Source organism: Bactrocera oleae, chromosome 4 (genome assembly GCF_042242935.1).
Source record: "Bactrocera oleae isolate idBacOlea1 chromosome 4, idBacOlea1, whole genome shotgun sequence".
NCBI classification, from domain to species: Eukaryota; Metazoa; Arthropoda; class Insecta; order Diptera; family Tephritidae; genus Bactrocera; species Bactrocera oleae.
Window position 1 is genome coordinate 39,932,450 of NC_091538.1, and position 60,948 is coordinate 39,993,397.

At 36.2% G+C, this 60,948-nt stretch overlaps 1 protein-coding gene across 5 annotated transcripts; it reads left to right on the plus strand.

Annotated features, from left to right (window-relative positions):
* Positions 1–24,688: 24,688 nt before the first annotated feature.
* Positions 24,689–55,248, plus strand: hig (hikaru genki). Of its 5 annotated transcripts, none has more exons than XM_036356755.2 (10): positions 24,689–24,896; positions 27,577–27,831; positions 44,169–45,368; positions 45,802–46,026; positions 46,788–46,885; positions 47,535–47,609; positions 49,070–49,406; positions 49,550–50,032; positions 51,374–51,556; positions 52,194–55,248. In XM_036356755.2, the coding sequence occupies exons 2-10, from the start codon at positions 27,684–27,686 to the stop codon at positions 52,403–52,405; spliced, it is 2,961 nt and encodes a 986-aa protein (XP_036212648.1). In that variant the 5' UTR covers positions 24,689–24,896; positions 27,577–27,683; the 3' UTR covers positions 52,406–55,248. The 5 variants fall into 5 exon arrangements, with proteins under 5 accessions (XP_036212648.1, XP_036212664.1, XP_036212670.1 ...); XM_036356771.2 differs by having other exon boundaries at positions 27,657–27,831; XM_036356777.2 differs by having other exon boundaries at positions 27,675–27,831.
* The last annotated feature ends 5,700 nt before the right edge of the window (positions 55,249–60,948 follow it).

The following is a 60,948-nucleotide window of genomic DNA, read 5'->3' on the forward strand; positions in this document are numbered from 1 at the left end:
CTTTGCTGGTAAAGAAATCTAGTGTAACTGAAACTACAAACACAGTGTACTGATATTTATTATACTCTTGCAACATATTGTTACAGAGTATAATAGTTTTGTGATGGTATATTTTTGTACACACATCTTACGTACTTATGCATTCCTATATATTACTTAGACATTCACTAACATGAAATACGTAATATTTAGTTATATTTATATTTTAGAAATTAGTAGTTTATTTCATTGTATTGAAATTAAGTACTAGGAAACCCCCTCCGTAAATTGCTTTTGTCTAACACTTTTAAAACAGTATCTATTTTGAAGAGTCTGCCCATGAAGGCTAAATTAACAATAACTTACATTTAATTAAGTATGGTATACACATACATATGTAGAGCAGGTATAAAGATTTTCTTCTTTCTGTCTTAATATCTAAACCTTTCATAAGCTGCCAACGTCGCTGGGTAAAAATATAATTTTCTTGAGTTTACAGTTCACCTCATGACCTTCATATTAAAATGTGTCGCAAAACTGAAATAATATACAGTAGCATTTAAACCGATGGGGTCGCAGTTTATCTATAACCACATTAAAAGGGTCTTTAGCACTTTTGATTCTACACTACTAATATTTATTAATATAATAAGTTATTTTTGCTCTATACAAAGTCCAGCACTCTTAGAAACTTTTTAACATTTTTGTCTGGTATATTTTGTAATAAGTTCAACATGATGGCTGAGAAAACATACCTATCCACTGATTATCACCAAATATTAGAAGAAATATATGTATATAGAAATCCATATCTATCTCGATCAGTGTTCACATCTTGAAGTGAGGCGATTATCGTACCAGTAGCGTAGAATTATCGTACATGAAACGAAATTATCGTACTTTTAAAAAGAATGACTATAATTATTTTAAATATTGCTAATTTTTGCAATTTTTCTTGGAGGTGTAATGTCCAAATCAACATCAGTTGGTTTAGTATTATTTATTTCTTCGGAATCTTTACGTAAAGAACTCATTTTTCACTTTACAGCTACAGAATGAAAATGATAGTTTATATATAGTTTATAGCCAATGAATTAAAGTTTTCGATTAACATACTTACTCATTAATATAAAAACACAATCATTTAATATAGAAGCATAATCGCGTTGAGCTTCCAGTTACAGTTTTTTTTGAATTACTATTTTAAATCTAGAACTCGAGAACGTTGGCTCAATACAATAACAAGAATAACAGCGAACATTCGAACACTAAATATGCAAAGTCTGTGAAGTCTGAACATAATCGAAATCAAACCACAATATCGATATTATTTGTTCGTTGAACGAACCAGTAGATGGCGTTGTGAGCAAAAAGACGGAAGAAATATTTGCTAGCAGTAAGAGCCAAGAGCTCGCGCCTTCTCCTCTTTTTTCCTATAAAAAACAAAATCGCCCAATTGTCTGCGAGGGTAGAAATAAGATACATTTTTAATGCGTCATAATGAAAATTATCGTACAATCTGCGTACGACAATAATATCATATCGTACATCGTACGTAGGCATGAAATTATCGCATATGTACGATAATTATCGTACGGTTGCGATCACTGATCTCGATTAGTTTTAGGTGATGCAAACAATCGTTTGGTGAACAAAAGAAGAAAGAATTCAACATTCATTATTCGATTCATATTTGGTATCTTATTAACCTATGTTATTGATCATAGATTTATTTAGTGTCAATATTATTTTTTTCTCCGAAATGTTAACTTTAATAAAAAAGAAGCTATTTAACTCAAACTATATGTATGTGATATAAACTGAACCAAAGGGGTTAGATTTAATATGTGGGGTATATGTGGTTGCTATTGTACCAAAGGAGCGGAAATCAGTATATTAGGGTTATAAGGTTTAAACAAAGGTCTAGACCAATTTCATTCATATGCAGCGATATACCACGTTATTTTTAAGAAAAACTGTCCGTTTAAATTCATTAAATTATCAAATTAACGAAAAAAATTATACCATAAGTAGTATATATGAGCTGGAAAATTCGTGGACCGATTTCGCCAAACGGAAGTTTAAATTTTTGACATAAAATATGCTGGAGATAGATTCAAAGGCCAGGAAATTCCTTCAAATTTTATATTAAAAAAATGTTGAGAAAGTATTAAACATGCATTATTAAATTTAATTATGATTTAATTACAATCAAATTTGGTATCTTCTTGACTTATATAAAAGGCCATAAACTTAGTCTCAGTTTTATTGCTTGAAGTGAGATATACATCTTGCCGCCTTGTTCTATGTTGACCGATATTTTCGGTAAAAAGTCAATTATAGGCACTGGGGTCCACATATTCAGTACCTAGGGGCTTGGACAGTTTTGGTTCAATTTAGAGAATTTTTGGTCACAAGGTGGCATACTTTAAACGCATTATTCACGCAAAGTTTTACCCCGATACAATCATTGTTGCTTGATTTGCATACTGGAAAGTGAAAGAATCCAATGGAATTTAAAAGGGTATTAAATGGGAAGGGTTGTAGTCCAATTTCGCATTATAATATAGAAATATGAAAAGAATGTTATGTACCGAATTTGGTTGAAATCGGTTAAGCGGATCCCAAGATATGGGTTTTCACCTAAAAGTGGGCTGTGCCACGCCCACTAACTAATTTTGAACGCGATTCCTATAAAGTCATCTCATACCATCCAAGAGATAAAATTTAATGTCTCTGACTTGTTTAGTGCTTGGTTTATCGCGCTTTTAACATTTGATTCCAGTGAATTTTGTTATTATAGCTTTAGCAGTTTAGGAGATATGCACATTAAACCTATTAGGGGGAAGGACCACGCCCACTTAAAAAAAATTTTAACTACAGATGCCCCTCCTTAATGGGATCCTTTGTACCAAATAACAGTCTTGTATCTTATTGCGGAGCTTAGTTATGGCAATTTATTTGTTTTTGATAAATGACGTTTTTTGGGCGTGGCAGTGGTCTGATTACGCCCATCCGCAATACCAACCGTCTTACGGTACCAAGAAACATGTCTACCAAGTTTCATAAAGATATCTCAATTTTTACTCAAGTTACAGCTTGCACGGTTGGCAAAAATCCCCCACTGAACCCTCCCCGAGGGTGCCGACTAGTAATAGATACCACAGATTCCCGACACAAGCGGGGACGAGCTGATAACAGTCCGCCCTGCCGTAGACGTGAGGAATCTAGCTAAGGTCAGACTTCTCATCTGTGTGTTCGATGTTCGTCAATAGCACAGCATACAGATAAGGAGCCTTACCATGGTCGGGGGTAAAGGGCTGGATCAAGGTGTCATGCGACCCGTGCCGAGGATCAACCTGGCTGGGGGCCCTTAAATAGCCCAGTCTCGAACGGAGCTTACGGATACCTGGCGCCCTCCGTAATAAGATAGCCTTACTTGAGCAACGGGGGCTATGCGCATGCGGACATACTTTCCCCCACACTCGTGGGACCACTAATGAACCAGAACTTAAATAAACAAACACAACAAAGAAATCAAACCAAAAATCGGAGAGAGCCTGGATCTCCAGGAAAAAAGCCGGAGGGAGCTAGTTGCTCCCAAAAAAGAGCATCGTTTGGAACGAGCTCAACAAACACGAAGAGGACAGGAGCGAAGCTTGGTCCAGTAGACAAGAAAATCACTAGTAAAGGGGCAGAAGCTAAAGCTGGCCCACAGAAAGTGGTAGCGCCGGAGGCAGCCAGACCCAAACTCTTCGGCCAAAACACGGCTGAGAAGCAGGGGGTGGGAGGAGATGCCAAAGGGGCTGCTGCTGGAAGTGCATCTGCCAGGGAGTGGCCTGCATTTAGCATGCAGGACCCAACAAAGGCAAAGTATGCGGAGAGACGACGCGCCGCATACTTACTAAGGTTGGTAGAGCTAAAGCCGCCAACGAAAGAGGAGCTAACAAAGGAGCTCCAAGCATCGATTGACTGCGCGAGAGCAGTCATACCCAACTTTAAGTTGGAGCCGCCGGTAAAGGCAGCCAAGCGACAGAGGTCAGCTGAAGAGGCAAAGCCGTCAGCCAAGAGACCGAAGACCAAGGGTGTACCGCCCGCAAAATCATTTGCAGAAGTGGCCCGGAACCGAATTGTCATTGGCGTTCTGGATGAGGGAGATCCCGAAGGACGAATCCCCAGAGCCCAATGGAAATGGGTGCAGGCTGCGCTGACAAATGTGGCGCTGGAAGTGCTATTAAGCAATCCGGGTCCGCCACCGTCATGCGCAGATGCCGGCTGGTACCAGGGCCAGATCAAAATGATTGCTTGCGACGACGAGAAATCGGTCGCTCTATACAAAGCTGCTATAGCCAAGGTGGGAGAGGTATACTCCGGGGCAAAATTGATGCCTACCCACGGAAGGATGGAAGTATGTCAAGGCATTTGAGGACAGCGTAGCAGAATCTGGCGTGGAGACCAAAAGGGCCACGATGCAGATTCTGCTGTTATTAACGAAAAAATCCATCGAGCCGCTGGCGAAAAGTGGCGGGGAGATAAACTATGGGTTCACGAAAGTGAAGATAACGCCTTACAAGTCGGACGCCGATGCTGCAGACCATCTGGCATCAGGGAAAGAGATATGCGAAGTAGAGGAAGATCCTATGGAGTCCTCGAGCGACGCGGAAAGTATGGAGCAAGGTGAGTGTTCTTCTTCCGGGTCTGAGCTTGCGGCCAGACTTTCAAGCTTGTATACTGAGAAAGAGCTTTTAAGCGACTCTCAGGAAGACGCAGATATAACAATAGTTAATGCGTCTTCTACAAATTAATCTCCATCATAGCAAACTAGCTTCAGCAGCCCTGATTAACCGCGTGGCAGTGAAACAGCCTGAATTTGTCCTCATTCAGGAGCCATGGGTTAATGGAGGGGGTATTTGCGGACTGAGGACGCCGAACTATAAGTTGCTGATGGCTAACGATGAAGGTAAAATCAGAGCCTGCATAATGGCAAAGAAAAACCTTAACGTTTTTATATTACATAATTACAGCAACAACGACACAGCAGCAGTAAGCTGGGAAACGGGCACAAGCAGTTACCGGCTAGTGTCGTGCTATATGCCATATGAGCAGGAGCTGGTGCCACCTCTGATGGTAAAGGAGGGGGTAAGGGATAGCGAGGCATCCAAGTGCATGACGATACTTGGATGCGACTCAAATGCGCATCACACAATCTGGGGCAGCACTGTCGGTGCACAATGACAGAGGTGAGTGTCTCTTTAATTACCTTCTAGGTACTAAGTTACTGGTGTGTAATAAGGGAAGCACGCCAACATTTATTACAAGAAAGCGACAAGAAGTGCTGGATATCACACTTGTGTCGGAAGAACTAATTGACAGGGTAACCCAACGGAGGGTTCTCGAAGAACATTCCTTTTCGGATCACCGATATATTGAATGTACAATAGAGGAAAGGGCCGATAGAGGCATTAACTTTAGGAATCATAGGAAAACGAACTGGCAGGTGCACATGCAAGAGCTAGAAAAACGTATCTCTATGGTTCTACCGTTTCAGCCCAATAGCAAGGAGGATCTAGATATCCTCGTTAATCGACTCACGGAATCGTGTCGGCAAGCACTAGAAGTGGCAGTTCAATTTAGCTAAGCAATTTCAAGGCGAGTCAGACTGGGATTATTATTACAACCTCCTTAGGTCATACAAAAAAGAAGTTGGGAGAGCAAAAAGAAATTCATGGAAAGCTTTTTGCAATGATATCGAGAACACGGCGGAAGCGTCTCGACTTAGGAAAATAATGGCACAATCGGTGCACAGTATCGGTTATCTTCAGAAGCCAGACCGAAGTTGGGCGGTATCCAGTGAAGAGTCCTTGGGGCTACTAATGGATACCCACTTCCCAGGCAGCTCTGAAAGCCATGCTGCAGAATATACTCAAGACAGTGGAGCAGAAATGAACTCCACTCTTATAAACATAGTGTTAGAAAGCAACGTACGCTGGGCAATAAACAGCTTTAAGCCCTTCAAGTCGCCGGGACCAGACGGTATATTCCCGGCTCAATTGCAGCAGTCGCAGAATTACATAATGAATTGGCTAATTGCCATTCTTAAGGGGGCGCTGCAATTAAACTATATCCCTTCGCTTTGGAGGGAAGTCAAGGTAATATACATACCAAAGGCAGGCAAAAGCTCGCATACAAGTCCAAAGGACTTTAGGCCAATTAGCATCTCCTCATTCCTTCTAAAAATTCTGGAAAGACTAATAGAATTACACATAAAAAACAAACATGCGTATTCCAAAGGAAATCCACAGAAACAGCACTAAGCTCTGTGGTGGGATTGAAAAATCTCTGGAAGTTAAAGAATACACACTATTTGCCTTCTTAGATATAAAAGGAGCCTTCAATAATATCCAGCCTGGGGCCATACTGAGTGCGCTTAAGGATCTGGACATCTCTGAACCTCTCAGGAAATGAATTGAACAGATGCTCACGAGCAGGTCAATAATTTCAACGATGGGAGCGTCAACGATGTGCAGATCTGTCCAAAGAGGTACACCTCAAGGAGGCGTGTTATCCCCACTTTTCTGGATCCTGACAATGAATAAGTTGCTGGTGGATCTAGAAAAGAAGGGGGTACATGTTGTGGCCTACGCTGACGATGTGGCAGTATCGGTCAGATGCAAATTCCCGAATACTCTCGCAAACCTTATGCAAACGATCTTGGACGATATAAATCGTTGGGCAGTATCGTGCGGATTAAACTGAAATGCTGGTACGACAGAGCTTGTATTGTTCACCAGAAAACATAGTGCTCCAGAAGTTACTGCGCCAATAATAAATGGTTGCAGACTAACAATTGGAGATAAGGCAAGCAACCTGGCACTAATCTTAGACAGGAGGCTTTCATGGAAACAAAACTTGGATGCTAGGGTGAAGAAGGCAGCCACAGCACTCTACACCTGTAAAAGGATGCTGGGCCCCAAATGGGGGCTTACGCCTCGGGTAACTTATTGGCTCTATGCAGCAGTTGCCAGACCAATCATGACATACGGTATATTGGTATGGTGGCCAATAATGGAAAAGAAATACGCGGTAAAGCGTATGGAAAGTATACAGAGAGCAGCCAGTATATGCATTAGTGGAGCTCTTAGAACAACGCCAAGCCAAGCTCTAAATGTCATTTTACATTTACTGCCAACAGACCTGTTCTGTAAGCAAGTGGCAGCAAAGTCAGCTCTTAGACTGAGGGAATCCTCCCAACTAGTCGCATGCAACAAGGGGCATTCAAGGATACTTAGTATATTCCCGTTCCTACCCAAAACCACGGATTTCCACAATCCAATAGAATGGAAACTAAATTCGCCCACAATATTGCCTTCCCCAAAAGAGAGGAGTGGAAGAGGGGCGAGGTGGACAGGAATACAGGAATTACCATCTACACGGATGGATCCAAACTGGATCATCGAGTGGGAGGTGGTGTCTTTTGCGCAACATTAGACACCAACATCGCCTTCCGTTTGCCAGACCACTGCAGTGTCTTCCAGGCGGAGATCACAGCAATTAAAGAAAGCCTAGTGCTATTGACAAAAAGTGTGCTCACAACAAGGAGCATATATGTATATACGGATAGCCAAGAGGCCTTGAAATCACTCAAGTCTCCAATGGTTTCATCCAAGCTAGTGAAAGATTGTCTTGACCTATTAGAGGACCTGACATCCTACTTCACAATAAACCTGCAATAGGTTCCAGGACATAGTGATATTCCTGGTAACTGCGAAGCAGATGAACTAGCCAGAACAGGCACCACTTTGCAACTAACCCCTGAAAAAGAGGGTATCTTTATGCCTCTGGCAACTTGCAAACACTTAATCAGCGTGAGTCGCACAAACCGACTACTAAAATTTAAAAGGGATGATATAAGAACGCTAATAGGAGTACTAACAGGTCACTGCCTAATTGGTAGACATGCCAGTAGGCTAGGTGTACCATACAACGACTATTGTAGAAGCTATCAAGAAGTAGAAGAAGAGGAGACTGTATAGCATCTTCTATAAGAAGTTGTTAATATAAAATGATTTGTACTGATGAACTTCATCAGGAGCACAGGTTGGTTCAGAGAGGAGACTATAGAGTGAGGGAATATTAGTCCCGGTGGTATCACAATGGGCCTCCTATAGGCCTAGGTGCGTCATTGGACAGCCACTCTACCTACCTACCTACAGCTTGCACGGACGGACGGACGGATGGACAGACAGTCACCCGGGTTTCAACTCGTCTCTTCATCCTGATCATTTATATATACATAACTCTATATCTATTGTAACTCGATTAGTTTTATTTGATACAAACAACCGTTAGGTGAACAAAACTGTTATACTCTGTAGCAACAAATTGCGAGAGTATAAAAATTTAATCCCATAAGCCAGGGTAACCAAAAAGAAAAATTGTAATCCCAAGCATATAATTAAGAATTAAATAGAATTGTTTTATAATTAATAGTTTTTCGCGTTTGCGTACTTCATTCAAAATAAAAAATTAAATTTTCAATCCCAAACATATGGCATTAAAACTTAGATTTTTAATCCCAACATCGGGATTAAAAAATTAAAATCTAATTAATTAAAAAATTTCCAGCCTTTTTTTTCTGCACAAAATCTGCTATAAAAGCAAAAATCATTTTATATAATATATGAGAGTTCACTGTCACGCTCAAAAAACGCTAATAAACGAAAACTCATAAAGTTATAACTAAGCACTTAACTATCATACAAAACTTTAATTTGGTACAGTGGATTGCAGTAGCGAGACACACATGTGACCTAAAAATTGTTTAACAGTGGGCGTGTCCCCGCCTTTTAAACCGCCGCTTAGTGTACATATATTTCAAACCGCCAAGAAGTATCTTCCTCATACACTTTAAAATGAGTAAAAACAGGCAATAACTACGCCCACTCCCCATGTAACGGTTATGTAGAAAACTAATAAAAGTGTACAGTGAGAAAATAGGTGAAATCAGACTACAACTACGCCTACTTCCTATATAATACAACTTTAAATTCCATCTGATCTTTTACTTCCAGTACACAAATCAAGCATCAATGAATATATCGGGATACAATTTAGCACAAATAACGCCTAAAGGTATACAATATTAAGTCTAACAAGTAAGGAAGGGTTAAGTCCGGGTGCAACCGAACATTTTATACTCTTGCAACTTGCCAAGATCAAAGCCAGGGGAATATCTTCAGGTGCATAAGGTTTGTTAGATCAACAAAAATCAATCTATGTAGTATATGGTAGTTTGGGTTATTTGTGAACAAATTTCACATATTTTCGGCATTAAACTATAGATAGGTAGGTAGGAGTGCTGCCCCTTCCGGTTTAATTAGTGCTGAATGCGCCATTTTGATGCACCATCGTCGGATCTCTATAATCTTGCTATCTCGTTTCATCATTGCGCTCAAATCATTTGGTGCTCTCAATGAGACTACTTATGTCTGTCCGCAATGGCTTTTGTGGACACTCGCCGATTAACCGCAGTTCATTTTGCACCCGTCAGTATAGACAGATACTACATCATCCTCCTACTTAACCTCTTCTATCAGTCGGATATGACTTAAGCCCCAGTTATGCAGACATAGCATAGCACTATCTTACATGAGAACTGTCACATAAATACTCTGTTTAGTACGTTTTTCATGTATTTGATTACCGTACGCAGGGCATTACATAGAAATCTGTTGAAATCTGATTTTTATGCTGTATGACATTTTATCGCTGCTCACTTTTCTCTCTTCTCTCATTGCGTCAGTTTTGATATTTCAATAGTGTTCCTAACTACAAAAAATTTATCTCGCTAAAATTCCAACTAAAACCCCCTAAATTCCCCTAAAAAGTAATAATTATTAGAATAAATAATAAATTATTTGTATTTAAGTTATGTAATCAATTATAAGAATATTTCTTATTATAAATAATCGAACTAATAATAAATTAAAAATTATAAATAAAAATCATTTAGCAACCTTTTTTACTATTCCATATTTGCTGTGCGATCGTATCGTATCTTTTTTGAATCTGCTCTGCTAAACAACAGTCTTGCGGCTAGTTTTGTGACAAATCGTTAAAATCTCATCCGAAGTACATTGAAGCTGTGTGCATCAGATGGTTTTTGGAATTAAACTCAATATTTGTATAACGAAAATAGATCTTCAAATAGTCTAGCGTTATCGCTTTCAAAAAAATTGGAAAATAATAGAAAATATGAGCTGCCCAACAATTTGTAAACATTATCTGTAACCTAATTTTGCAGTAAAAAAAAATGTATATTTAAAGTAAAGAAAGTTTCTGAAAATCTACTTTAAAAATCCCATTCGACTATTTTAACTCCTCAATTTTACCCCCTAAATTGAACCCCAAGTTGGTAACACTGTACTTCAATTTGGAATTTTCATTTATGATATTTCACATTTGTGTGCTCTCACAAATACGTATCTTGATAGTTGAATTTCTATGCGCTGTGTGAACTATAAGCGCGGCTATGTTTCACATGCAATGTTTGTCTATGCAGTGCTGTGCTATGTATGCATAACTGAGCCTTTAATAGCCCCGGTAGCTCTTGCACAGGCTGCTCCCTGTATTCCAGCTAGTTTTTGATTGTATAGTGTTTCTTCAAAGCAGTTTGGTATCGATTTCCACTCCCAGATATTTAGCTGTGGGAGCAGAGAAATTGATTTACCACCGAGTGCATGAAGATTAAATTGAGCTATTTTGGGTTTATTCGTGAAAAGCATCAGTTCTGTTTTGCTAAAGTTACCACCTAGTCCGTTGTTCGCGGCCCATAGGTGTAACCTTCGTAGGGCTCTTTCCATAATCTCACTTATTGTTAAAGGAAACTCCCTGATACCATCAACACTACTATGTCATCTGCTTATGCTACTGCTTTTACCCCTTCCCCATTGAGTTGAAGTAGTATTCCGTTCAGCGTTACCACCCATAAAAGCGGGTGATTTTTCATTAACACTTATCACTTTGTATAGAGCAGTTTCTGTTCAGTGTGCTTTTTTGTATGCATGTTGCGCATTCGATGAGGTATCTGCTAGGATTGATCTTATGTGCAAGTCCATTAGTCTTCCTAGAATCTTAAGCATGAAGGAAGTGAGGCTTACAGGTCTTTCGCGTTATCAATACCACCTTGATTTTTTTCCAGTTTCTTGGGATTTAAGGATGCTGGCCTTAGAACCATAGGTTTTTTTAGTTTCCCATCCTAATCGTCGCTTTAAATTGCAGGAAGCTTTTTATAGCGTATATAATTTTCTTTTTGCTTACTATGTGGTCGGATCGATCTGCCGTGTTTACAGGTATGTCAGGTTGTATCTCCACAGCGGTTTGCTGACTACCAGAGGAGTGTGTTTCCCGGAGTTCCTCAAGAGATTATCCAGCAGAGGAGGTCCAGGCTCCAAACTTCGTCTTTAGGTAGGATATATTTATGTGCTCCTTAGACAGTATCTTACTCAGTCTAGCTGACTCTTAACAGTTTTTATCGATGTGCAGAAAGATTGCCAAGAACTGCCTTAGCTTTTCTAACTGCTTTTTTGTATTGCTTCAAGATATCTTTATACGGTTGCCAGATTTTGGTCGTATAACTCTCACTGAAGGCTTCTCTCAGTTGGGATCTTAGGTTTTTAAGGTCACCGCTCCACCAAGGAGGTGACTTCCACTTTTTGAGAACGGTTAACGGTGTTGACTGATTGAAAGAGGTGGTTTAGATATTTTCTAACTTTTCCACCTCCGCATATAATTATTGAGAATTACTGACATATTTTTAAACCTTATTGCTTCTAAGCTTTTTGTTGCTATCATGGTAAATTTACCCTATGCTTTTTTCCTGGGACTCCGATATTGGAGGCGAGTACTAGATTTCTCGCGAATGCTGAAGAGTATTCAGTGTTTTAATCTTTCTTGATAATAATACATGCCTGTGGTTTACCTTCATTTTGTTGTAATAGATGTTATAATCCCCGCCCTTCGATCACGTTGTCTTTCACCCAGGGCTTTTGGATGTCCTCATTGTGGCAATTATGGGGTCTTAGTTCGTAAAAGGAATCTGCGTTCCCATTTGGGTTGCACCCATTACTTTTACTTAGGTCCCTTCGTCACGGCATGACGACCAACGCTGAAGGAGCATTAAACTATAGTATTTCCAATATTTTACGTTCAGTCAATTTGGCTAAGACATATCACTTATTTGCCGATATATGCGATTTAAGTCAGCCGGTAGTTCGAAAATCTTTCTATTAAGTATATGGGGGCTAAAGGAATTATTGACCCGATACAACCCATACAGACATATTAATATCAGAAAAGGTTTCTATTCGAATTTATATAATATATCTCACAGATTTATAGATATTTTCGATAAAAACTTCGCAATGGAAAGTGAATTTGATGGAATTTGAAATTCTGTATAATGGGAAGTAGGCGTGCTTGTAGTACGATATCACCTGATATTTTCATTCTGCGGCTTAAGAATGTCAGAATAATATCACCTACCGAATTTGGTTAAAATCGGTCGAGCGGGTCCCGAGATATGGGTTTCCACCTAATTGTAGGTGGGCCTCGCTCATTGTGTAATTTTGACCCGGGCCCCTATAAAGTCCTCCCGTGCTATCACGGATGTAAAATTTCATGTCTCTATCATTTTTATATATAGTAATAATTTTCGTTATAATAATATATGAGTTATTTATTTATAAAATTGCTTGAAAATATGTTTTCAAGTATATATGAGCAATGTCAAAGGTAAATGCAACAAGCTCAGACCATTCGCTGCCCTCAATATATCCTGTTTAGTGATTTCCGACTTTCCAACTGGAATCGTTTAGTTTGATATGTGTGATATTTTAATGAAATTAAGTGGAGAAGTTTTCTCAAAAATTATATTAATGGTTAAGCGCTGAATATGGATGGAGTTGATCTAAACCTTGATCTAAACTTCATATCCCTAATATAAATAAATACGATTCTCTGGTTGAAGTTTTCCACATGAACTCAATGTATTAAATTTAGCCTCGGTTGAGTTTATGTCGTATATATCTCATTTGGGGATGTTTCCATAATTTTCGTTGAGGGAAAGTAAACTAAGTAAGTCTATGACCTATGTTATACAGTGAACCAAAAAAACTTGGACCGAGAAATGCTTTGACTTTGAAAAGACTTTTCTCTTAAACTATTTCAGCTTTTAAACTGCAACCAAAAGTAACAATAGGAGAATCTTATGTATTTTTAGTATTTTTATAAAAATTGTAACAATCAATGAATTTTGATGTTAGCGATTGCAAAAACAAAAAAAAAATATCTCAATTTTGAGCAGCCAAAAAAAACAGCCTACGTAAGTGTACAACATTGACAACATTTTAAATGCAGTCAAGTAGGTACCGTTATTTTTGTTTGCTATTATTTACGTATGTTCATAATGTATTTTTTGGGAAGCGAATTTCTCTTGGCGGTTGCGGTTTTTGAAGAAAAAATGGTAAATAAACAAACATCTCAAGATTTACAAGCTCTGGTAGTCAAATATTGGCAAGAGAAAAAATTAGTCGCGAAATAGACAATATTTTCAAAAAAACACGTACTATTGTTTAGTACATAATTGCTAAATTCAAAAAGACTGGAGGAGTTGCAAAAATCCCTCCCTCAAACTGTTCGGAATTTTTTGGTTTTAACTCATTTCAAAGCGTAAACACCACGAAATAAACCACACATATCGAAGAGAAATATTGCGAAACGTTTATTACATATATTCCAAGAGTATATTTCACGTGATAATGAATTTTAGGATTCTGTAATTTTTACCGATGAGTCCAAATTTAATTTATTTGGATGCGACGATCGTCGATTTGTATGGCGTAAGGACGGCTAAGCGCTTTAAGATAAAAAAATTAAATAAGACTGTCAGCATAAAGTAGGCTGTATTGTGGTGCAATGGAAGCAAGAGGAGTGCAGTGGGAGCAAATAGTGTCGGTAACCTTGTTTTCATCAAAGCAATTATGTATAAACAGAACTACTTAGCAATATTAAAAATCAGTCTGGGTCCGTCAGCAGCTAAACTCAATTTAAATGGTGGTTACTGATTTATTCACTATAACGACACGAAGCATTTTGCTTAAGCGGTTAAGGAATGGCTATTGTACACGAAAAAACTGATGCTGTATCCTCCCCAGAGTCCATACCTCAATCCTGTTGAGCACCTGTGGGTTTATGTGGAGACGAAGTTACAAGAGCGCAAAGTTAATAGCAACTAGTAAGGAAGGGCTAAGTTCGGATGTAACCGAACATTTTATACTCTCGCAAAGTCAAATAGTATACTCGTTTGAGATTTCTTTGTGGATTGACATATTTAGTACTTAGGGGCTTAAACAGTTTTGGTTCGATTTAGACAATTTTTGACCACAAGGTGGCATACTTTAATCGCATTATTCACGCAAAGTTTTATCCCGATACAGTCATTGTTGCCTGATTTGCATAGTGGAAAGTGAAAGAATCAGATGGAATTTAAAATGGTGTTATATGGGAAGTAGGCGTGGTTGTAGTCCGATTTCGCCCATTTTCGCACTATGACATAGAAACATGAAAAGAACGTTATGCACCGAATTTGGTTGAAATCGGTTAAGCAGATCTCAAGATATGGGTTTTCACCTAAAAGTGGGCTGTGCCACGCCCACTGTCTAATTTTGAACGCGGTTCCTCTAAAGTCATCTCATATCATTTATAACATTTGCTTCCAGTGAATTTTGTTATTATATCATTAGCGGTTTAGGAGATATGCACATTAAACCTATTAGAGGCGGGACTACGCCCACTTAAAAAAAAATTTAACTGCAGATGCCCCTCCCTAATGTGATCCTGTGTACCAAATAACAGTCTTGTATCTTATTGCGGAGCTTAGTTATGGCAATTTATTTGTTTTTGATTAATGGCGTTTTGTGGGCGTGGCAGTGGTCCGATTACGCCCATCTGCAATACCAACCGTCTCACGGTACCAAGAAACATGTCTACCAAGTTTCATAAAGATATCTCAATTTTTACTCAAGATTGCACGGACGGACGGACGGACGGACGGACAGACAGTCACCCGGATTTCAACTCGTCATATGTCCATACTTTCCTGAAAGTATTTTTGGCGACTTCTGCCAACAAACAAATAAAAAAAAATTCAAAAGTATATGTGAAACGTGAATGATTCAGCCATTTCAAAAGCCCCAAAAAGCACTAAAGGGTTAAGGTTTTCGTATGAATACATGTAGGTGTGTGTGGTACCAATTTTGCTACACATGAAATTGTATCGATTATAAGAGCGAAATCAGCATTGTCAATTACGAGGTTTAGTGAAATGTTCGTATCGAGACCACTTACAAAGTGCCACTTGATCACATACAAATGAAATAATCTCAAATTGTTTTGATTATAAAAAGTTAAAAATCTGTATCACCTACACATATTTACTTTCCAAAAAATGATATAATGTGATTACATACAAAAATAGTGATGACATGCTTAGAGCTGGACGATGCGTGATGAAAAAGGAAGATGGATGTACGTCAGTTTGACAGATAGTGTAGGTTGAATGTTGTCATATCTCCTTTATAAATAACTCTTGCAGAGTTGCATTTGTGATTGCCACATCACTCCCCCCTATGCGGGAAAGCGAAAACGTACTCGTCGTTCCGATTTTGTTTGGTACTCTTTTGGCTGAGTTGTTTGATTCGTCGGATTTTGGTTATTCTCGGCGACGAAGGCTGATTTTAACCGGTCGATGGAGATGTTTACGTCCTTTCCCCGGATTTTGACTTTGAAAAACTTGTCGTTGCGTTCGACTACTGGAAATGGTGCCTCGTACGGTGATGCTTTATCTAGCTTTGCTGGAACACGTATTGCAATGGCTTATGGTCAGTGAGGATGATAAATTATCTGCCTACCAGCATAAGTTGAAAATATTTGACTGCTTTGTAAGCCGCTAGCAGTTCACGATCGTAAGTGATGTATCTCGTTTGTGTTTCGGTAAGGCGTTCGGAATAAAAACCTAGTGGTTGCCACTGGTCGTTGTCATGTTGTTGTAATACCGCACCTACATCAGTTCCGGAAGCATCCACTGTCAAACTGAGTTGAGCCCCGGGTTTAGGATAGGCGAGTAAAGTTGCTTTACATAAATCGTTTTTACACTGCTGGAATGCCTCTTTTTCTTCGTCCGTCCATTCTACTGTTGATGTGTCGTTTTTCTTGTTACCTTGCGCGGCGCAAGGCAAAAATCTGAGGAAAAGTTTACCATGCCGAGGACCGTCGCAAGTCACATGCTCTAGTAGGTAGTTTAAAATTTTTAATGGCATGCATTCGTTCTTCTGGTGGTGAGATTCCGCTGCTGTTTATCTTGAAATCTAAGAAATTCACTTGCGGCTGGCCTAGTATACAAGTTTTATCCCGATACAGTCATTGTTGCCTGATTTGCATAGTGGAAAGTGAAAGAATCAGATGGAATTTAAAATGGTGTTATATGGGAAGTAGGCGTGGTTGTAGTCCGATTTCGCCCATTTTCGCACTATGACATAGAAACATGAAAAGAACGTTATGCACCGAATTTGGTTGAAATCGGTTAAGCAGATCTCAAGATATGGGTTTTCACCTAAAAGTGGGCTGTGCCACGCCCACTGTCTAATTTTGAACGCGGTTCCTCTAAAGTCATCTCATATCATTTATAACATTTGCTTCCAGTGAATTTTGTTATTATATCATTAGCGGTTTAGGAGATATGCACATTAAACCTATTAGAGGCGGGACTACGCCCACTTAAAAAAAAATTTAACTGCAGATGCCCCTCCCTAATGTGATCCTGTGTACCAAATAACAGTCTTGTATCTTATTGCGGAGCTTAGTTATGGCAATTTATTTGTTTTTGATTAATGGCGTTTTGTGGGCGTGGCAGTGGTCCGATTACGCCCATCTGCAATACCAACCGTCTCACGGTACCAAGAAACATGTCTACCAAGTTTCATAAAGATATCTCAATTTTTACTCAAGATTGCACGGACGGACGGACGGACGGACGGACGGACGGACGGACGGACGGACAGACAGTCACCCGGATTTCAACTCGTCTCTTCATCCTGATCATTTATATATATATAACCCTATATCTAACTCGATTAGTTTTAGGTGATACAAACAACCGTTAGGTGAACAAAACTATTATACTCTGTAGCAACAGGTTGCGAGAGTATAAAAATGAGGTTATGACTGCTATTCAGAAAATATGTGTAAATATACCTGTTGAACTTACACAAACTTTGGTGCATTCTATGAATAAAATACTGCAAACCATGATAGAGGGCAAAAGTGTACAAAGTATTAAATTTCCTACAAGATTTATGCAAATTGTACAAGTTTTTTTTTTGGTTTTTGGAGAAAACTGAATTTATAAAAATATATTTCTATTACATTATGACAATTAATAAAACGGACTTTTGCTCTCTTTTGGATGCAGTTTTAACAACTTAGGAGTTAAGTTAGTTCAAAGTAAAACCATCTCCCTGTACACGTTTTTTTTTAGTCACTGTAGGTTATTAACATACAAATTTGATTGTAATTCATTCACGATTTCGTCGAACAATGAGTGTTGAATTCTTTCGCAACTTTTTTAATATACTATGTGTAGTTTTGCCAACATCCGAATATATTTCCCTGGCTTTGATCCTCTCAAGTTGCGAGAGCATAACTGTTAGGTCGGTTAGGTCCGAATTTAGCTGAAGATATTTATTCGGTTACACCCTTAAAAGGGATACCTAAGATACTTATGTCACATAATGTGAGTGGTGGCGTGAACATATATACAATCAACAATAATATTAAATACAGTATCTTTGATTTTGACGAAAAATAGCTCTAACATATTTTGCTTTCATCAATGAGTATTAAATCAGCATGAGGTCGACGTTTTATGGCTTAGGAAACACAACCTTCCTGTTTTAAGCCTGAGAATTTTGGACCCTTGCTAAAAATAGTATATATGTGTGTTATCGATTACCTCGCCGTCATTAATTGTCGAGTGCAACACACACCACAGCTCGGTAACACAAATTAAGTTAAAGTTTCATAAAAACTTACCTAAAATATTTATATGATCCGAATCGTTACAGGACTGCTTTTAGACCGAGTACCTTATAAGACTAAAAATCAAGCAAAAAAATGTCCATACTTTCCTGAAAGTATTTTTGGCGACTTTTGCCAACAAACAAATAAAAAAAAATTCAAAAGTATATGTGAAACGTGAATGATTCAGCCATTTCAAAAGCCCCAAAAAGCACTAAAGGGTTAAGGTTTTCGTATGAATACATGTAGGTGTGTGTGGTACCAATTTTGCTACACATGAAATTGTATCGATTATAAGAGCGAAATCAGCATTGTCAATTACGAGGTTTAGTGAAATGTTCGTATCGAGACCACTTACAAAGTGCCACTTGATCACATACAAATGAAATAATCTCAAATTGTTTTGATTATAAAAAGTTAAAAATCTGTATCACCTACACATATTTACTTTCCAAAAAATGATATAATGTGATTACATACAAAAATAGTGATGACATGCTTAGAGCTGGACGATGCGTGATGAAAAAGGAAGATGGATGTACGTCAGTTTGACAGATAGTGTAGGTTGAATGTTGTCATATCTCCTTTATAAATAACTCTTGCAGAGTTGCATTTGTGATTGCCACATCACTCCCCCCTATGCGGGAAAGCGAAAACGTACTCGTCGTTCCGATTTTGTTTGGTACTCTTTTGGCTGAGTTGTTTGATTCGTCGGATTTTGGTTATTCTCGGCGACGAAGGCTGATTTTAACCGGTCGATGGAGATGTTTACGTCCTTTCCCCGGATTTTGACTTTGAAAAACTTGTCGTTGCGTTCGACTACTGGAAATGGTGCCTCGTACGGTGATGCTTTATCTAGCTTTGCTGGAACACGTATTGCAATGGCTTATGGTCAGTGAGGATGATAAATTATCTGCCTACCAGCATAAGTTGAAAATATTTGACTGCTTTGTAAGCCGCTAGCAGTTCACGATCGTAAGTGATGTATCTCGTTTGTGTTTCGGTAAGGCGTTCGGAATAAAAACCTAGTGGTTGCCACTGGTCGTTGTCATGTTGTTGTAATACCGCACCTACATCAGTTCCGGAAGCATCCACTGTCAAACTGAGTTGAGCCCCGGGTTTAGGATAGGCGAGTAAAGTTGCTTTACATAAATCGTTTTTACACTGCTGGAATGCCTCTTTTTCTTCGTCCGTCCATTCTACTGTTGATGTGTCGTTTTTCTTGTTACCTTGCGCGGCGCAAGGCAAAAATCTGAGGAAAAGTTTACCATGCCGAGGACCGTCGCAAGTCACATGCTCTAGTAGGTAGTTTAAAATTTTTAATGGCATGCATTCGTTCTTCTGGTGGTGAGATTCCGCTGCTGTTTATCTTGAAATCTAAGAAATTCACTTGCGGCTGGCCTAGTATACACTTTGAATGGTTGATGACCAAACCGTACTCGCGCAGTTTTTCAATCACTAATTGCAGATGTTGACGATCTGGGTTCATATCCTTCGACGATATCAAAATGTCATCGAGATATGGCCAGGCGAAATCGTATTCCCCCAAGACGTGATCCATGAATCTTTGGAACGTTTGACTGGCATTTCTTAAACCAAAGCACATGAAAGGGAATTAAAACATGCCAAATGGTGTGGTGATGGCTTTTTTTGGTAAATCGGTGGGTTCAACGGGAATCTGGTGGTATGCCCGGCGCAGATCGAGTGTGGAAAAAATTCTGCAACCATGCAGTAAGTGCGTGAAGTCGTGCAAGTGTGGAAGGGGGTACCTGTCAGATTCGGTGACAACGATTAGTCGCCTGAAATCCCCGCATGGCATCCACTCGCCGTTTTTCTTTTTCGCCATGTGTAATGGGCTGGCCCGTGGGCTGCGAGATGGATGACAAATTCCTGCATCTAGCATTAGAAATTTCATTGCAGATACCTTATCTCGAACTATTAAGCGGCGGTTTGCGTTGTTTAACCTGTCTACGACCGCCATTGACGACAGACTAATTAGTTTAACTAACTTCCAGGGGCTTGGACATTTTTTAGCTTCGTTAGCAAATTTTAGGTGGTACCAGTATAAATCGCTCAAGCTGTTGTGTTGCGTGCCGGAGCGTGACGGAGTTTGGTTCCTGCTTTGACTTCTAGATCGACGATTTATGTTTGATTTTATCGAGGCGATTTCTTTTGTGATCTCAGCCAGTTGTTGCTCGATGCTGAATTGCGGGTGTGCTTCTATGTATTGGGTTAACCTCACTTGTTGTATCTGCGAGCAGAGCTACTTTGTCCAGGAGATCGTTGCTGAGGTAACCGACTCATCCAAATAGACTTGAGTATGTTGTCGTTTATTTCGGCCACGACAGTGTGATACTAGGTGTTGTCACTCATTATCCTTGCGGCAATAAATTGTGACTCCACTTGTGCGATCTAAAGTTCTGGCTTTATTTGCCAGAATGGTGGAATTTTGATGGACACTTTAGCAACTTCCACGCTGCGAGGCTGCAAATTTTCTGCCAACTGATTTAGCGCGTCCTCTTCGGCCATTTTTGCTTACGTCGGTGTCACCAAGATGTGGGATGTCCACAATAATGTTCGATCTATTTACTTTCCAAAAAATGATATAATGTGATTACATATAAAAATAGTGATGACGTGCTTACAGCTGGACGATGTGTGATGAAAAAGGAAGATGGATGTACGTCAGTTTGACAGATAGTGTAGGTTGAATGTTGCCATATCTGCTTTATAAATAACTCTTGCAGAGTTGCATTTGTGATTGCCACACATATATGCCTATATATATATTATATTTAAATATACAATAAGATCCTATTTATAATGGCCCTCCCAGTATATGTGTTGCATTAAATTCTTTATTTCTTAGATTGGGTCTTGGTTTTATAATACGAAAATCGAAATAAAATGTTCCGAACTTGAAAAAAATTACCTAGTACATCTTACAAGTTTTGATGGCTACTAGAATTCGTCAGCCACCAAACATAACATCTTGCTGCTTTTCTGTTTAATTTTGTTTTCTCTTAAGGGACTTCATTCAACCTTTGAACAGATTTCTGTCGGTGATAATTTTGAGGTCCACTAATGTCAAAGACATTGTAGAGTGCGTTGACGTTGTCACAGAAATACTTTCAGTGGAATCGGCAGGTTACTATGTATAGGAATTCAATTACCACAAATTAATCACTACACACTTTCGGGCTTCTTTTCTGTCCTGCTCTTACAACTATATTGTTTATAGAATCCATGGTTTTTACTTAGGAATACGTTCGTAATCGAATCGTATTGAGTGGGTCGTGAGAAGACTTCGTTGTCTAGTAAGGAGCTTTTAAATCTTGACTTTCTTTTACATATTTCACTTATTGATGATTATGATTGATAAACTTCCATTCTACGTTATTAATTCATTTGATTTTAACAACTGCTCTCCTTGAGAAATCTACTCATCCATTGAACTAACCTTATACCATACTTATATACATATGTATGTATGCTAAAAGGCTCTTGCATAGTCGTCTGTCATTTAATTTATTTTACGTAGTAGTCTCAATGTTTTAGATGTCACTCTTGACAGCAAATTATAATGACAATTATAACAATTTTTTGAGTTCATCAACTGAATACTTACATACATGAACACACATATACATACATATATTCACTTTTTCATTCTAGTATCTTGCAATTTGTTTTTTTTTTTTCGTGAAGCTACTGACAGCTACCAGTTGAAATATAATACAGCTATCCGAGTAGGTGGGAAAAATGGCACAACTATAATTCAGTAGTTTTGTGAAAATGTTAATATATTTATACATACTTGTTATATGTGTATGTATGGATGTGTTCATATACTTATTTAAACAATTTCGTTTTGAACAAGTTGTATGAAATCGACAGTTAACGTTTGAGGAAATATTTTACATAAAATATGTATCTAAAGTCTGTATGAATTATGTGATAGGTAAGGTAATTGTAAATAAAGTCAAGTTATGTTGGGGCTTAGCAAAGTTGCGATCTTCCATAAGTTTTATTCTCACAAGCCTTACGTCGGTTGTTTCTTAACCATCACTAAGGTTATCATCATTGGCACAGTGAACTTCATTTTGTACAAAAGACTCCAAAGTAGGTTCAACAATCCATTGCTCAATTTCAGAATGGAATAATTGCTGCAATGGTTCTACTTTTTGAAGCAAACTTGAAATGGCTTGAATATTTGATATATCTTCAGCTAGCTGTAAACGTAACTCTGTAAGAGGAATGTCATCTTCATTATCCCATTTGGATGTTACGTTTTTGAAATGATGACCAAATTGAAGATACATTAACCCCATTCCATTTTTTAGCTAAAAAAACACACAGTTTTTCCTCGTCGAACGATGTGACCTAAAAGGCTTGTTTTGTAGCTCATTTTCGTAACCTTATGATATTCTGGTCCATGGGCTGTGTAACAGCAGTACAATTCGGGGGAATGCATATTTGACCATTAGTACTCTTTAACTCTCCTTCTTTAAGGTGGCAGGGAGCATTATCAATAAGTAAAATAGCCTTTTAAGGAAAAACGCCTCGGAGAAACTCTTTTACCTGCAGTTTTAAGGAAATTTGAAGTTTGTAATCCAATCATTGCTAGCATGGAAGTCACCTGGCTTTTCCTGAATTTTGGCATGAAAAAACTTGACCTTTTCCTTGAGCATATCAGATGTGATTAGCTTTTGGTTCGTTGTTTTACATTTCTTCAATACTCTTTCCATTTTTGGAAGCCTTGGAGGTTTAAACGTTTTCCCAGGACCAGATTCAGCATGCAACACGGACTTCTTTATGGAGGCTTCTCTTTCTTAATACGAGTATTGTTGATCTATACACTTAAAAATTTTGGCTAAGGAATTGACAGAATATCCTGCACTTTGTTTTCTTAAAATATCAACTTTCTATTTATTGTTAGCAAAGTAAAACTTTTCTTCAACTAAAAATTTACGAAGAATTAAGAACTTCATTGAAATCACTTTAAACAATATGGACGTTACTCTGTTGACGCACCTAAAACTGGTTTTCGAAACATTTTCCTTGGAAATGTAAAATTTTCATCTTATGATCCTATTTATAATTTTTTCAAGAATAAGAATAAGTACTAAAATAAATTATAAATGTGGGGTTAAATCCTCTTTATTTCGAGTAGATGATAATGACCTGAGTATAAAATGTGTATAGCCTGTACCTGTACCTATTACCGTTGCCCATTATACAAGTATGTAACTCTAGTGCACTTTAGACTTCAATGCAATAACGGAGGTACTCGCGGCTTAATTGATTATTGGATCGTATCAGAACGACAAATGAATATATTGAACATTCGTTATATTATTACCCAATTCAAAATGATAAACTTTTACCGCAAAAATTTACAAAATCATCGTAGGTTTATTATTTAAATTTAAGTCACTTGTTTCTTAAAGTTTCTTTGTTAAATGTAGGAAACATTCTTCGGCTTTTCGCCAAATAAGAACGTAATTGGGAATTTTGTAATAATTAGACTCTAACGCCATCGCAATATCGCAAATATTATATCAGAATTAAGCCTTATCATTAATTATGTCCTACTAATATTATTCTTTACAAATACAAATAAAAATTAATTTCGACATCTACAACCTACGACTAATTTTTTTTTAAATTTAACAACATTCCTATGCTAAATTGTAAATCGGAAGACAAATATACTCGTATAAGTATGTATGCATATCCTCCTCTGGGGATACTTTAAGTGTTCATATAAACAAAGTTAAGAATAAGAAGAAGATGTAGGAAATCCAAATTGCCAAACAGAAGTCTCCTGGTATGAGAATTTGTTGTGAGTACTATACCAATTCATACCTCAATTAGGAAGTAACTCATTGGATTTCAAATACATAATAGCAAAGAGATAAGGAAGCCTTGTGTTTACTGAATCTGTCATAAACTCACAATATATTATAAAATATATTATATCAAAAGATAAGGTTCTGTACCGGACCTTATCCATCCTCATAGCGCGCACGATTTCACAAATTTTATACCCATAACAACTTTATGCCAACATCGACATATTGAATGAAGTAGGAAATCTAATATGCGGCAAAATCATACTTCCGAAATAATGAGATAGTCAGTAGAAATAAAAATCGCCAAGCGGCAATTATTGGTTACTGAATACAACCCGAACATGAAGAAGCTTCTACCGTCTAGCGAAACTGAATTTTTATTGCCAAACTATTGGCACTTTGCCGGTAAAAGCCGATCAGGTGGCCCCTAAAAAGCCGCTTGTGTAAAATGTTGAAAATAAACAAATACCGGCACACTGCAAAATTAAACATCGACGAGAGGTTGTCAGGAACGGGGAATCTTCAAATTGATGTGTGGAGCAGGAGCGAAGGCCATATGTTGTAAATGTCCTCACAAAAGCATATACGAGGAGCTTTTCATTAAAAAGAGAGGAAAAGCACTTCTAGGACGCATGTCCATACGACAGGACGAACAACTGCGTTCATATTCGTGTGTGGAAACAAAGAAATGTGGATGTGTATAAATGCAGCACATCAACAGCTTTCGATTTCAGTTCGTGTTGCGGATTTGAGCTTATCGGTTAAAGGCGTAAAAATCGAATAGTGTAAAGTATTATGTGAACTTAACAAATTAAACAGAATAGAAAAATTTCATTAAAAATTGATGGTAACCAAAACTTAGTAAATGCCTCCGTGTATAGGCATCCTCAACTTGAGACGAATTGGTGAAATAGCTGCATATATATATAGGTATATATATATGTGTGTGTGTGTGGGAAACATGGATAAAAATATGAAATCAGGATATGTTAAGTGATGAAAAATGAAAATAAAAATAAATTTCCAGCTTTGGGGTGTGAAAAATTTCAACTATTTCCCTTAATTTTCCTTCGTCCTTTGCTTTTGTATAATAGCAATGAAATCCATAAAATTACATACATACTACGTTTACTGTTATATACACAAGTGAATATTTGATGAGTACATGCACACATATCTACATATATGCGTGTGCTTGCATGAGTATGTGTGCCTTTTTGTACAACACAAAAAAAAATATATATATATTCATATATAAATATCATGTGTGAATTGTGTTTCGAATTCGTTTGTTACTAAAGTTTTTCCTTTGTTTCGAGTTTTTCTACGTTACCGCGTATTTTGGATATGTCTGAACATCAGAGTGTGTGTGTGCAGTTATATTCGTTCTCACAAACCGAGTTGTATAACAATCAACTCATACGCTTTACTTAATAAGCGCGTTTGACATTTAAAGCATACTTTCAGGCACTGGAGCATTTCAAGCTGTAAACCTTTAGACATACAAAGCTGAAGAATTGATTGGGGTTTCAAAATGTGTCGGAGATGTGCTGATTTCAGTAAATAAACACAAGAACCAGTTAAAGAGAGACTTTGTATTAAAGCATAAAATAATATAGCAAAATATAATATATGAAAAATACTACCACTGAATTTGTCAATTATGCAAATAATTCGCAATACCTCTTAACATTTTCGAATTTGTTCAGCTTAAAAGAGTCCCGATATCACTAAGTCACGTATGTAGACGTTCTGTTCAAATAATTTCTGTGTTTTATTTGCTGTAGTTTGTTGAATAAATAAGAATAGAATAAGACTGGGTAAAAAAGTAGTTTTTACATATATGATATTTAAAATATTTATTTCGCCTAAATTAAGAGCACCGAGTTAAAATAATAATACGTAAATGTAAAACTTCTTTTTTCCTGTATTTCCAAAAAAAACATCTATAAATGTGATTGATTTCAATTCAACATAGTAATATAGTATATGACAACAACAACCGTAATTTTTTTTTTTTAGTCAAACAAACCGTCAAAACTATCAGTTTGTATGGCAACTATATGCTATAGTGGTCCGATCTGAACAATTTGTTGGGTGATTGTAGAGTTGTCTAGGACATTTATTTATGCCAAATTTAAAAAAGTTTTCTGTACAAGAATTTGATTTTGATCGATTAGTTTGTATGGTAGCTATATGCTATAGTGGTCCGATATTGGCGGTTCCGACAAATGAGCAGATGCTTGGAGAAAAAAGGTTGTGTGTAAAATTTCAGATCGATATCTCAAAAACTGAGGGAATGGTTCACGTATATTCAGACAGACGGACATGGATGAATCGACTCAGCTCGTCATGCTACATATATTTTATGGGGTCTCCGACGTTTCTTTTTGTATATTACAAACTTCGTGGCAAAGTTAATATACCCTGTTCAGGGTATACATAAAAATAATATTTTCTAGCGCAATCGTCACCACAAACATACACACTGAAACTAAAAAATCTGCAAAAAAATCAAAACATTTCGAGGTGGCATTTTAATTAAAGAAATCACTGAAACCGCTGGGAACTACAAATATTGTGAAAGTTCACTACGAATATGAATTGCACTAAATAAATAACAGTTTGTATATTTATTCTTCCCATTTCTGCCTTACAATGTAGTTTTGAAATCTTTGTGTATTGGTGAATATAATTACCATTTTTAAAAAATGTTCAATTGGATGTGGATATGTGCATGTAACATAATAAGGGGTTACATGGGTTTCGTCGGGTAAAAAAAGGCCTATTTTCAATAATTTTTTTCTATATAAAAAATGATTTATTTAATTCAAAATTTTTTCTGTCTTAAAAATGCACATTTAAAAAATAATTTCTGAGATTTAAAAAAAAAAATTAAAACTCCGCCATTGCAAAGTAGTTTCCGGTGAGTCCTCAAAAAAAGGTGCGTCCGCGTTGTCAGCATAACTCCTGAAAGGATTATCTAAAATGAAAAAAAAAATATGTGTTTTAGTTAAGACCATAAACTCGTGCTTGAACGGAGGAAAATAAAAGTTAAAATTGGAATTTTGGCAGACCTTTTTCCAACAAAATTAAAATTTCGGTAAAAGTTGCTAGACATTTTTTTTAAAATAGTTTTAATTGAACAAAAAAAAAATCCTCCGCGGCAAGACCTTGTAAATTATATCTTAAAGACCTGTGTAAAATTTCATTAAGATCGGTTGAGTAGTTCGCGAGAAATCTTGACAACCGACTTTGAAAACACAGTTTCGAGAAAAACGCGTTTAAAGTTTTAAGTGGCCATATAGCTGACCTCGACTTTTCGCGATTAGTTCGCGCAACTTTTCAAAGCTGTATCTCCAAAACTATTACTGATATCAACTTGAGAATTTGGGACAATTATCTAGAGATGTTATAGAATTAAAGCCGCGAAACCCTGTAACCATAAAGACATAAATAACATTCCATCTATTTAGCCGGTTCGGCTTTTAGTGCTTTATTCAGCTATACTTTTTTGAAGTAGAATAAGTAAAGACAATCAGAAATTCCTTATATGGATTTGCAATATAAGCATTATGAATATATTAAAATATCTTTAAACTATTAAAAGCCTGTAAAGAAAAATGTGGTATACAAAAATACTAAGTATGTAAATAATATTTATGAAGTGCGAAATTCAATACACCATAGAAAGAATTTGTTAACTAGAAACCAAAAATGTTATCAATAACGGCACACGAAAATTCGCAACACCTGCGACATAAACCGATATGGATGCTTTTTCTGCTGATTTTCTTCATTATTGCTTTGGATAAGACAGCAACTGCGACGACCGAAAATGAACAAACAACAACACCAGAACCAGGTATGCTAAATAAAAATAATTTGATAAAACTCAAAGCTTACACGGTGTAAATACAAATTGTGTTTTAATCATATTTCATATATTGGATTTATAACTATATTTGTTTGGTTTGCCAAGAGATAGCGTAACTTGATTATTTACCCACTGTTCCAACATTCCCAAAATGAGTTGGAAGGCTATTCTCCTTATGCGCTTTTTTATACTCTTGCATGTTGGTACAGAGTTTGGTCACCTAACGATTGGGTGCATCATCTAAAACTAATCGAGATAGATATGGGGTTATATATATATAAATGATCAGGATGACGAGACGAGTTGAAATCCAGGTGGCTGTCTGTCTGGTAGGTATAAAATAAGTGCCTTTGAGGTATGCCATCTCAAGTTTAAAAATTGCCAAAATCGGACCATAACTTTTCAAGCTCCCAGTTACCGAATATGGGGAGCCCAGTGCCAGGTGCTAACTTTTTAGCGGATATAACGATCAATCTGTGAGATATATTATTGTAATTCGGAGAGAGTCTCTTTATGATAATAGGATGCCTGTATGTCAAAAGTTAATTAAATCGGGTCAATACTTCTCTTAGCCTCCAGATACCTTATATAATATTTCTTATCGAACTCACGGATCACTTCATACCGCATATATCGGCCAATATGTGAGCTATCTTAATGAAATTAAGTGGATGCAGTTTTCTTATAATCTTTCCCTAGCTTCCGTATAATTAATCACACAATTTTCAAACATCTATGTGAGGTATCTTAACGAAACTCAGGCAGCATTTTATTATGTTAATTGTATGTTGTATTGCCAAAAATATATAAAATTGGTTCAATGCTACCCCTATTTCTCATATACCTTATATCCCAACTCCCAAATACTACATACAAGTATATTGATTTCGTTATTTTATCAAACCTTATTCGGAACATATCGTTCAATGTGTGAGTTGTAATATATACAATATAAAAAATTGCTTGAAAATATGATCTCAAGTATACTTTAGCACTGTCAAAATTAATTCAATTAGGTCATCCTTTTCTCTATCCCCAATATAGCCTGTATAATAATTTAAGACTTTCCACCTGACAAAATATTTGATACTTTAATAAAATTAAATGAACAAGTTTTCTTAAAAATTGTAAGGGAATATGAATGAAATTGGCCCAGCCTTTAGTCCAAACCTTATATTCTAAAAAAAATGACTTGCGAACCTCTAGTTAACGTTTTCACATTAACTTATTACATTAAACTTAACGTCTTCAGTTGAGTTTATATCCCATATATCTCATTTGAAGATGTTTTTAATACAATTTTAGCTGACGGGAAGTAAAATGTAGTAATAAAACTAAGTGAGTGTGTGACGTATAATACCTATAACTTAATAAAATACCAAATATGATTGTAATCCATTTACGATTTCGTCGAATAATGAATGTTGAACTGTTTCGTAACATTTTTGAATTAAAGCTTCTTTGCGCTCGTTGGATTGTAATTCCAGTATCGAATGAAACGAAAAAGCGACAGAAAATGTTAAAGTTAATGTTAATCCTCTCATTATTCTCCCTAAATTGCCAAAGTTTACGGGCTCACGCAGTAGACTTGACGGACACAGTATCCCAACGAGCGAATATTTTATTATTGTCGGAAACATGGATAAACAATGAAGAAGCTGGGGATATGCCGAACTTCGATTGTGTCGTCCATTTCAAACGTCTCAATGTAATAGCTGGTGAGATAGCTGTCTACCATAACTCCACTGACAGAATAAATATTGTCACTCCAAGTATGGATATGATTTTACAACAAATTAACTGGTTGGCTGTGAATGCTGTTGCAGTTGGAGATATTTGTGCGGCCAAATGTATCATAGAAAGCGGACAGAGTGTGGCAATGATTGTTCTCTACATCACTCCGAACCAGAGAATTGCCGATATAATAAAATTCATACATAGAGTGGTATAACTAGATTTTTATAACCTTCTTCTCATAAATAGTTGCAGATAGAATGATTGTCACATTAAATATATCAAGCACCCCACGCTTTTTCCTCTTATTGATTGATATAATTAAATTATTGTCGTAATAACTTTAATTTTATTATCTATACTAATATTATAAAGCTGAAGAGTTTGTTTGTTTGTTTATTTGAACGCGCTAATCTCCGAAACTACTGGTTCGAATTGAATAATTCTTTTTGTGTTGGATAGTCCAGTTATCGAGGAAGGCTATAGGCTATATAACATCACGCTACGAATAGGAGCAAAGATATAGTGGTAAATGTGTAAAAAACGGGAGAAATTATTTCATCTTTGAAGCCTTCCGTTGCGTGCGCCGTGAAAACGGTTCAAGATACACAAAAAATATGTATTAAAGAATAATAGCTCTTTTAATGATCTAAAAAACAGTCCTGATAGTATATGTCTATCTCTTAAGATTAACTCACAAAAACCGTTTTTATGGTACCTAATTTGGTCGAAATAATTTGTTTAAGTTGTATCAACATAATAATATTAATCTTTATTCAAATAAATATGTTGTTGGTTAAGAGTACTTCATTGTGAATAAAATTGTCTTTGACATAACTTAATTTCAACAAAAAACTTTAAAGATTACTATGATAAATAAATCCGAAACAAAACCAACTCGCTCTCTGCGCTGGCCGGCGCGGCAGGAGAGAGGCGGTACATGCGGGCAAGCCGGGAGGGGGGTGTAGCTCAACGAGATACCATGCCGCGCGACTCACTCGCGCGGTCGGCTCCCTACTGAATGGTTAAATGCAGCGCTAATTTGTTTATGCGATATAATTATCATCGTAATATTACTTTTTAAACACAGTTTCATTTTGTAGTTGTTTTCTATATAGTAGGTACTTTATTTGTTTTAGGATAGTATTTAATTACACAATAATAACACTTTTTTGTTTTCTTGTAGATTATTAATTTATAAGTATGTGTTTTTTATAAGTATAGTATTGTTTGTTTTAAAAATAATATTTAGTTTCTAATATTTTTTTTTTTTTGTGGTACATAATACCTGTAGGTACCTAATTGGTTGTGGTACATAATACCTGTAGGTACCTAAATAGGTGTCGCCTACTTAATTATTCTTATTAGATTAGGGTTTAGTTTAACGTATTTAGTTTCTAATTTTTTTTTGCTTTAGATAAAACCTGTAAATAGGTATGGTCTACCTATTTATTCTCATTAGATTAGGGTTAAGTTTAAGCATAAAGTTAGTTTACCTTATTTTCATTTTACGGTTGTTCTTTTGACATAATCGTTAAAAGTTAAAAGTAATTAGGTTCCTAATTATTAATCTTCTTAATCTTACGTTTCTTTTTTTTTATTACGAGATACGCTTTAGTTAAGTTTTCATTTTCTACGTTTTTTCTTCATCACTATAATTCCGAGAAAAAGAACTCAGCTTTCTCGGCAGACTGCTACTGCAAAGCGGCTGCGAGTTTTGCGCAGCAATGAAACTGAGGATGAAAATATGCACAGGTTGGCTACACAACGACCAATTACTGAACAAAACCGTGCAATGGAATCAAGCGTTGAACGTTCGCAGCGTTTAGCCTCACAAAATTTCCGAACTTTGGCGAACCGGCAACGGGAATCGAGTGCTGATCGTTCTCAACGTTTGGCTTCACAGAATGCCCGAACATTGGCTAACCGCGATCGGGAATCGAGTGCTGAACGTTCTCAACGTTTGGCCTCACAGAATGCCCGAACATTGGCTAACCGCGATCGGGAATCAAGCGCTGAACGATCCCATCGATTAGCACAGCAAAATGCCCGATCAACTAGGAATAGAACTCGCAGACAACATAATTTATTAAATGCTGCTTTTGCTTATGATTGTACCGTTGACTATTCTGAGCTAAATGATATTGATATTGGTAGAATGGATAAAATATGCAACTTATGCCAAGCAAAAAAATGGGCAGCTGAAACTCATGGACTGTGTTGTAGTGGTGGCAAAGTAAATATACCTATAATTCCGGAACCAATATCCGTTTTAAAGGAACTGATATCAGGCTCACATCAATCATCTAAGCATTTCTTAAATCACTCAAGACAATATAATACATTATTTCAGATGACTTCATTTGGTGCCAAAGAAATTCGTGAGGGAAACTTTATGCCCACTTTTAAAGTCCAAGGGCAAGTTTATCATTTAATCGGTGACTTACTTCCAGCTGTAGGGGCACAACCCGAATTCCTGCAAATATATTTTGTTTCCCATGCAGATTAGGTATCCTTGGGCTCAAATTTAAACCCAAGCTTGCAAATCGATCTTATCGACGTTCTCTAAACATATCTTCATGATCATAATACGTATATTCAAAGTTTTAAGTACAATCTAGAAAATAGACCACCGAATGATTTAAAACTTATCATTCATGCTGATGTAAAACCTCCTAATGAGCATAGAGGTCGGTATAATGCGCCGGTAGTAGATGAAGTAGCTGTTCTTATGATAGATGAAGACAAAGGTCCCCGTGATATTGTATTGACTGCGAGAGATGGTCGACTTCAACGAGTTTCTGAAATTCATAGATCTTATGACCCGCTTCAATATCCCTTACTGTTTCCCTTTGGAAACGACGGATACTGTATTAATATTCCACAGCAGAATACTACGGCTACATCTAAAACTGTTTCATGTATGCAGTTTTATGCATTTAGATTCATGGTGAGAATAAATGACTTTAACAGTATACATTATTTCAAAGAATTATTCAACCAATATTGTGTTGATATGGCGGCAAAAATGATCTCTGAGAGGCTAGACTTCATCAAGAGAAATCAAAAAAAATTGAGAGCAGAAGAGTACATTCATTTAAGAGATGCCGTCGTAAATGATGGACATATAAACGCTTCTAATATTGGCCAGCACGTTATATTGCCGTCGTCATTTACAGGTTCCAGATGCCATGACATATGTCAGGAAATTTGGAGGACCTGACCTCTTCATTACATTTACATGTAACCCCGAATGGCCAGAAATAAAAAGTGAGTTATTGCCCAATCAACATTCTTATGATAGACATGATTTAATTTCTAGGGTATTTCATTTAAAACTCGAGAAAATGATAGACCTATTAACGAAGAAAAATATTTTTGGCCCATCGAAAGCCTTTGTTTACAGTGTAGAATGGCAAAAAAGAGGTTTGCCTCACGCCCACATTTTATTGTGGCTGGCTAACAAAGTTCAACCACATTCTATAGATGCAATAATATCGGCTGAAATACCTGACATACAACAAGATCCGATTCTTCATAATATTGTCATATGTCCTTGCGGATTTCATAATCCTACATCACCATGTATGAAAGAAACCGTTTATTCTAAAAAGTTTCCTAGGCATTTTATTTCGGAAACACAAACGGGGGATGACGGTTATCTAACCTACAGACGCAGGTCTCCAGATAATGGTGGAAACACAGCTATAATTCATGTAAAAGGTACAGAAATGAGCATGGATAATCGTTGGGTGGTTCCCTATAATCCCCTGCTATCACGAATTTTCAATGCACAAATTAACGTAGAGTTTTGTCAATCGGTCAAAGCTATTAAATACATCTGTAAGTATATTCATAAAGGTTCTGATCAAGCCACATTTTCGTTACAAAGTAATAACGATGAAGTAGCAAAATATCTAAATGGTCGCTATATAAGTTCCTCGGAGGCGTTTTGGAGAATTTTCCAATTTTCTATTCATGAACGTTTTCCGGCAGTAGTTCATTTAGCCGTTCATTTGGAAAATGGACAAAGAGTATATTTTTATAATAATGAAAATCTCCAAGATCGTGTGAACAATCCTTCATCAACGACACTTACAGTGTTCTTTGATCTCTGCAAAAGCGACGATTTTGCAAAAACCCTTTTATATCACGAAGTTCCCCAGTATTACGTTTGGTAAAGAATTTCATTTTCTAGAAGAAGACGCGGGCAAGATGTTGAGGGATATCCCGGTGTAAAAAAAGACACAACTTTAGGCCGTGTTTATAATATTTATCCAACTCAAACTGAATGTTTTTATTTAAGAATGTTATTGCAATATGTTCGCGGTCCAATGTCATTTCAACATCTAAGAACCGTGAATGGTGTTATTTTCCAAACGTACCAAGGCGCTTGCAAGGAATTAGGTTTACTGGAGGGAGATGAACATTGGCAAAATACCATGTCCGATTTTGCCAACCATCTGACCCCTTAGAGTTATGGAATAAATTTCGTGATGCTTTATGTGAAGATATATTAAACAGAATGCGTAATGAGAATCAGGATATGACATTAGCATATAATGATGATATATACAATGATGGACTAATCATAATTGAAGATAAAATTCATGAGATTTCAGATAAATCCCTAACCGACTTTGGGCTTCCTGCAGCAAAAAGAAATAATTCGCTTCTGGACCCGTTAGAAGTAGCGTTGCGAAAACCATATAACATAAATGAATTAAATGAGTATATCACACAAAATGAACCAAAATTAGTTAATGACCAGGGGACAACGTATAATTGTGTCATGAAAAGTGTTCGTTTTAATGAAGGAAGCACAGCTCATTCCACTTTTAAACTGCCCCTAACTGTGTCTTTACAGAAAGATAGCGTGTGCTCTATACGCAAAAATGGCCCTTTGGGGAAAATTTTACAAGACGTCAGTCTAATAATCTGGGACGAATGTACCATGATACATAGAGCTCACGTAGAAGCTCTAGACAGAACTCTTAGAGATCTTAGAAGCTGTGATAAAATCATGGGTGGGATTACTTTTATGTTTGCTGGGGACTTTCGCCAAACTTTACCGGTAATAGTAAGGGGAACTAGAGCAGACATTGTGAAGGCTTGCCTTAAAAGTTCTTCATTATGGAAACTTGTAAATATTTTAAAATTATCGACAAATATGAGAGCACATTTGGGGGGAGGTAGTATAACTTTCCCTTCAAAATTACTTTCTGTAGGAGACGGGAAAATACCTCATTCTAATAATAAAATTGAAATTGATTGCGATTTAGGAGTAAAAGTGGGTAACATCGAGGAATTAGTAACTAAGGTATACCCTGACATCAGTCAAATAGAAAACAAGGACCATCAATGGATGTGTCAAAGAGCAATATTGGCGGCAAGAAATAGTAGCGTTGACGAAATAAATGATATCATATTGAGTAAACTCCCAGGAGATATTGTAACCTACACATCCATTGATACCGTGATGGATCAAGAAGATGTAGTTCATTACCCACAGGAGTTCCTCAATTCCTTGAACCCAAGCGGCCTTCCCCCACATTCTCTTAAGTTAAAACTAGGTGCCCCAATAATTTTACTAAGAAATCTCAAACCACCAAATTTATGCAACGGGACCCGACTTCAAGTAAAATTTCTGCGCAATAACGTCATCGTTGCAATAGTTTTGACTCGTCCAGCAGTTGGTCAAACAGTCCTCATACCCCGCATCCCAATGATACCCAACGACTTACGTTTCAATTTTAAAAGAATACAATTTCCGCTTAAATTATCTTTCGCAGTCACAATAAATAAATCACAGGGGCAAATATTCAAACACGTGGGGATCGATTTACGCCAAGACTGTTTTTCGCACGTCTTGCTCAATTCAGAAAAAAAGTTGATTTTTTGAATATTCAAACTGTATGTAACCCCTTTAACTGCATATCTTTAGGGCATTTTTGGATAGTACATGCTTGTATTTGTATAGTACCTGCTTTTAGCTGTGTAATTTTATAGTCGTTGAACGATTTCCTCCATTTTTTAAGTGTGTGATAGGAATGAATAAGTAACCTCACATACCAAATTTGGTTGAAATTAGTTCGATAGTTCCTGAGATATAGGATTTCATCTAAAGTTTGGTGGTGCGACGCCCATTTTACAATTTTTACACCTCCTCCTTTAAAGCTCTTCCCTACCATATTGTTTGTGAAATTTAATGCTTATGGCGCATTTATTTAGTGAGTTATCGAACTTTTAGTAGTTTTCAACATAGCCGTTATATGGGGAGTGAGCGTGGTTATTATCTGATTTTGCCCATTTTCACAGCGTATGAAAAAGGACTAAAAGGACCTCCTCTCAGCAAATTTGATTAAGTGAGCTTTAGCGGTTTGGAAGATATATACATTAAGGGCGGGGTTACGCCCACCTTTAAAATAATGGGAAACTGTTATCAAATGATAGCATTGTCATCGGTCCTTGACACGTGTGCAAAGTTTCAAGTTGATCAGACTTCTGGAAACCGGTGAAAAATGAGCTCTAAGATCCATTACATACTTGTACATGCAGCCCAAGCTAATAAAAGCGTAGAGCAGTAGCAAGATATTAAAATAATTTACAATCACGAGTTTTCATTTCATATTTTTCATACCACAAACCAATTGTATCTTTTTTTGAACATGAAAGTATGGAAGTGAATGAATAGATTTTTTATAAATGGAGGAACGTCAACTATCTTTTTTCATTAACCTTATGCTATCGGAGAAATATTTCTATCTCATAAAACTTGCTGGCTTGGGTGAGTATTTTCATTTCAAGTGCCCATCGAGATCCATGAAGTTTCACTTCTATCGCCTAGCTTTCCGGGCTTTTTAGTTTTTAATATAAAGTTTTGGCAACACCTGAAGATATTTGCAAGTTGCAAGAATATAAAATGTTCGGTTACACCCGAACTTAGCTCTTCTTTACTTGTTCAGTATATGTTATTCATTTGAAGCGTAAGCAACATTAATTTTTTTTACTCCGTCGATCTTTGTGCCTGAAAGAGTGTCATCGGTCATCAAGATAATGAACTGGAAGCATTACTTAATGAAGATTGTTGCTTAGCACAAGAAGAGCTCGTAGAATCTTTAGGAGTCACTCAAGCAACTTGAAAAAAGTCGGATACATTCAAAAGCAAGGAAATTTGATGATATAAAAATTGAAGCTAAATGGCGTTGAAAGAGGATTTGGTTTGTCAGAAATGCTGCTCGAACGCAATAAAAAGAAGTAATTTTTGCATCAGATTATGATTGGTGATGAAAAATAGATACATTAGAACAACCCTAAATGCAAAAAGTTATTTATGAATCCTGAAAGTTGTGGGAAATATTTATGCTTTGAGGTCCTATTTTTATCCTATCATAAAAGCTCATACAAGTACAATTTGTTTGTGGAGCTTATTAACACTTTGCCATATAACCACAGATGATCGGATTTTCTTGATTCTCGTTTGAAAGATGAACAAACTGATGAGATGAAATTATTTTACTCTCATATCAGCGGCAACATAATTATCATACCATTTAGTTACACCCTAGTCACAGAAAGCTTCACTTCGAAGAACTAATATTTAAAGAATGTAGTATTCTTGGACTCAGAACCTGCTTGCCATTTGGCTTTCTTATCTTATTTTTGCTTTAACGACATTCATCGGGTTTCAACTTTGCAGGAGTGGACCGAAATCACAGCTGTGGTCGCGGAGTCTATGAATATTATATATCGTACGAGTATAATATAGGAGCAGTAGTAGAGGGATTTCTGGCTTTCATAATGCTTAATTCGCCGGTTCTGAAGGTTTATGGCCAATCTGACACTGATTATTATACCAGAAGCCTGAGTCAACCTAGAACATTTCTGTGCAGCCGTTGCTGTCAAGGTGGAATAACCTTAGGAATGAAAAAATACTGCAGAGAAATATTCTAGTATTCTTATATCCCTTAAATAAACGAAATATACTCACTTCATACACATATAACAAAGCACCGCAAAAAAAAGAAGAATGAAGCGATGAGCTGCTCGTCGGAAACCGTTCTAAACGGGAGTATTGCATTTTTATTCGTTACTTTGATGAATTTTAAAGCGAGTAATTTTTGGCGCGTTTTAATTACGAATTCATTAGCAGTACTCTGGTAACCATACTAAATCAATATTGTAATTTAATGTGATGGCGCGCCATTGCTCCCCATTCACATTTCTTTGAGAGCGAGGTCAAATGGGTCACTGCGGTAACGACTAGGAATTTGTGCTGTAACGTAATTTGTTTTGTTGTGTGCGTGCGCTCATGCGTTTACATTTCGTGTGCCCATGAATGCGTAAATAACTCAAAATAAAATGAATTTTGTTACGATAGACGGAGGGTGTACTTTGCAATTGCAACTTGTGACAATCGACCAAACAACGAAGCAATTACTTATGGAAAAATATTCGATATTGACAATTATACAATTTTTTTATGCATAATTAATAAAACATGACTATACTACCTAAAATTTTCTGTATTTATGGAAAACATTTATTATTTTAACTTTATAGAACAAACATGTTGATAAAATGCCGCAATAGGTATTTCCAGAATTTGCATTATATAGAATGTTAATTTTATTTCATGTTTCATCCATTGCTACAAAGCGGTGCAGAAACAAAATTTCAAATTTTCACAATGCATTCTGACGTTACTGCCTCTTGAGGTGCAGTTACGACCAATTTTGACATATCCTGTGGCAGATTAACCGTATTTCTTACCAAACTATAGGTTTGCATCAACGGAGTTTTTCCTCATCAAAAATACAAATTTCTCTTTTTATACTTTTACAACATGTTGTCACAGAGTATAATAGTTTGGTCACCTAACGGTTGTTTGTACAAGTATCATCTAAAACTAATTGAAATAGATTTAGGGTTATACAAGTATATACATATGTATATATTATATAAAGGATCAGTATGATGAGACGAGTTGAAATCCTGGTGGCTGTATGTCCGCCGGTCTGTACAAGCACTAATTTCAGTGAATTGAGAAGCGGTATCTGCGACATGAAAAATTTAGTAAGGGTTATGGTCCCGCCCTCTAATAGGTTAAATGTATTGTACATATCTCCTAAATCACTAAAGTCAAATCAAACAAATTTGCACATCTCCTTCGACAGAGAGCCTACTCCCTATATAACGATTTTATTAAAAACTACTAAAAGGGCGATAAATCATGCGTAATTGATATTAAATTTTAACCCAACAGGCCTTTATAGAAGCCGGTGTCAAAATTGGACTATGCTCGCGGCACCTTTTGGTAAAATCTCATATCTTAGGACTTATAACATTGTCTTGATATTCATATATTACAGTGCAAAATCATTTAATACAATTTGAAATTCCATCTTTAGTTTTCCAATATACGAAGAAAGCACCAATGAATGTATTGGCATAAAACTTAATAGTACCTTTAAACTGGGCTTCTGGGCTTTATGACCAGATATTGTCAGAATCGGACCTACAACTGTTCAAGCCATCAGAAACCTAGTACGAGCAGCCCAGTTCCTATTGCAAACTTCACAAAATTGCATGTGAGATATATTATTGAAATTCTTTCCCTGATAATAGTATGCTTGTATGTCAAAAATGGGTTAAATCGGATCAATATTTCTCTAAGCATCCATATACCTAACATAAAGCGTTTCGAGCTTCCGGTTGACTTTATATCGCATGTGTTGTTGGTCTATATGAGAGTTATCTTAAAAAAAGTGAGAGATCGTGTTTTTCCAATAACAGTGTATCTTTGTGCATAAAGTGAATAAATTTAGGTTAAACTTACCTTAGCCACCATACTACTTATATCAAGAGTTTCAAACATCCGGTTGACTTTACTCCTTATACCATATATTGGTGAACAGCAGTAAAAGTGTAACATCAGGAGATATCAAACTCGATTCTCAATTGATGATGATGTAATAGATATGCCATTGACTTATTGGACTCGCCTGAAGAACAACAAAGCTATTCAAATACAGCGAAAAACTGACAAGCTGCATACACCAGTTTCTTCGCAGGATATGGAATCCTACGTATGTTCTGCTCTGACGATTGGGTCCTAAGTATGCTCTGCCCAATCCACGAAAAGGGGGACCCCACATTCTGCGCCAATTACCGTGGGATAAGCCTCCTTAATATCACATAGAAGGTCCTATCGAACGTAGTGTGAGTAAGACTGCAGCCCACCGTCAGAAAACTGATTGGACCTTATCAGTATGGATTTAAACCTGAAAAATCTACTATTGACCAGATATTCACCATGCATCAAATCTTGGAAAGGACCCGTGAAAAGAAGACGACACACACCAATCCTTCGTCGATTTTACAGCCGCCTTCGACAGCAATAAAAAAGCTCTGTCATGAAAAGAAGAAGAGAAAGAAGAAACTCTCCGACCCGTTTGACAACTAGACTATCGCGTGACTTCTTCAATTTATTACTAGAGAAAATAATACGAGCTGCAGAGCTAAATAAAGAGAGAGAGAGAGAGAAAAAGGTTCAATCTTCTATAAAAGTGTACGGCTGCTGGCGTACTCCGATGGATAAGAAAGCGAAGCATATGGGTCTGGTTGTGAACGAGGACGAGACAAAATATCTCCTGTCACCAAACAAACAGTAATCGCATCGGTTGACAGTCATAACTTTGAAATACGTAGATAATTTCGTCTATCTTGGAACCAGCACTAACACCAACAATATCAGCCTTAAAATCCAACGTAGAATCACTTTTCCCAACAGGTGCTACTTTGCACTGAGTAGGCAATTGAAAAGTAAAGTACTATATCGATGAACGAAGACCAAACTCTACAAATCCCTCATCATTTTGTCCTGTTATATGATGCGGAAGCATGGAAATAAGAACATCTGATGAGCCGACGTTAGAAGTGTTCGATAGAAAGGTTTTAAGTGTTCGATAGAAAGTTTTTGCGGAAGATTTATAGTCCTTTGCGCATTAGTCACGGCCAATACCGCAGTTGATGCAAGGATGAGCTCTACGATATATACGGTGACATTGACATCGTTCAGCGAATTAAAAGATAGCGGCTACGCTGGTTAGGTTAAGTTGTCCGGATGGATGAGAACACTCAAGCATTGAAAGCATTCGATTCAGTACCCGCCGGTACTGATGAAAAGAAAGATCTCCATGGAGAGAACAGGTAGAGAAGGACTTCGCTGCGCTTAGAATCTCCAATTGGCACCAAATAGCGAAGAGAAGAAACGACTAGCGCGCTGTTGTTAACTTATTAACTCGGCTTTAACCGCGTAAGCGGTGTCTACGCCAGTAAAGAAGAAGAATATGTGGTAATCCCAAAAATATGGTAGATAAAATCGGTTCAATGTCTACGCCAGTAAAGAAGAAGAATATGTGATAATGCCAAAAATATATAAAATCGGTTCAATACTACCCGAATATGTCGGTCAATGTGTGAGTTAAAAATTTTTAAAATTCTTTGAAAATATGTTTTTGAGTATAACTTAGTAATGTCAAGAAATGGTTGAGGCCTATGGTCAAAACCTCATATCCCCAATACAATCCTCTGGTTGATGTTTTCCACATCAACTCAATGCATTAAATTTTACCTCTTCGGTTGAGTTTTTATCACATACATATCTCATTTGAGAATAATTTTAATAATATTTTCGCTGACGGAAGGAAAATATAGTTATAAAACTAAGGGTGTCTATGACCTATAATACATATAAATAAGTCAGTAATAGACAAAGTTGATTGTAATCCATTCACGATTTCGTCGAATAATGAATGTTGAATTCTTTCGCAACAATTTTTAGAATACCGTTTTGCTAACTCTTGAGGATATTTTTTTCGGCTTTGATCCTTGCAAGTTGTGAGAGTATAAAATGTTCGGTTAAACCAAAATTTAGCACTTCCTTATTTGCGCAATATAAAGCACCTGAAATTGCGAGTTGTATACAGTGTATAAAGTGTTCGATTTCCTCCGAACATGGTCGTTACCTATTTGTTACTATTATAAACTCAATAGTAGGAGGTAATGCCAGTTTGAGCCTAAACTTGAGAATGACTTTTCTGTGGCGAATTCTCACCAAAGAAAAGAAGACCGATTTGGTTGCCAAGTAAGGTTAAGTTCGGATGTAATCGAACTTTTTATACTCTCGCAAAGTCAAATGGTATACTCGTTTGAGAAAAAAAATATTGTATTAACACTCACTGACCGACATATTCGGCATAGAACTGGTTAGAATGACGAAAAGCGTTATAAGTAGTATATGGAAGTTGAGGTTAGTATTAATCCGATTTTATCAATTTTTGCCAATACCATATACTAAAATACTAGCATGCCACAGATTAATAAACTGCTCTCACTGTTTCATTAAGGTACCTCACTTACCATCACCAATCAAATGGAGTAAAGTCAGACGATTGTTCGAATATTGTCATATTAGTTACATGGGGTTAGGTAAAATTTTCACCCGATTTGATCCATTTTAGGTACAAAGATACCTTGTTATAAATAAAATACGCTCTCTCATTTTCATTGAGATAACTCACATATTGGCGGATATATGCGGTATAAAGTCACCTGGAACTCCAAAAACCTTTATATTAGGTATATGAGGGCTATGGGAAATATTGATCCGATGCAACCCATTTTTGACATACTATTATCGATAGTTTCATTTATTTATTTTATTATATTGCATGAATTTCAATTACATATATATCTTACACATTAACCGATATTTTCGGTAAAAAGTCAACTATAGGCACTGGGGTCCACATATTCTGTACCTAGGGGCTTGAACAGTTTTGGTTCGATTTAGACAATTTTTGGTCACAAGGTGGCATACTTTAAACACATTATTTACGCAAAGTTTTACTAATTTTTTAGTAATTAGTTCAGAAACAAAGATACTGGTCAAGGTTATCGCTGCAGGTTTTTCAGCACGTTGAACAACATTCAAAGCCGTGAAATATATATAATGATCAACAAGATTCTCCAGATGCACTGCCAAATACACAATAGTAGGATAACGTTCGTGAATATCGAATGCGAATATACGCAAAATCGTTTAATTACAGTTCACATAACGACCAACTTGATAGCGCCCATTTCATTGTTGGTATTGGAAGACCGGATACCTAAAACCGTCACATCGCTGCTTTTCGTGACAAATTTCGTCTTAGTCGCGGCGTTGTAATGATGATTATGTTCGTCACACGGTAACACATTCTTACATAATTCACGAGCATATGTTTATATGCATAAACCTGATAGCCTGGCAACAACTCTTGTAACTGGAAATTATTTTCATCAACTTCTAAATTTTTGGCCGCTAATGTAACATAGCCACCGTTATGACCAAATCAATTAATTTTTACTTTCAGGAATACCTATACTCTTAATTAATCAAGTTCTTTTCGTGAAGCACTGCATATTTGGTTGCAATTCTATTCTACCTTCCCAATATCTAGAAATTGTATTGAAATTGTCATCGTTGCCGTTTAAATCTTGCATTGTTCTGTGCAATGCTTCGAGAATATTACAGCCATTATGCACTCATCTCAAATTATAATTGAACTTTTTATCAACACTGATTATGAGTACCTCTGCATCGTTCATCCATAATTTAGCACTGTAGCCGCAACGTCTTGGCGATGCAACTATCCATGAGATTTCTGACTGGGTCCACATGGTGCGTTCTAAAAAAAAATGATTCTTACATGAGTTTTGAACACATGCTTATGATTTGAAATATAATTTTTGTATTTACGAATTGTATTGACTTTTAACATAAAGAGATATATGTATATAGCTTATTAAAAAGTAAAAATTAAGTAAGTTGACATAGGAACACCTTGTGTGTGAAGGGGAGACTGACATATTAGTCTCTGAATTATTTACCCACCTTTTGGTTATAATTCTTAAACCGCCTGTAATCTTCAAAACAGATACCAAATTGTTTTACTTTTTCGTTTTTCGTCACCGCACCTAAGGGTAAAAGCGTGTAGTTCACATCTTTAGTGATTGTAGTCAGGACTTTGTAGCGGTTTTACATATATTATAGAGGATATTAGTCCACATTCAACACAAACTTATACGCATATATGCATATATTAATACTTGTATGTATGTATAAACATGTATATCTGTATATATTTTACTCAAGTAACACAAACTCGCATTACAATTTTAGTGCTACTATCCCCTTTGTAATTTTGATTCAATAGAAACCACTTAACTTAATTTTTCAGTTAAACACACCTCCATATACCATATAAAGGGCAGGGGATTATTGTGTTAAATGCAGCATAATATTCGCAAGTAGTAGTGGATCTCTAGTGCTTTTACTTCACTCAAAGGCAAGCGTTAAGCATTTCAATATTGACACTCGAAGCTAATTGTTTGTACTTCGGTTAATTACACTTTGGCTTTACATTTCAATTCGAGTGTCTATGAGAGCAATATTACAGAACTTGATACATTGTAACGCATTATTTTATGTTACACATACAACGTAGCATTTTAAACTAATATTTCTTTGAACTACTTTACAGATGCTTCACCGGGTTGTAAGGCGCCTGATATACGCTTTACTGTCATACGACCGGAAACAACCACTGAACAACCGTATGCGAAATTTGAGACAACTCAGATTTATTTACCAGAGGACTTTACAACGTCCGATGCGGAGTTCGTCGAAAGGATTAATATTGATCTGACCGCCCGTCAGCCTGGAGTCAAAGACAATAAAATGAGCGCTATCGTTAATCCCTACCAAGTCGATCTGGATGACCAGCACGGCCTGGCAGGGGTGCACGGTGCGGATGACACACTCGCCGCCATCGACGACGAGGAGGACGAGGCGGACGACTCCGAAGATGGCACACCCAAACGTAACCAGAATCGGAAGTTAAACAAGAAACGGCGTTCTGGATCAGGACGTCGTCGCCGTATTGAAAACGAAAATGGTCAAACACGTGGTCGTGGTAGCCGATACAAGCGTCAGGTGATTCATCACGATCCTGATGCCTCTCCTGATACGGACAAATGGGGCGGTAGCAAATTGGCCGCTGAAGGCGATGTTTACTATGTGCATATTGATGACATTCTGCAGTCGGGCACACCCAACGCCGAACTCCGATTAAAGCTGCATAAATTGAAGCATAAAACGAAGGTAAAGAATTCCACATGTACTGACGTCGGAAACAAAGAGCAGTGCAAGCAGGCTCTAGCGAAGAAACACAAAAAAGCAAGCACCAACAACTTATCCAAGCACATGGTAGAAAAAAAGCAGATGCAAACCAAAGAACCCTATGCGAAACATCATCGTAGACGAGGTGATAGTCACGAGGAAAAACGAGGTGAACAGCAAATGCTGAATGAAAAAATGCAGAACCCGAATCCACGTTATCGACGCGCTGCCTTAGGAGCATTGAAGCAGAAAACCGATATGACTGCGAGTGCTTCGGGCAGCTACAACGATTTGGAAGCGAATGTAAATGCGGCAGAAACTAGCGACTTGGAAACGATAAGAATTGGATGGGAACATAACAAAACTATCAAAAATGTATTTAATAAAACGACTGACGAGCAGCTGCTGGACGATAGCGATGTGCCGGCGGTGTATGGCAATGAGACGGGCGCAGAGGCGCTGCAGCGCGTCAAACGCAAGTCCGGCAAGACAACCGGCGCATTGAGTCGTCCCAAAGGCGGCGGAGATTCTAGCTCAAAGACAACAAGTCGCAAAGATAAAGGTAAGGAATTTGTCATGAATCATCCTATTTAATTTAAGTGCATTATGAGAAGCACAAATTCATGATATATATTTCATAAGTGTCCTTTAAACCGAAGAAAGTATATTCGATGCCTACTCATTTGGTATATAATTTCTGCGGTAGTATTAAGGAAACGGCACCGAAAGCATTTAGCAACTCTTAAACCCTCCATTTTAGGCAAATCGCTGTTTTCAAACGATCTTTGTGATATGATTAAAGAACTTAACGACCACTTTGAGAGCGTTTCAACTCGTATATGTCTAGATCCTTTGAAAATCCAAAGTAACTTACTAATAAGTTTTCCATGGTAGTTTGACTTTAACGTAAATATTTCCAGATGGTTTTCTCACATCGCTGAGAGTTCACAGTATTAGTTTCTACTGTAAAATTTCAATAATTATTGTACTTTCAGGTATATACGATGAAGAGGGAGGCTATTCTCCTGTACATCCCGACGAAACCGATGAAGAAGAGGAGGAGGATGAAGAGGAAGAAATTGACATTCAACAGCAATTCACTGAAGTATCAGAAATACGTTTCCCGGGCGAAATTGGACCATTGGGCGATAGAAGATTGTGTAAAATACGATGCGTCAAAGGAAAATGGGTTGGTCCCTTATGTGCCACCAATGAGGAGGGTAAGTGGTGAAAAGGCCAATAAGCCAATATTCACTCACACTGAATGTATCAAAAACATCATGGCCATTACCAACTCGAACAACGTTACAGCAAATACACAAATCATTAAGCAATATAAACATACAAACATAGTAATTAACACGTGGGAGCATAAGTAGATACATATATATGTACATATGTATCATATATACGTGCTAATATAAAAACAAACTCTCACAATGGCAATATTTTATATGCACTTAAAAGATAATTTAAAGTAAAGAAATTACTGAAATTAAAAAAAACAAATACTTACAAATTGATGCAATTAACGGTGAATACAGAAAAAACCACATACATACCTACAAGGATACTAAAGCATACAGTGTTATTTACGAATAAATAAAAATTCACGCATACATACATATAAGCATAATTGTAGCAAATACAGCATTTAAAAACAAACATACATACATATGATCTAACAACTTACATAAATACATAGAAACATACATACTTACATATGTATTTACAAATGCAGTAGATGGAATAAAGCGATGCAAAATATAAATGAGTACATCAACAATGCACATATTTTGTTTTAATTTTTCAACGTTAAACCTCATTTTCATACATATCTACATACTTATTGGAAAACTCTCACAAGAATCCTACATATAGTACATGTGTATGTATATTTTATTTAAAAGTTTAAAGCAGTTCATTCAATATGTACTTTATTTTGTAAAATTTCTCACAATTTTGTAACCCTTTGCCGTAGACGATAATGGAAATGTGAAATTTCAGCCTCTGTACAAGAGTTGCCATGTGAATCGAATTCCGCCGCATTTGCTATTGAGCTATCGAAACATTTCAGTGGTAAGTTGAAAACAATATCCGCAATACACAAGGACAGAGTGGAAATGAAAGTGTTCTTTGGCACATGTTCAACTGTCGGAATGTTATTATTACTACATACATATATACATACATACATACACACGTTAGACTTTAACGCTCATTCGTAAATATTTATGAGGCATATCACAAATTCTCCACAGTTTCGAATGTTTGAAAGTGCAAAAATTTATATTTGCAATTAATTTTGCTCAATGAACATTCTCATAAATACATACATGAATACTTATATATTAGAATTTATTTATTGTTAAAAGGGTTTCACCGAATATTAGTTGGTATACTCTACATATACCAACTTGACTAACTAAGCAAAATGGGAATCAAAAATTTTTTTGATAGTTGTAAAAGCTCTTCAAATTATTTTGCTTACTTTTGCACTCACCTTATGTATGCTCTTTTTATCTACACCATATCTTTATCACTCGCTACTTCTATATATATTTATGTATGTATATAATTGTTTGTTCATCTTATGTACTCTTTGTTATTTCTAATAAGCACACTCCGATTTTATCTCACCCATTATAAGTACGTTCTTACGTTACTCTTGCGTATTGAGCGCAAACCAAAATTTCGTTTTCGTCTTATTTAATTTTCTTTCTTGCAGACCCCGATACCGTCCATAAGAGGGTCGCGTCGCAATCGAACTTCCAAATCGACTTTTATTTCCAATACACAAATTGTGAGTTTGAACGTCTTAAGACATTTCGGGTCAATCGATGCAAAACGCTTATTCCACACTCGCATCTTTCGCATGCTTCCTGCTACTCAATGGCTTAATGGCCATACATGGCAGCGAGCCACGTATGTTTATGAGTCTTGCGTGATCACTGTATGTGGACGAGTTGAGCTTGGAAAAGGCTGTTAAGCAGTAATGAACACCCTTGTAGTGAAATGAAAGTACTTTAAGTAGATTCCCTGCAATGGGAGGGTACAAAGTAGATGATGCTTGCATTTGGTAATGAATACTTCTATTAGTTTAGCTTTGCTTTTGGAAGAATATTTTGATAGCTGAGTAACTATTTTTGCATTCACAATTCAGCACTTCAACTCACTTAACATTTTTCAAGGTCGCAGCTTGAATAAATAGACCTGCGTCCTCAGACACCCAAGAGTTCCGTATCGAGGAGAGGTTCTAGGGCTTTCTTAATTCTCTTATTATAGAAGTTTACACTTGTACGAAAGCTCGCACTAAATCTTTTACGAGTACTTTTATAATTTTTTTGCTAAGAAGTATTAGTGGTTGACATAATTTGACTCAACAAGTGCAAAGTGTATCGTCGGTACATACGAAGATAGATAGATACTCACTCTATAATTAACGCCGAATAACTGAGTTCGGAAAACGTTCGGGAAAAACACACATGAACAATAGCTATATCTATCGCCGAAATCTTTGCTTTAAGTTCATAATAATGTTCATAGAAGTATTATTTTTCGATGAGGCAAGGCCACAATTTCATCTTGATGACTTTGCTACGAAGCATAATTGCCGCATTTTAGGATCGAAAGCCCCGCAAGTCAACGTCGATAAACAAAAAGATCTTCAGAGAGTAATTTTTTTTTATCGATTTTGAAGCGATACCATAAGGGTCGACATTACTTTCATTTTTAAAAATCAAATAATCACGTTTTAAAATTAAAATATATAAAGAACTAAATAGGTGGCTCGTTTCAAGAAATTATATTTAGTTGGAGCTCTTTTTGCACCTCGATTATGTGGAGATGTGTCTACATACAGAATTATAATTAATAACATATAAAAATAGATTTATGTATGTCAACCACTGATTTTTATCGCAAATCTAGATGCCGAAAATTTTCACAACAGAATAAAGCACCAAACACTGACACAATAATCAAATACCAAGTATGCTTTTATGTCATATAAACACCAGCAACACTGTTTTGTAAGCCATCCTGTGTGGCTCTCGTTTGTAATCTGCATTTTGGCTCGTGTTTTTGCTGATCTCTATATCTTTTTTCTCTCTATCTGTCTGCGCCTGTTACTATTTCTGCTATATTCTTCAACTTTATAAAATGAATAATAAAATGACAACATTTCTGCTACAAACTTCTAATGATCCACCCTGTATATTATAAAACCAAAATGCAATTTGTCAAATCGTTCGCCACTCTCAGAATGTTGGCTGGGACTTGCCACATGGACACTCATTACAGGCTCGCTGTAAAGATCTGGGCATGTACAAGCTTCTTGGCGAATCTCGGGTGCTTTGCTCAAACGGCCTATGGGCACCGCGTATGCCTTCCTGTGTGCCCACAACATTACTTACCAATTTCTCTGACGACAGCGCGCCCTCCATTCGCATCAAAGTTTTCAATGGTTCCGGTGCATTTGAGCCTTCCGGCGTACTAGCCGTACTGCCACAGAGTTCGATCTTACTAGATTGCATGTATCCACGGATGCGGGGCATCCCCGATTGGACGTGGACAAGTTGGTACAGGCAGTATATAACAGGTAGGTAAAACGGTATAGGTATACGTATGAAGAATATCAAACGTTTAATCCTATTTAGGAACTTCATGAGCTATTATAGACACCTCGGTTTTTAGTATACGTCTAATGTTATAGTTTGTGACCTTTGTCCGTTTGTTTTTCAGGTTGGTCACACGAAGACAAAAATTTAAGATATCGCTTGACAATTAAGGACATACAAAACAGTGATTCGGGAACATTTACGTGTACTTCACCACGGGGTTTAACCAATAGCATTGCAATTGTTGTGGCCACCTCAACATGTCCGCAGCTACCAGAACCGGTGTCGCCGCTCACGCTGCGCTTGGAGGGTAATAAGCTTGGACAGCGCGCCATGTATCGCTGCCCTCCAGGTTATCGCATCGATGGTGTTGCAAATGCAACTTGCTTGGCCTCGGGTAATTGGTCATCGCCGCCGCCCACTTGTCAGGCTGTGCAGTGCCCCCGTTTGGCGTTGGACGATCCACATTTGAGTTTGATCGAGCTAAATACGTCGGCGTGGGGGCGGGCGATGTTCAAATGCCAATGGGGCTTCAAGCTGACCGGCCCGCCGAGACTGGACTGTGAGCCGACGGGCGTGTGGAGTGGCCCAGTACCGCGTTGCAAAGGTGAGTAATTGTCAGAAAGTGTTTAAAAACTTTTGACTTTTCAAAAGCGAAGGTCAATTTTTCGATATCAATATATTTTGCAAAATTTAATTTAGCTTTTATTTATTCCACCAAAGAAGTGTGATTACCACGCGTGTAAGCATACAGATTTAACATATAATATATAGTAATGAGGATTTAGTAGCTAAGTCTACCATAAAGTGCATAGTCGTCACCGATAGTTAGTCTGCATAAATTTTATTGTACTTTTGTCCTAAGAAATTGAACCAACAAGTTCGATGTCTAAAGGCTACCGTTCCGTTTAATTCATCATTTAATCAGACATTGTCTGGTACTCTTTCTCTTTAAGAATTATGTAGGAACCTTTTCAAAATTTAATATTGTCAATTTTGAGTCATCTTGTAGGCTCTCGCTCAAATTAATCAGTTAGTTTTACGATGTAGCCATATATGTCAAAATACCAATTTATTAAATATACTATCAGCATAATGTGTCGATATATAAAAATTTTGTTTGGGAAACTAACCAAACCTATGGATAATGGGTGACTTATATCCAATATCGTATATAACGCAAAATTTAGTCAAATGCAACCGAAAAGTATTTAAAATCAGTATTTAATGAGACCTGCATTTAAAAAATTGCATTTTACAAAATCTATAACTGCCTGTGGGGGTAGACTTTTTAAGTAAGAAGGGTAGGGTTATTTAAAAAGTTCGCAGATATCAATTTATTGGTAACGAAACGCAAATGCAGGAGCACAAACGCGCAGCGACATTGATTCCTGCCTACACTTCAAAGGATCCAACTAAAAACCAGAACCACTGCCTAGTAGAGACTGCTGTTGGCGTTGTCAGCATCATGCAAAGTACGAGAATAATTGAATTCTTTATTGACAACTCAAACGCAAGGTAAACGTGAGCGGTGGATGCTGTTCGACAAGAAATAACTAGCGTCAACGCCAGCAGTGTTGAAAGTTGGAAGGCGACAAAAACCATTTTACTCGTACCTCATTTTCACTTTACTTAACGCGGCCAATAACTTAATGTTTTCCATTTGTGATTCTCCTTTTTGTTATTTTTATTTTTAGTTGGGTTTTAGTTCTGCTAGACGTGTAATTTTTTCTTTTGTACAATAGTACAGATAAAGATATACATATTCTCTCATTGTTTGCAATGCATTTTTGTTCGTTTTTTGTTCAAATTGCAACATAGATGTTTCACTGCATCATCGTCATTTGCTCTGTTTCTTCTCGCTTTGCTCTATCTTGCACTCGCCAACCCTATCATCTACCCCATCAAAATGAAAAATCACGCGCATGAAAAATGTATAATGAAACAGCCATCCAATGTTCGACGCCGGTGGCGCCGCTAAATGGACGTATAGGCGGCACAAATCTGAACCAGCGCCGTCTCACTGTGGGCGCTTTGGTCACATTCAGTTGCAACGAGGGACACACGCTTGTCGGCGAGCCGAGCATCATTTGCACCGAAACAGGACTCTGGTCGCATCCACCACCATTTTGTAAGTAATACCCCAAGCAGTAAAACAATAACCAAACCAACCAAACCAAAAAGAATGGTGTTAAATTGAAAATGTAGAAGAGCCGCGAATCTGTACACACTCACTCAATACTCACACGCATACACAAACACGCACACACACAGAGACCTATGTATGTAACTGTTAGCCTTAAAGTACACATGCAAATAGTGGCGTTGTGTGTGCGTGTGTGTGTATGTGTAGAAAATAATTGGTAGAAAAAGAGGCAAAACATAAGAGTTACGAACAGGCGAAAAGACAGCTTAATAAACAAGCAGATTTTGACGGTTCAAAGGAAAAATTACAATTTACGATTCCAACCCGCTATTTCTTTTCAACTACTTTAAACACCAAACAGCTGACCATTCAATCAACGACTAATAAAACATATCAAAAAAGCTGATTACTCGACCATATATGTGTACACACATATGTGCGTATGGAAGTATACGAATTTACATAAATACAAACATGTATGTGTACCTAAGTTAGCCCAATATGAAGATATCTCATCAGATTCATTTAGTCATCAACTCATTCTCATTTCTTTGTACAAATCTGTGTATCTCTTTCTGCTCTTGCTCTCCCGCCGCTTCCCCATCCACCGTCCACTGTGCAGGCAAATCGCAATGCCCCTATCCCGGCGATCCGCCAAATGGTTTAATAGCGCCGCTCAAATTCAATTACGATTCCGGCGATTATCTGAGCGTCCAGTGTCGGCCAGGTTTTGTGCAATACAGCGAGAATGGTCCGCCAGAGCGTCCAAAATGTCAACCGGATGGAAATTGGTCCGGTCCGGTACCTAAGTGCCGCAGCTATGAGGAAGTGTAGCTAATCAAAATGGCGGACATGATGATGCCGGAATCATCTGACGAGTCCACACAACTCCACCCCCCACACCAAAACAGCATGCTTCGTTATTAGCCACACAAGATCAAAGAGCTTAAAGTAGAGGTACGGGGCAGAGACATAACACCAAACGAATAAATATGTATGTACGGTTATAATCAACACGCTGCAGGAATAAATACGTGGACAAATTTATGGCGACCCAAACAGCATTACATACACGCACACACATCGTATTATGTATGGAATAGTGTAATTTAGGGTAAATGGTTGGGACATATACGATACACACACGCACACTCGCACACAAATTAATATTGAAAATTCACGAAACTACTCTGCAGGAAATAAACAATCACAAATTTATTGATATTATTTTTTCAAATTGATTCAAATAATATTAGTTAAAAAACTTACTTTTTTCTGTATTCATGGTTTGTATTGTGCGAATAAGAGTATAAAAATGTTTATAGAACATCTTCAAGCCCTTCGTCGAGGTATTTGGTCATAGTAAGCTTGCTAGTTTCATTAGCATAACCGGTTTCCAAAAAAAAAATAAATATGTTTTAAATTTTATTTGGATAGGTTTCTTTTTTAAAACTATATTTCCGCCCCTGTTATGATTTGTAACTTTGAAAATAACAGAGTAAAAATTTGTAAATTGGGAGAAGAACTTAACACAACTTAATTCATATCTCACTGACTTTTAGACCTCTGCAACTGCGTTCATATTTCGTTAATTGTTTGATCACATCGCTTTCAATACCTATTGAACAAAGCAGTAAACAAAAATATATGTTTAAAATTCATCAAACAGATAATTTCCTAATGTAAAAAACTTAATTTAATCTACTGTTTTATTAGTCTTAAGTGCTTAACTATAGCCCTAACTCATGTTCCTAATAGGAATAAAGGAAAATAAGATTTTAAAAGATCGCACTATCTATCTGGCATACGTTATGGGCGATTCGAATTTTACGTGATGATTTTGAGATAAATCGGTTGGTAAATATTGGATATAAATATATTTGGAGTCCAGCGCTACATTTTGGGGATAATTTTGGTCTGAATAACCCGATTCAGTGATACAAATATGCGCTCAGCTTGTAAACACTTTTTTGGTAAATATCCAAAATTCAATTGGCAAATGAGAACTACAACCTAAACCACCTATGGTGTATTAAACATATTATAAAGACTCCAAAAAAGTTGATTCAGGTCTGTATTCGAAGTAAAACTTTAACTATTATAGTTTAAGAAGTACACATTACATTATTACTAACACGTGTGAAGGAGGTCATTCAAATCTACTTTTCCAGCTCCAATACTCGATTCACTAGGATTGTACATTTTGCGAAAGAGCTGTAAGCCCTAAAAGGGGTATTAAAATCGTTCTGCAAAAATCATCGGTTTTTTATATTATTGTTAGCTGAAATTGCTATTTCAAAGTAATTGTTTTAAAAATTTCCTGCAGGGTTCGAATTCATACCGAAATACAGAAAAATACTCACACAATTATTGATTTGTAAAAGTTTATATCACAGACCAACATATTACAATAATTATGTATTCAGTTATAAATTGTAAGATTGTTTGTTGTGAATGGTCACTACAAAATATTCATAATACTTCAGTGGGCGCGTCAACTGAATTTGAAAAAAAATCAAATTTTAATATGTAAGAAAAACCTGAGCGTTATGTGCAGAGTAATGTAGTTTGGGGAAAATGTTAATTCTTGAAAAGAAACAATTTATTGCTCCAGTGTATTAAACAGGATAATATTTATTAGAATAAGCGTTGTTAAATTTAAATTAAAAAATACTTAAAACTTACATTCAAAAACGGATAAATGCTGATATATTTACAACAACTTAAATCTTATAATAACAGAAAAAGAAAAATATACATACATATATGTACAAGAATATTGATTTGGAATATATCAAATTTAACATTTGTGCTGCATGGACAGCTTTCCGTTACCCACAAGCCGGGCTTTTACATATAATATAATATTACGTCCCTTAAAATATTGTGCAATGAATTGGAATAGCAAATCAAACTTCCAACTAATGAAATTCCAATAAAACGAAGAGAAAACGGTAAAGTAACTTATCAAATATTAATTATATGTCTCAATAATACTGAACCCAACTATATGAGTAAACTTTCCATAGTAAAACGATGCAAAATTATTCACTCAAACTTGAAATTTATTAAAACCCGAATGAAATTGTAAATATTCAATTTGAAATTAATTAAATTGGTGCTTCTTGAATAATACAAGCAATAATGCTTTAATAAATAAAAGCATTATTGCTATAAGCCTACTAAATGCATACAAATAAATATACAAACATATTCTTATGTATAACATACATATGTATATGCCGATCAAAAAGTAACGAAACTTCCAAATTTTGCTTTTGCGTGCTATAAGTAGACCACAAACATGTATTTCAGCTACTTAAACTTAAATATACACAAATTAGTAAGTTTTCTTATTTCTCAAATATTAAAAGTTTCTATAAATAAATACCTACTTATGTACTCGTATACATATACATATATACCAGTTAAATTGTCCAAATAAAACCAATTGTATTGTATAATATATTTAAGCTTATTTATGTATGTACTTGTAAGTGAATATTAGTGAAATTTAAGCGAAAACGGCGAAGAATCGTAAAAGTTTGTGATCATTTAAAGGCAAAAATATTTAAAAAAGTAATAACAATATATTGTAATAGAAAGACAAAATGAATTATAGCGAAACGAATACATATTGAAAATAAAGTGCATATCTGAGGGAAGTGAAAGGAGAATTATGAACGAGTTTCATTTTGCCATGAGCTGTGAAAGGAACCCGAAACAACGGGTAAGTAGCGTCAGATACAAGGAAATGTACTTATACGGCAAATGCTATGCTCAGCATATACCGACGTTTTTCCCAAAAAAAATTTCAGATCGAAAAATCGAAGTAAATCAAATATAAAAATTTCCTGCCATATTTAAATTTATTTATGAATGATCTAAGCCGCTATTGCACTTAAAACCTTTTATGTTTGATAAAGGTAGATTTTCAGGTAGCACACTAGTAAAGACGTTAAATTTAAAGACAAGGATGGCACGATTATGACACGGATTAGTTCTCAAGCAGAACTTTTAATAATATATCAATGGACGTGACACCGTCAACATTTGTTAAAAATTGTATTTCTTACAAAACCCTTGATTTGAACCGAATGCGGAGAATAAAGTACCCATTACATCCTATTTGAACAATTTCAAATGGGCAAATTTGGCTACAGACAGGTTAACATCCTGTAGAGCGCTATTTTAAATCAAGTCTTACTTTAGAACGTTTGCATTGGCTATACAATTTTTTCTCAGTGTACATATGGTATATACCTTACAGCTCCTAAACTATGGTATTTTTATAAAACTTCTCTATATATTTATATGTGTACTTCCTGGTAAAAAGGCGACTAAAAGCCAAATGCACTATGACTGTTATTATGTACCTTGCTCAGTAATATCAGCATAGTATGTCAGAAATAGTGCTATAATACTCAGCTTGAACTGATATTATTGATCTGCAAAACATAAAATTGTGAAATAGCGTTATTGTTCAGACTATACTACGGAATAGAGAAGCTAATCTATTATTATGTTCGGTAGTATTCTATTTCTAATATAAAGATAAAAGATTTAAAATTACCATAAATATTGGCCATGGAAGGGCTAACAGAATCTCGGGAGGTTTCGCAAAATAATAATTAAAAAATGGTGTTAAATATTTAAAAAGAGTAGATCCGGCTATTCGGTAAAAGAAGATTGAGGTGCTAAATGTTTGTGAGCTTGGCTAATAGACTATTAGTTTAACTACTAACATTTATGGTTACTCCACCCTGTTTCTGGATATGAATATAAATAAATTAAAGAAAATATAGGTTTTAAGCAATTATGATAACTTTTAGCGAAAGTAAAGAAGCAACTCAATATTTCCATAAAGAAGAGTAAAACCAACTAGTAAGAAAGGGCTAAGTTCAGGTATAACCGAACAGCCGGGGAAATACCTTTAGGTATTGGCAATATTAAAAACCTAATTTCAAATAAGAAAATGTAGTCACTTAATTTCATTAAAATATCACCAATTTTGACCAACCTAAACGGTTTAAAGGCAGGTGGAAAGTCGGAAATCATTATATAGAGTATACTTATTTGGGGCAGAGAAATGAAAGGGCTGTTTGCACTAATTTTTGATATTGTTCAGGGCAAGTTTTCGCCCGATTTTATCCATTTTAGGCACAAAGATACACTGCCATTAGAAACATATGCTCTCCTTATTTCATTAAAATAACTCCCACAATATGTGTGGTATAAAATCAACTGAAAGTTCGAAAATTTGTATATTAGGTATATGGATGCTAAGAGAAGTATTGACCCGATTCAACTCATTTATAAAATAACGATATATTATTATCAAAGAAAAATTTTCCCGGGATTTCAGAAATATATCTCATAGATTGGCCGACATTTTCGACTAACAGTCAGCCATACGCACTGGGTTCGACATATTCAGCATGTAGCGGCTTGAACTGTTATGGTCCGATTTTGACGACTTTTGGAGCCGAGATAGTATACCTCAAAGGCACTATTTATGTGTGTGAATAAAAATATTTTTGATTCGATTTTTAACGGTTGTTTGTATCACCTAAAACTAATCGAGATATATATATAGTATGTTGTATTGGTAAAAATTGATAAAATTGGGTCGATACTACCCCCAACTCACGTATACTACTTATAATGATTTTCGTTATTCTAACAAGTTTTATGCCAAATATGTCGGTTAGTGAGGATTATTTATATATAAAACTAAGTCTAAGTTAATACCCTTCAATATAAGTGGTATATTCACTAAGTTTTATTGCAATTTATTGACGATTTCATTGAATAAAGGATGTTTCGCAACATTTCGTAACTTAAAGTTTTGCCAACACCTGAAGGAATTTCACGGGCTTTGATTATTGCAAGTTGCAAGAGAACATATAAAATGTTCGGTTACACCCGAACTTAGCCATTTTTTACTTGGTATTTTTAATTTTTGATAAATTATTGATTGAGCTATTGTGCTATATGTGTGTCTTTTTATAATAATACTAATAATTCATTTTTTTAATTTTACTAAAGCTTTTCATAGTTGGACATTCATTCCATCTAGAAAATACCAGAACTCGAAACTGTATTACACTTCAAATAATCGTTACTTTAACACCAAAAGTTTGGTGGGGGAACTTTTCACAACAATCACGCAACCGAGAGAAGGTCAAAGCACATTTTTATTCGGCTTTTTTACATACACATACATATGTTATGTATGTATTAATTATTACTAGTACGAATTCAAAGAAAAGAAACAACTAACTACTAGACATACTGTTTCATCGTGTGTATTTACTTATAAAAGTGAACAAGGCTATTTTAGCGCGACTGTAAAGTTAAGCACTTTAAAAGAAAAATTTCGTGCCCAAAGGTGGAATTGGAGGTCTCACTCGCTGGTGTGGCGAGTCCATTTGCGTTGGATTAAATATGCGTACCACGTGCATACACTTACGTTGTTGGACACTTAACGGGGAGGGCAGGCAATTAGGTGCGTCACTTCCCTATAGTATGTGGACATACATACGGATATAATAAGAACTAGAAAATAGGCAATGATTAATACAGTGAAGACAAACCAGTTTTAAATATTCATTTCCGCTTTTTCGAAATTAATTGCAATTAATCGAATTGGAGGAAAATATTAAATTTTAGTAAAAGTGTATACAACAGAGTAGACTCATACCTCGCTATACGGTCGCATGTTATACGGCAATTCGCCGTTACACTTCTTGAATTAAGACACATTTTCGATATACGGCCTGAAATATTTCACAAACGGCCCAAAATATTTTTATCGATGTGAACACGACGGTAAACATATCCAGTGAGAACTCTGTAACCTTATATTTTGAGAATTTCTTTTTATCCTTTCATTGAACAGGCTTTCATGTTTTTTTATTCCTTTTTATTTATTTTACTTTAAAAAGGAATCCAACAGACCCTAAAAGTATGTCCTGCATTGTTATTAAATAACTTTAAACATTAAATTTAATACAAGACAGCGAAATACATTCGTATTCGTTAGGCATGGACGACTTTTTATACCCTGAACAAGGTATATTAAGTTTGGCACGAAGTTTGTCACTCAGAAGGAAACGTCGAAGACCCTATAAAATATATACATAAATGATCAGCATGATGAGCTGCGTTGATTTAGCCATGTCCGGCTATCTGTCCGTCTGTCTGTATGAGCTAGTCTCTCAGTTTATAAGCTATCGACCTGAAATTTTGCACCTATCCTTTTCCCACTTAGAAACTGCTCATTTATCGGAACGGCAGATATCGGACCACTATAGCATATAGGTGCTAAAAAACTGAACATTCGAAATCAAGTGCTTGTATGGAAAACTTTTTAATATCTTCATGAAATTTGGCATGAGTTATTTCTTAAAGCAACAATGTATTCTCCGCAGAAATTGTTCAGAGAAGATTACTATATCATGTAGCTGCCATACAAAGTAAACGATGTCAAGGGGATTATTGCACCGAAGTTAACGTTTTTTCTTGTTTTTATTTCACTTTTGTTTATAGATTATTGTTGGATTTCGGAGTCCGATATTATTTTATGTATAACTATATGTACTTGTTATGTATGTATTTTTAATTTAAATGAAATAAAAAGATGAAAATTCATTTTAAATGATAAACCTTGTTACATACCATGTGTTTTAAAAGTGTACCGAAAGAATTATTAGTTTTTATAATATTTTATATATTTTTAAATAGAACCGGATTTATATAAAAATGAGACCACAGGTTTTGCACATTTAGTTCCCTACATAGTAAATATAAAACAAATTATACAGAATCACAGTCCATAATACGATTTGCAAACCGAGGTTTTAAATTGGATACATTTTCCTTTAAGAAATATTTATTTATTTATTCAAATTTTTGGTGAGGGTAATAATACAGCTTTCGCCAATGGGTTCATAATAACCTATGAATCTAACACCGATCAACAGCATTTTTGCTCATGGGTTATACATACCTCATTAGCTTAGAAAGGCTTCAGCTCTTATTTTTGCCTCTGAAAGCATTAGAAAAAGTTCTTCAAGTATTTGAAAGATCATCACCTGGTTCCCTCCGAATTCCCAGCACAATAATAGCTAATATATTATAACCTAATTACTGTTATCAAAATAGTTAACAAATATTATATATATACTTGACACATGTATGTGGAACCCATTTGTTGTCCTGATTTTTAACAGATAGATTGAAGTAAGCTTTGCGAAGGATATGCAAATCTGAAAATTTTTACATAAATCATACTTTTTCTCTCTCGTTTTAATAAAATCGCCGCAAACAAAGCAAAACGAGTCAGCGTCTTATTTACAACTTCTGGAGGACATTTTGTACTAGATGTTACAGGAAACAAAATAATTAAATCGATTATTCCTCTGCAATGTGCAAACACATACTGTCGTACAAAAGGAGCATGCAAGTGGCCCTATCTCCCGTGCTCTTCTCTCTCTCATTATATGAACGCGAAAATCAAAAATGGTCAAATCGCTATAATTGCTTAAAAAAAATATTTTCAATTTATAATTGCCCTTTCCCATATACATTTACTAATATAACTAGAATATATTAAGTAAAACTCATGTTAAACAAAACAAAAATTTGTTGACCTGAGTAATACTTGTAAGAAGTTCATAATTAACAACAAATCAACGTTTGACTTATGAAAGTAAAATTTTTCGCAGAAATTCTATCAATTACGCGCAAAGTGTCTTTGTTATCGAGAAATTTTCGCGGAACAAATTAAATTCGGTAATCAAATATATACATATATGTATATTATGCATATAGGTATTCGTAGGTAATGGAAAACTAAATGTAAACTTTCATAAATTATTTCAACCTCTTCAACTTCGTATTTTATTTCACTCTGCCAAACATCAAAAGTAATTAATTGTGCGTGTTTATGTATGTTTTTGTGGTTTTTGTGTTTTCAATGATTGCGTTTTGTTCGTCATGTTTATTTGTGCTTTGATTTTTATATTACAATTTTCATAATTTCATCAAACGTATGTTTTATTCGCACCTATGTACGTAAATATATACAGGTACATTCTATCAATGTGAACTTTTACGCATATATATTGTTGATATGTAGTGTTTAGAAAAACATTTATTTGCTGATAATGCTAAAAAGTATATGACGACTCAAAACATAGATTTGAATCTGTTGGTTTCGAATATATTGAAAATACTGTTAAGAAAAAGCTTGATTATATATACTCGTATATATAGTTTGGGGAAATGTGAAATAAAAGCAACAGAACAAAATCCAAAGTTCTCGAAAAAGACTCATATTGAGTCGGCAATTAACTGTTCAGATCCTCTGAAAA

Excerpts from the sequence above, each read along its gene's own strand:
- hig (XM_036356755.2), top strand. The coding sequence starts at position 27,684 with ATGTTATCAATAACGGCACACGAAAATTCGCAACACCTGCGACATAAA. Across the intron at positions 46,886-47,534 it reads GCTATCGAAACATTTCAGTG|ACCCCGATACCGTCCATAAG; the intron begins GTAAGTTGAAAA and ends TCTTTCTTGCAG. Across the intron at positions 51,557-52,193 it reads GTCGCATCCACCACCATTTT|GCAAATCGCAATGCCCCTAT; the intron begins GTAAGTAATACC and ends TCCACTGTGCAG.